This window comes from Zalophus californianus, chromosome 3 (genome assembly GCF_009762305.2).
Source record: "Zalophus californianus isolate mZalCal1 chromosome 3, mZalCal1.pri.v2, whole genome shotgun sequence".
NCBI classification, from domain to species: domain Eukaryota; kingdom Metazoa; phylum Chordata; class Mammalia; order Carnivora; family Otariidae; genus Zalophus; species Zalophus californianus.
Genome location: NC_045597.1, coordinates 29,123,716 through 29,195,804, shown reverse-complemented (window position 1 = coordinate 29,195,804; position 72,089 = coordinate 29,123,716). Strand labels below are relative to the sequence as shown.

Sequence of the window (72,089 nt, the reverse complement as noted above, 5' to 3'; positions counted from 1 at the left end):
TCTTGGCACAAGCTTCGAGGACAGCATGATATTTTTACATAAAAGTTAGTCTTCATTCAAATCCTCCAGGTCCGATCCTGAAAAAAACACTGACAGCTCAATCAACCCTAATAAATACTTAACTAGGTCCATGGAAAAAATAATAATACAATTCCCCCCCAAAATCCATTATATATTCACAACTGAGTCGTAAAAATGCCTATTAAATGTACAATTATTTTACCACATTTTTATTGGAAAACAAGCATTTATCCTAATTTACAGGTTTAACCCAAAGGTGGTACATGACATTCCTTTTCATTAAGCTATTAGGGGAGTGACGAGTGATGGCGCCCAGCTCTAATTATCTTTAATGTAGTGTTTCAAATTGATCATGCATAATGCAATTACAAATCATAATTAAATTAATTTGTATTGATTTAAGATTTTATAAGTTGTTAATAACTACAGTGTAGTACCTCTACTTCCACAAGCTAACATTAATATTTTCAAATGCCAAAGCACTTCCCCCTTTTTTACTCCAGTTTTGTTCTCATTAAAAAGTTCACAAACTTGTCAGCACTTTATGGAGGTGAAAGCTAATTTCAAAACCCTGTAAGTAGAAGTTTTGAGAATTTAAATAAGGTCTCTCCAAGAAATGATGACTGATGCATTTGTAAATTTAGGGTCATCTAAATTTAAAAACATATCTGTCTCTGAAACACTTTGTTCTCCTCCACCCCCTAACTATCCGGCCCACCACAACCGCCTTTCTGCCTGGCTAGTACGGTCTTTGTACATCATACCAGCTTCTGATTGAGTGCCTGAGTTCAGGAAACCAATGGAAATGCAGAAGTCCTTTCCTTAATATTGCGAGCGGGGGGGGGGGGGGGGGGGGGAGGAGAAGGGAGAAGAATCTGGAAGCCAAGAGGAGGCCAAGCAAACTTTATCCCCACAACAAAATGCAGACTTCCCTTGTCTCCTCCTATTAACCACATTCAAGGAATAAAATTCCCTCAGTAATCTCCACATGTGAAGGCAAAGTCCTAGTGGACATCTGTCCCAGTAGACAGACAGTACGGGGAAACCAGGAAACCTCCTCCCCCTGTTTCTCTTGAGAACTGAAGGGGAAGATGGGGCAAGGAGAGTAAGACAAAAGGGCAGGATAGATTAATGACTCGTAAAAGCCCCAGCAGTATGTTTTTGTAACAGGAGCAAATATTGGACAAATTTGCCAAATCATCTGACCTGTTTTGTCCCGTACTAAAGAAGTATTCCTTCACCTCCTAAAACTTAAACTGTAAATCCAGCCAGACCCATGGCATAGAGCACAGAGAGACATAATCTGTCCTTCGACCTTCTACCAGTCTTGCAACTGGGAGCAGGGTCTTGTGGATTGTTGCTTTCACGCGGAAGGGTGGGCCTAGAGTTAAAGGGGGGTTTTTTAAGTGTCTTTCTCCGAGTGTATTAAATGCCTTAAGAGCCTATGAGGGGGGAATGAACTAATCAAATGGGGGGGGGGGTTGGAAATGGAAGTGAAATGTGTATGAGAAAGGCTCAGAAATAAATATGACGGGCAGAGCCTCCCGATCCCCGCAGCCTCTCTCGCTAAGACTGGTCAGTAACAGGCGCCTACTAAGCTTCGGGAGTGCACGCTCACAGCAAGTTGAGGCGCGAAGTCCTCTCCGCCCGGGTCTTGGCTGCGCGCGAAGCTTGCTGCTCACTAGCGACCCCTCCAGCTCTTAGGCCGAACCAAGCCGACGCCGGAGCGCACAGCGGACGCGCGTCCGGGGCGCGGAGCCCACCTCCTTTCCGGGGGTGGTTCCAGCAGGACCGTCCCATCCCGGAGCGCCGTAAGCCGCCCGCGAGCTCGGCACTGCGTGGAAGCGGCTCCAGAGCCCGGCGCTTGGGATCCAGTTCGAGATGTTCGAGAAGAGCACCCCTCTCCTCACCACGAGAGAGAAGCTGAAGTCTCGGGGATCCTGAGAGTAAACTGAGCAGGAGAGGGAAATGTACGACCACCACACTCAGGCGGAACCGACGCGGGGCTCCGAGGGAGGGAAACCCAGCAAAAAGCGAGGGTGGAACTCTGCAGAGAGGGCGAAGGGACTCTTCCCCTATATTGGCCACCTTCGGCCTGAACTCTAACAGATGGGGTCAACCACCGCGATGGTTTCAGATGAAAACAAGCTTGAGCAATACTTTCTCTACACATCCCCCACTAATTGAAAAGTCTACATCCACACACACACATCCACACACGCCCTCCCGCAGGAAAGCAAAAGCAAAGGGGGTCTAAAACTTAACTGGGTTGCCAGGCCGGGCTCCTCCCTCAGCCAAGGTGCAGCTAGTCTACACCGCAGCTTGCCTGTCAAGTGGGCGGGACTGCATCCATAGGAAACGCCACGTGGATAAATGCAAGCGTTCTGTTGTACCAGGTTTCTGAGGCCTCAGCCCGGTCTCATCACCAACTGGCAAAACCAGTTCTCCAGCCAGACTTCCGAAGACGTCTCTCTCTAGTCCAGCACAACAGATGGGGTCCCGGTGGTGTCTCATTCTCCCCAACACTACACAAAGAAACTCTCCAATGGACCCATGTGCCTTAGTCAAATATTTCAGAAGGAATCATGAGTTGTGAAGAGGTCTCTGCACTAAACGGTGCTGAGAGGAGAAGGGGTAAGAGAGGGGCGGAACAAATGTTTTCAGGCAACCTCCAAACACAGTGCTATACTGGAAAATAGAATTAATTCAATCAAACACCACACATTATTTTCCTTGACTAGGAATACTCAGAGACGGAGATGTGGATTTCCTTGGACTTGATTTTGGCAGTAGACTCAACACTCAGCTTCAACCCTGAGACTGAAGGCCCAGCCATTTTAACTCCCCTGTGTGCATTGTCCCTGGGCTTGGGATGATGAAGCCCTACCCTCCAGGAATTAGAACATTTTGGGGGGCAGAGGGGGGCTCCATCCATAAAACAACTATTTTAAGATAAAAAAATAAGACTCTGGTTTTAATAAAGTCTTACAATTGAGGCTGAATGTTAGGTGTTTCTTTGGGAAAGGTGGGTCTTCTTTTTTGTGGGATTTAGGGTGGGTTTTGGTTTTTGGCTTTTAGTTTTTTGGCATCAGTATGTGTGACTAGCAGTGCAGGTTGTTAAGTTTCCAAGCAGGAATCAGCTTAAAATGCATGGATTCTATTATATGTACAATTTAATCACAAGGTATTTAAAATAGACATTTCCATCTAAAATCCAATCAGAAATCAACACAGTTCCTCCAGGCATTAGATGATCATCTCGATTTTGCATTTGTAAACTGGGAGAAATAAATGTGACTTGTGGATACCAAGAGGTCAAGTACGGCTGCTCAAATATTTTTCTTACAAAATGACGGATTTATTAGACAAATAAGTAGCCCGGCTGATGCAAAACCCCCAGTGATTGAATTTTGACGTTAAGTCAACAACAACTCGAACTACATCAGCGCTTCAAGATTTAGTTATGATGGTAGAGATTACTGAACAAATAAGAGCCAGAAATGAATACAGATTTCTGAGGATCTGCCCCTGGCACCCTCTTCTTGACATTCTCCTCCATATGCTCCCCCTATCCAGACTGTATTCTAATTAAAGGACTTGCCTATGCCTTGTGATTGGAAAATAACTTTAAAATAATTAGGCATATTTTTCTGTTAAAACCAACAACAACAACAAAGAACAGGCTCAGAGAGAAAGCCAATTGAGTTTCATTATAAATTCCTTCGTGGCCTGAAAGTCACCCACAATTAGAAGGGAGGGAGCATGCAGTGGGTGCTGAGTTTTGTTTTTTTAAAGATCTTATTTTCATTAAGAATTTTGATAACTACTCTCCTACCCTTTCCACCCTTTCTCTTAAAATACTGGTTTCTAAAAGATTTGAGGGACTTAGACCATGTTAGTATCCCACTCGCGGATCTGAATCCACTGCTAAATAATTAAACCGACCGTAGACTTTCAGGAGTGTTTAGATTTCACCTTTCCGGGGTCAGTGGCTTCTCTCCACCCCACTGCGGCAGCCCTCGACCCTCCCTCCACCCGCTGCGACGCGGGGGGGCTGGGGGGGGGGGCGGGGAGGGGGGCTGGCCATGGTGCTGAAAATCCTGCGTGAATCTTTTGGGGAGGGCACCACTCGTGAAGGCTTTTGCTCCTCATAAAAGGGGCTTAAATAATTGAGATTGCATTTAAGCATAAAACAGTTCATTTCTTATCTTTTCCTGGAGAAAGGGGCTAATCTGCTTCTAGTGTGAAAAAGTCTTTTATTTATTCTATATGGGACTTATTGCAGTGGAATTGGTGACAAGTGTTCTTGAGCTAGCCAAGAACTCATTCCTTCCACCTTCTCTTTCTCATATTTATCAATTTTCGGCTATACTTGGTTACTCCTAGTCTATGGCACTGCGTATTTTGCAAGGATAAATCCACATTTGATTTCAAGGCTTCATTTGATCAAGGGCTTGACACAATTTCTCTCTTTAGCTAGAAATTTGCTTTCTGGATATCCAGGCACAGACTGCTAGAGGCAATAAACTGGTACTAGATCTTTATCTCAGATTTTATTTAAATGCAGTAATAATTGTACTCTGTTAAATAAGTTGCCATCCAGGCCTCTCTCCCAGTTTGTCATATTCTCCTCCCACATATGCATATACCCATAATTTCTACAGATGTTTTCAGCATGCTGGTTTTTAAAATCATCTGTTGTATTAGTTGTTTTCCCAAATAAATAAACCTGAAAGTGCAAAATTGCTAACCCTGAAATAGCAATAGAATTCATAAGTAGAAAGAAATGTTTCATAATTACTTGCCACTCCCCAGGATTAAGTAGAGTTGTGCAATTGAAGCCCTTCTCCTACTTCTCTATACTTCTTCCTTTTTAAATATTGAATGGTACCTTTAGTCCAATAACGCATCTGTTTACAGTTTGCCTGGACTTGTTTCTGGATTTATATCTCAATATGCTCCTTAGGATGCAAAATTCCTGTCAAATTAAAGAGTGCTCATGTCTTGCCCGCTTCCAGCAAATCACTTGCAGCACCTAGTAAATCCAGCTGGGGTTCCTTCCATAGCCCAATGCTGCCGAAATCATTATTGTCCTGCCTTGTTTCATGTCAGAGGCCTCTTCGCCTCATCTGTCATGAAACCAATTTCACTTTATTTACATCCATTTGCTAGTTTAATTACTGTGCTGATGAATAGCCTGAAGGAATTAAGTTACGAGTCTTTGGAAACCCAAAGCGACAGATATATGGGCTACCTTTTAACTACAGGGAAAGAAATGAAGGCTAGTGTGGCATGCACCAAAATTTAAAGATAATAAGTGTTTCTCTCTACCCAGCTACTCTTGAAATTCAGGATGATCTTGTTTTTATGTATTCATCATCTCCTGGATGAAATACAGTGCTTCAGAACCCCTCATATTTACACATTCACTGCAGTTCTCTACAATACAATTCTCCATTTTTAATGCTTTTTTTTTTTCCTAAAAGAGCTACAGATTATTTTCTAGCCAAACCAAATAATCTAACATGCTGGTGTTTTGGCACCTGCCAGTGTTAACCTTTCCTTGTAACTGAGAACCTTACTTCTATATAAACACAAATAGGTGCCTTTGTAAAAAAGAATATTTAATATATCCAACCTAATATACAGCATAAAATACTCCACTTATATTCTATAAATGATGTAACATGTCATTTATAGAGTTTTTGTTTATCACTGAGCACAATTTCACAATTATCTTCTTCAATGTATTTTTTAATCAAATAAGAGCAACCTGCTCCCTCTCTTTTGCAAGTCCAATATAATAGAGTAGTGAATCTATGTTAATGACAGAGGTTTTGTGATATGGTTATATAATCTGTGCTCTCAAATATATATAAGTAGTCAATCATTTGCATATATATTTAAAAACTAAGATCAATAAACTTTTCAGTCATTCCATTATCCTATAAATTAATACTGTAAATCATGCCTACTAATCATGACAACATTAAAAATCATCTTCAAGGGTATTCCTTCCTAAATTTTATCATTAATTATAGATTTTGAAACTTAAAATTAATAATCCAGAAATTAATTCCTCATATGGTTCATCATCATTGGTTACCAAAAAACATTAATATCTTAATTGACATTTGATTTTATATTTTCTGTTCCCCAGGTAGCATCACATATGAAAAAAATGCAACTTTTAAATTTAAGTGCCTTTATGTTTTCTTTTCATTGCTCTGTTTCTGACATTTTAAAATCAATACTTTTGTAATGTGTTAAGTTAATGGCACATGACAAAATATATTCACCATTTCAAGAAAGAATGTAAATTTTTTTCTTATAGACCGGATGCCTTATTCATTTATATCATCTTATTCATTTATACCAGAGTTATTAATTTATACCATCTCCATGCTGAGTTCATAATTACTTCTAAGGTTGTGCAAACTTTTTAAACTATTTATCTAACCGAAATTTTTTTTAACAATCAAGGGCAAGAGATACTTCTAAACAAAGCAGAAATAAGAAATATGGGAGATTTAAATGCTTTCTCATTTCCTCTCCTCCTAAAAGAATTAAGTACTTTTTTGCACCCAGTAGACTCTGCAGTTTCATTTATCATAAAGCCAGCCTAAAGGAAGGGATAAAAGTGTAAACACTTTTTATTTACTATCAGAAGAACTAAAGGTGGTGAAAACATTACTGAACATGTAGATAAAATATTAATAAATTATATAATCATTACAAATCCTCCAGGTGCCTCCCTTCATGCCCTCCTTACATCCCCTAAATGCACATTTGCCCCATTCCCCCTCCCCCTCTACTTTCAATATAGTTCATTTACAAACAACCTACATAACAAAACAACATTTTTTGTATCAAGTCCTACTTATAAAAGTTTTCCAATAAAGGAACCCTAAAAGACCCTTCAGGTAAAATTTCCTTCTATTTTAATAGAACCAGATTTTATTCTCCCAATTCTTCTAGCAGAGATTTATGAATAGTCTTTAACTTGACAGAAAGGAAATCTGCATTTGTTGAGTCCTCTTTAGCTGTTTTTATTCATTTTTTTATAAAAGAAATGAGAAATGGTGGGGGTTTAAAATGCTTTCTCTTCCCCTCTTCCCCTCCCCCATTGCTTTCATTGCCCCCCCCCCCCCCGAAGACCCTCTCTTCCCTCTCCAGCTCTTTTTGATTAATAGATCCATGTGGCTAACGGCCTGACATATGGTGTGCGAAGCAGCTTGAGATAGTACCTTAGGCATCCCCTACGGCCATTAACATATTAGGGGCTTATGTGCAGTCAGACAGTCAGACCTCATCCAGAGCCGGCGTTTTCAGAAAGGCTGCACCCCAGAGCTGTTTGATAGAGAGTTTCAATAATGCAGCACTCTTCAATTTTAAGCATTGTGTCTAGTGCTGAAACACTGGGACAGAATCAGAATGAAGTTTAGAAATGAGACTCAGTTACATTCAACAACAACAGTAAAAACTGTGCCTACATCTGTTTGTATATGGATATGCACGTGGAGGCGCAGCTTCAAGCTCACAAACATACACCAGCTCCTGAGTATTATCAGTAAGCAGGCAGCGTCACCTGCGTGGATTTATTTTGTTTAAAGATTTATTTTGTTTAAAGTCTTCTTTATACCGAAAATACTAACAATGCAATAACAGTACAGTTACTGATAGAGGTTATTCAAAAGCAAAAATAAAATACAGCATAATGTTTAAGAAATAAACTTCTCTGAATCATGTAGCCTGATTTTTTCCCTAGTAGAAGAAATTAAGTGTATTTTTACATCTACAGCTTTGAAATAAGAAAGAGGAAGAAAATCATGAAAATTTTAACTGTAAAAGATGTGATCATATTTTAGATACATTTGCCAATCAAATCCCTGGAAAGGACACTATTCTTGCTCTACAAAACCTGAAAGTTTACAAACAAGCAAAAGTCTTGACAATAATTATATAACTCTGAGGGTGGGGAAAGCCTCTAGGAGACAGAAATATATATACAAACACACATATATGTATGTATGTATGTATCTCTATATTTCGTGAAGGAGATGATATTCAAAATCAAAGAAGACATCCCACTTGAAGCTTATTTCATTCACTTTAACAGTTTAACAGCATAACTGAAGCTTGAAATTCGCTTTACCCAACGTTCCTATTCCAGCCTCCTGCTGATAAACCACTGTACCCCTTTTGAACTGTACTCTGGCTGTTTGCTTGGCAAATAAATGCTGTTCTGCCCTATTAAACCTTTTAGGTAGTTTCATCTTCGGATTTCTCAAATACAGAGCTAATAAGGAGGTGCTTTGATGCTGTTTTACTTTCAAACTATAGCCTCGAGGCGTTAAAACGCGCAAAAGGTAACCGAAAAAGTAAATTGCCACGAGCAAGTCGCACCCTCCCTTTCAAAATCGCTCCGACCCTCTGCGGTGCACTGCGTGGCAGCCGAAAATCGCCTGTTCCTGGGCAGAACTACGTCCCGTTGGCAACCCCTGGGGTTCTGAACCCGTGCCACGTTACCAGGGGGATGAGGAGAGGGGAAGCACTTTTAAGTTTAAAAGCCCTGAGATCCCTTGGGGGAGGAGAAAGACAGGAGGTAGAGACGGCAAAAAATTCTCAAAAGTTGATTCTAGGCAAACAAATATCAGACGGGAAGTGAAGATTAAGATACAGCAACTTGTTTAAGCAGCCAGTAATAAAACTTTTGCATAAGGTGTGGCGGCGGTGTGCAACTGCTTGCTCACAGGCGCTAAGGCTGATCTCAAACATCGGGCTCAGCTTACACTTTGGAGGGAAGACCCGGGCTCGCACTCATGCCTCGCACACACTTGATTCCACTACACACACTACACACACACACACACACACACGCAAGCAAGCAAGCACGCACACAGACGACCCCTTAGTTGAATATAAGCGAATGAAACAATTGAAACATATCTGTTTTCTTTAAAACTGGGATGAAAGAGTCTCTCGTTCAAAAGCCTCTCATTTCCTCTCACTTAAGTACAGTTTCAGAAGAAATGCAAGCCCCAGGGAGATAACTCTCTGCCCAAGTAAAATAGATCCTACCTGCTTTTTAAAATGCCTGTATTTCCATTGCTAACTCATAAAACATATTTTAGGCAGGGTAGTTGAGCTCCAATCTCAGCCTCAGAGCCCCTTCTCACATTCTGCTTCTCTTTCTCTTTCTTTCATGACAATGCTTTCGTAAAGTCGCGTAAATGATCAAAATTAACATAAATCATTATTAGTTATTAGGATTTGGTCTAAATTACACTGTGAATATCACACCAGCCCCATCTGCCGCCCCTGCTCTCGCAGCAATAGATTGCAGATAAAATAAATGTCCTTACCCCATTAGAAGGTTCCTGTCTCTGTAGCCAAAAGCCAAACAAAAGCAATAAATACCGGGCTTTTTCTCTCCACTATTCAGCTGTGACTCTTTTCATCAGCTCTTCCTCTAGAAAAGCTCGATAGCTGTCTGAAAATATTGCATTTTATATCACCAAAGGGCGATTAATATTGCATTAACTGTATTTAACATTTTTTAAGCGCGAGTAATCTACAATGAGTTTCTGCTAATAAGTACAGGGGGTATCAGAACTACTGCAGACCACTTAAGATATCCGTATAAACATATTATTTGTCTCACACTTTGTTTTGTTTTTTTAAATATGTTAGAGTGTAGCGCGCGATGTTTGAAGTGGAAGAAGTGTGCTAATGGTCTCCTTAAAGTATTCTGACACTGACTGGAGACAGGCAGGTCCCTGCCTTCATTAAATGTTTATTGTCAACACTTGGCGGGGGCAGAGGAGGGATAGGGTGAGGAAAGACTGGTGTAAGTGTATTTCCTCGGCTGGAAATTGTCATCACTTTGTTTTAGTCTGATCCATGCCTACGAAAGTTTGTGTACATTATGCTGCACAGTGATGGTGCCAGGAGTCAGAGTCACCAAACTTTTGTTTGTAATTCATTTTGCTTAATCAATGTGGGCAGTCTATCTCTTTTCCTCCTCCATCCCTTCTTTTGCCGCTTCTCCGCCCAAGCTCTCTCTTAGCAACCTCAGTTTCCCTTCTCCTTCCCCTATCCTCTTGCCTTTGTAAATAAGAAAGTTGCGACCTCTGGGGCATTTGGGATTGGAGCAGAGGATGGGACAGGGTGCTTCTTGCTCCACCCCTGCGTATGCAGGAGCAGGACGCTGGACTCACTACTTATGCTTTGCCAGCTTCTCTTAGACCGAGGTTTTCCACCCCCCGTTTTGCCATCCAGGATTCTACTGAATTCTCCCGGAAGGAAGCAGAGTGGCCAGCCTTCCTCCCACCCTGGGTACAAATCCTTGCGTAATAAATTCAAATCCATCATAGGGCTTTCGTGGTGTGCACCTTAACTACAACAACAACAACAACAACAACAACAAAAAAAACAAAAACCAAGATCTTACTGCTTCCAATTATTTTTTTTTAACGTAAACCAGTTTTGAAAGCTTCATGGTGTTTAAGGTGTCTGCTCGACTTAGGCAAACTGTGGGGAGGGGAGTATTTTTAAGCTCTGTGAGCTACTAGTCCCTTCCCTTTTCTCTCAGGACATCCTCAAAGGCACTTACATGGTGGGAGAGGACTTCTGAGAGCTCCTAATTACCAGCTGCGGAACTCCAGCTCACCTCTCCGAGGGGACTAGGAGCACGCAACGCGCATGTGCGAGCTCCGCGCGCTCCCTGCGCACTCCGTGCGCGCCCCGTCCGCCGGGCGCTCCCAGCGGTCCGCGCCCCGCCTGCCACCCGCCACCGCTGCGCAAGCGCGCGGGGTGTGCAGGCTTTCGACCGCTGATCCGTTGGGGTGTTTGGCGGGCGGGCCAGTTCCCTGCCAGGGCCCGAAGGCTGGTGGCTGTCCCGCTGTTCGAGAGAAACTGCGGTCTCGAGAGGCTGGAAGCCTCCAGGCCGCGAGTCTCCCGGCAGGCGGTGGAGGGGCGCGGACCCGGCGCCCTGCGGTCACTGGGCCGAGACTCGCGCGCCTGGGGCGCTGGGATTCCCCGTGCGGACGGCCCCGAGTGGGTGGGTGTTTCGGTGGCAGGGGGAGAACCCTACACGGGTCGGGGGAGGATGGGTCCCTCTTGGCTGCAAATTCTGACCCAATCAGCTCTGCCTGCGGTTTGCAGCGGCACTCGCCCCATCCACCCGCTCGGAAGTCCGAAGTCTAGCCAAGATGACTAGTGAGCTGCCGACAGCAGCGGCTGGAGGGGAGGGAGCAGCCCCACGAGGCGGCCCCCGAAGTAACTCCCTGAGTGCCTGGAGCATTTGTCCGCTCCACTTCCAAGGCCCTTCCCCGCCCGCGCCCAGCCTTACAGGGCCTCCGGATTCCGGCTGAGGGAGAGGGAGGGCTGCCCGTCTCCCATCAAGTTGACAACAATTACGAAAGTTTTTAATTAGCTTCTTGTTATCATTCATTTTATTAATTTCTAGAACTCTCAAGCCATGAATTATTCAAAGGGCAAGGCAACCCGAGCGGGGCGGTCGCGCGCCCCCGCCGCACGTTCCCGGCCCGGCTCCGGCAGCGCCGCTCGCCCGCCGCCCCGGAGGGCGTGAGCCGGCCCGGCGCGGGCAGCCGCGGTGGCGCAAAGGTTTGATCAAATATTAAATAACGTAATTATTGCGACAAGGCTTATCTCGCAGGTGGAAAAGAGGCTCCCCGCGAGAATTAGAATTCGGCTGCTATTTTTAAAAAATCAATTAAGCTTTCGGTCTCCTTTGAAACCGCCCGCGAGCTCTACGTGGCTCTCATCTTGGGGCTAAGACTGTGGCGCCAATAACACCCATAAACAGAACCATGCCAGATAATAATTGTGGTCATCACCTTTATCATCCCGCTGGCCACCAAGGCAATTAGAATGGAGTGGGGAACACTGATTTTTACCAAAGTCAGAACTCACAATTCCCACTTCATGGACTAGACTATGAAAGCTCATCCCCAAGAAAGATGGAGCAGGGATGCTTCACTCAGGGTCGGCGGGAGAGGCCCGGGCGACGCGGCAGAGGGCCATGGGCGGGGGCTGGCCAGGTGAGTCCTGGGGGCTAGGGCGCCCTGTCTTCTCTTGGCGTGGCTACGTGTGGTAACAGGGCAGACGTAGTCTTAATATCACGAGAAAGTATAAATTGATAAGTCATGGCAGTGGGTGCCTACGGTTTATTTATGAGAGTGTAATTGAAGTTGAGAGCAATTTCAGAACACGCATTAAACAAAAATCTACTCAGAAGTTAGTTGATGTGTCTTGAGGGCATCATTTCTTAGACCTAGAGAAGGAGCAGGACCCTGAGCTAGGATTGGGGCAAAGAGAAATTTAAAATGAATGGATGGCATAAACGTGGCAAGAACATTTCATACTTATTTTTCTTTTGCCCATCCTACTCTACGATCGCCTGGATTTCCTGAGAAGCTGAAATACAAACGGAGCACAATTTTCCCACTCTCTCCAACTTACCTTAAGATTATTCTTTTAAAGTACAGGAGCCCCTCATTTTACTTTTTCCACTCACCAACTGGTTTCAGAATCTGCTTAGAGTGTAGTACCTCTTCACAACCAGAAAACTTTGAAAGGCCAAGTACCGCTGAGTGACAAGCCTTTGCACTCTCTTCAGGAGGACGTTTGTTTGCTTGTTTCTTCCTAAATCGACAAAGGTGTGTAGAACAGTCTTATTATTCCTTCCCAAGGTACACAGATTCACTCACCAGAGAGCAAAGCATTTCTGTTTTGCACAGTTTCCTACTACGTAATATAGGAAACTCTGCAAAGCATATGTTTTCTTGATGTTTTATTAACATAATATTGTCTTCTTTTTATTTGGTAAGGATTTTAATACAAAACAAATGCTTAAGTTATTATTACATACATTGGTCATCATTATATAATACAAATGTATTTGCCTGCAACATTTCCGTTTGGAGAAGATTGAAAAAAAAACAGCCTTCATAAATCTTTTCATTTGTTCATTCTTGGTTCTCCAACAATGAAATCCGGTCATACTTTCCTATGAAATAACAGTTTGTTGTTTTTTTCTTTACAAATGCATTTTATTAAAAACTTTGATGACATCAAGTCAATAACAACAGAAACAAATCAATTTTGATGGAAGAGATGTATTTTGAAAAATACCTCTAGTGCTTTTTTAAAACATTAACAACTGTTTAAAATCACAGCTTTTTAAATGTACTATTCTTTTTTGAACATCAAGTGTTTTGTTTCACAGATTTGCCGGTGAAATTAAAAAGATTTGGCTAAAATAGGATGATGTCAGAAGATATAATCTCAGCTATTCAGAAACTTTGTACATTTGGCATCTGATCTAGTCCGGGGTCACCAATAAATAAAGTATCTCTGGTCTTTCTGAAGCAGTAGGTGGCACACTAAATGTTTCAAATGAACACAGGCATTTGACACGGTGGCTGGACAGATCCGTGGATGATTTTTTATATTTATTAACCTCCAAAGCAAAGTCATTTAGTTACAACATTTTTTAAAGAAATCTTTATAGGCTAGAACAACACATAGAAACCTTCAAATGCCTCTTTCCCTGAACCTCAATTTAATTTGGGGGAGGGGGACCTGGTTATTTACTGCCTTCCACCACTTTGAAGTGAGGGCTATGGTGTCAGAGTTTCTGCAGTTTAAAAAAAAATTGATAAACACAGGCAACTAATATAGAATTCATTTTATTGAGAGCACCGCTTTTCACATGAGTTATCCGAAAGTGAATTCTGATTCAGCAGAAAAATACATCATTCTTCACCCCTTCCTCACTTTATATCCCCCTTTCAATATCCTCCCCTGTATTTGTGGTTGAACTGAATCTCATTTTTTGACCGCCTTTACCAGGACTTGGCCCAGTATAAACAAAAATGCACCCAAATCATAAAACTGCTCTTCTTTCAGTTATGTTTTATTTGTAAGCGTACCGGGACACATCCCCCTGTTGTATTTTGGCGCACAGAAATGGTTCTAATAGAAGTGGGGAGAGGGAAAGGTAATAGAGCAAAGACATAACCAAGGAGAAAGCTCAGCAGACATACATGGACAGGTAGATCAATCCGTGAGACATTTCAGGATTAACACTGGCAGTTTGTAACCACTGTGTGAGTGTGTGCATTAAAGAAAATATTTACAGTAGTCTTCCTTTTTTTTCTCTTCCTCTAAATACAAGAATATGACAAGAATGTTGTGTTTTCCGTGAAAACAGGCAGTAGACTGTGAAATCACACTATCCACAAAACGGTCTATCAGAAAGCTAGCCCAGTTTAGTGCTCAGTTTCAAATGCATAGTATGTTTGCGCTGCAAACAATGATATACAACGTAATTAAATAAATAATGCCTAACCAGAGTGAGACCTAATTGTGTTTCTTTCTGCACCTTTCAGATCATGCATGATTTCAGTCTTGTTAAATGGCAGAGTTTTCCTTTTCTCATTTGTTTTCAATTTTTTAGTTATTAAAAGATGGTAATAAACCATCTCCACACGAGATCAAAAGAGTATCTTGTGCACCAAGCAGGCATTTTACCTAACCACCTTCAACTCTTTTTTTTTTTTTTTTATCCATCAGCAGTTCATAAGAGTACCTTGATTATTACTATGAAATACTATACAAGATTTTCTATTTGGGAGACTGATAGTGCAAATTAAAGTTCTTGCTACCCAACATTTATACCCAGCAATAAATTACTTTTGAATAATAATAATAATAATGAAACACAGTTGTTCTGCTTCCCCCCCAACATGCAGACCCCTTTGAAACAAATGGAGGGCTTTAAACCTGTCTTCCCTGTCTTCCTCTCTTCTGGGATTTAGTTGATTTTTCTCCCAGCCAAGTCCTGCTCCAACTGAAAGCAGAAACTTTCCAATATTTCAACGATTTCATGTTCTTCAAGAGAGAAAGAAAGGGTACCTAGAAGAGCAAGATGAGTCTTGTTCTGGAGAGAAAATGGGGCACAGTATCTCTCCTAGTGTCTTCCACCCCATCAGTGTATTTGAATCAACAGGGGGAAAAATCAGTAGGTAGTTTAGAATAAACCACACTCAGAAAAATAAATGAAAGGTCACGCAAGTTCTATGGGGAGGGAGGGGGAGCTTATTTTGAAATAATTTTTCCAGATCTTAGATATATGAGCAAAAATGAAAAGAGAAAAACCTTGTTAAATTGTTTTATTTTCCTAGAACAAAGTATTTATTTCAGAGCCCCTAAATTCTGCTTTTTAGTCTCAGCTCAAAGACTGTGTGTCTCTCTCTCCCTAAACATCCCCACCAGGAGAGTGACCAGGCCACAGCAGTAGAGGCCAGATCCCCTGAAAACTTGGGACTCCTGAATAGCCTCCCTCTCCTTTAGCTGTGCCCCCCACCCCTCACTTTCTGGCCATGGAGAGCAGCTATCGGAGTCTCATTGGAACGGAGAAAATAAATCAAAGAGAACACGGATGGGGCGGAGGTGAGACTTGGGGGGAGAAAGTAAACACAGAGACAGAACAACTAGCTTCGCTACCCAGAATTTCACCTTCTGGTTTGTTTGGTTTTTCATTTTTAACTCAGTTCATGTATGTAGGGTTGGGGTGGGTGGTAATAATAGTGGTGCTCTTTTTTTTTTCCTCTTCCTTAGGGGGTAATGAAGCTGCAGAATACGGCTCCCCAGAGTTAAGTTTCTAAAGCATTTTTATCTTTTTGTTCTGTTTTGTTTTAGTTTGTCTTTGTCTGGTTTTTGGTGGTTGGTAGGTTTGTTTTTGTACATAGTCCCTTGGTCCCCAGGAGATTTTGACAAGTGTCTCTGGTCAAAACAGTCCATTTCCCTACTCTTCCCAAGTCTCCCCCCCCACCCTAACCCCCAGAACCAATCTGCTCCTCAGAACCCCTCCTCCAGTCTCTGCTTTCCTTCCCCTCATCTCCCCACTCACCCAAATATTCCCCCTTTCTCCCCAGCCTGGCTCTCCGGTGTCCACACCCCGCACCGCAGTCCTCTTTTCTGGGGAGGTTAGTAAAGGGCAGGGAGAGCAGAGAGGGGGTAGAGGAGAGTGCGCTAGGAGGGACTCCCCAAATGCAAGCAAGATAACGGACACTCCAAATCTAGGGGAAACAGGCTCAGGGAAAGGCCCCGAAAAGCCCCTTCAGCTCCCCGCTCTGCCCCGCCCTGCACCTCCCACTCCCCCTCAGTAAGTGGCGGAGAATTTCATCCGCTTCTGCTTCTGTCTCTGGTTGCAAAACCACACCCGCACCACGTTCTTTTTGAGGTCCAGTTTCTCGGCGATGGCGGCGATCTTCTCAGAGGAGGGCCGGGGTTGTACGGCGAAGTAGGCCTCGAGGGAGCGCTTCTCCGGCGCTGCGATGGAAGTCCGCTTGCGCTTCTTCTCGCCGCCGTTGAAGAGCTCGGGCTTGTTCATTTTCTCGCGCTGCGCGCCCTCGGCCTCCTCGAGCCACGCCTGCAGGATGGGCTTGAGCGCGATCATGTTGTTGTGCGAGAGCGTGAGCGACTCAAACCTGCAGATGGTGCTCTGGCTGAGCGAGCCCACGCCCGGGATCTTGAGGTTGGCCAGCGCCGAGCCCACGTCGGCCTGCGTCACGCCCAGCTTGATGCGCCTCTGCTTGAAGCGCTCGGCGAACGCCTCGAGCTCGCGCGGGTCCGTGTCCGAGTCGCAGATGGACGCCAGGCCCGCCGCGCCCACCACCGCCGCAGCCGCTGAGGCCGCCGCCACCTGCCCGGCCGCCGCCGCCGCCGCCGCCGCCGCCGCGCCGTGGTGCGCCGCCGCCGCCACCAGCCCGGGGTGCGGCAGACCCGACGGCATGTTCATGGCGGCCGCCGCCGCCGGGTGCGACAGGTGGCCCAGGCCGTGCATGTGCGGATGCGGGTGCGCCGAGCCGCCTAGCAGCCCGCCGCCCGGGCCGCCGCCGCCGCCCCCCGGGCCGCCGCCGCCGCCACCGCCCCCGGGGCCGCCGCCGCCCGGGCCGCCGCCGCCCCCCGGGCCGCCGCCGCCCCCCGGGCCGTCGTGGGCGCCGCCGCCGCCGCCCGCCGCGCCCGCGCCACCCGCGCCGGCCATGAGCGCGAGCGAGGGCGACGAAATGTGGTCCAGCAAGTCGCCAGGCTCGAGCGCCTGGTGGTGGTGGTGGTGGTGGTGGTGGTGCGCTAGCGGCACGGTGGACGTGGACGTGCATGGCACGCTGTTCATCGTGTGGTACGTGGCGTCTGGCTTGAATGGGTGGCTCTTGCCCTGGGACACGGCGATGTCCACGGCCGCCAGCGCCTCTGCCCGCGCCAGCAGCGTTTCGTCTAGGCTGGCGAAGAGGTTGCTCTGCAGCTGCAGGCGACACAAACCAAACCAAAACAACAAACAAACAAACAAACAAAAAAGGCAAAAACACAAAACAAAACCACACACAAGCCGAAAAGCACAAGCAAAGGGCAAACCAAACACAAAGCAACCAAAATAACGACAACGGGAGTGGGGATAGCGGAGACCGGGAAAGATGGAATGGGGAGCACATTGAGGACGAGACGGGGGGACAGATAAGAAGGGACGTGAGTATGAGGAGAGGGATAGGGGCAGGGAAGAGGGGGGCACAAGAACACATTCCGGGAACCGGCGTGGGAGACCAAAAAGGAAGGGGAAAAAAAGAAGAAGAAATGGAGATGTAACTCGCAGCTGGGGACCCGTGTCACGCACCCGAACACGCACAGAGACCGCCTTTCCGAGGCGTGAAATTAACAGAGAAAGTGGAGGGAAGTCGAGAGTCATGGCCCCAGCGCTTCCCACTCTGATCGCAGGCGCCCGACACGAGGCAGAGGCGACGGGAACACGTATTAAGCGCCACCGGGCAAAACGTGCCTCGCCGCGGGATTCCTCTAAAAATCCCTGCCCGCAAAACCCAGCACCGGGACCTGGCGCGCATCAGCACCCGACATGCAGTGTCTCGGAGACGGGGAGGGGGCAGGCGCGCGGGCCGGGGCCTCGGGCGTGGGGCGCTTACCGGCGGCGTGGGCAGGCAGGCCCGCCGGATGGCCTCAGAGCTGGAGTGCAGCGACGGGTACTTGTGCTCAGGGAGGGTGGGATGCATGGCAAAGTGAGGCTGCTTGCTGTTCATAGACATCATCTTGATGGCTTGGCATGTAAATCCACAAACACTCCGAAAGTCAGCCGGAAAGTGCGCACGCCGGCTCCCCCGGCCTCCCTTCGGAGGCTGCAGCCGCGGCGGTTGGCGGCGCGGAGGCGGCGGCCGCGCCGGGGGCTGCTGCTGCTCCTGTGCTGCCGCCGCTGCTGCCCGGCTCTCCCTTTGACCGTGCAGAGCGCCGCGCACCGGCCTCGCGATCCCACTTCTCCTAGAGCTCTAGCCCCGCGCGCCGACGGGATGCACTCTTCTTACACCTGAGCCCCACTTCTCGCGGCCGGTTCGGGGAGCTCTCGCGAGAGCTCCCGGCCCCGCCGCGCTGACAGGCATCAGCTGTCTCTGTCTGTCTGACGCGCGCTCTCTCTCTCCGCGGCGCCGTGCGTCTGCGCGCGCGCGCGCTCGCCCGGCCGCGACAGGCGCTTGGGAGCCGCTCTTATAGTGACCACCAGCAAGGACAGCGCAGGTGATGCACCTGTAGCTACCCGGGCATGCGCACTGTACGCCTCACCTTTCCCACCGCGGCTCTGGAAAGATCAAAAGGGCTAGCTATTGTCTCAGGGTACGCACCTTTTAGGGGGAGAAAGACAAGATGCTCACAAGCACCTTGGTGCTTTGCCTCTCTCAAACTCTCCCCCATCCCCATCGCAAGCCCGGAATATATGCGCATTACTTAGGCGCACCTCCGCTCCGGGATGTCTAACAAGCTGTTATATAATGTATACAGCTGGGTATTTGTATGTTAAATTATGCCCGCGCATTCCTCTGTATACAGTATAAATAACAACACAGAAATGCAGAAGATGCTGTCTTTTGCTGCAAGAACCCGTTTCTTTCAAGGTTTATAAATAGGTTCCTGGAGAATAATCACGGTGACAGACATTTGTTTGAAGCAGTCAGACGCTATTGATTTCCATATAATTTAATTTCCTCCGCATACTTTGTTGTTGTTGTTGTTGTTGTGAATATAACTGTGTCAGGCACCGACAGTGACAGCCACTTAGGAGCCACAAGGAGCGTGTGCTTTCTACTAGGGAACCGCTGTTGAAATGAAATTGTGCATTTCTCTTATTGTTTGTCTCCTTTAACCGTGTACAAACCCACATTTCAAACGAGCTCCGGGTGATCTGAGGCTTCTAGTAATCAAAAGGAAAAATAGTTAACAGGGTGTTGTTGGGATCCTTCCCTCTCCTCAGCGTGTACACACACACACACACACACACACACACACACACACACACACTTTAGGCTGGAAACTCCAGGAAAAGGAAATCGCTTCAGAGAAAAAAGAATTAAGATGTTGAAAAGAGAACTTTCTTTTCCCTTCCATCGTTTTGGCTTCTTTGCTTCTTATCGCTGTATGTCTGTGTGTGTAGATAGATAGATAGATATGTATATATATGCGCACACTTCTCCAATAGGAGATGGGATCAAGCCAGTTTATAGGAAAGTGTGATTAAAATATTAATTCAAACCAATTTGAAAGAAAGAAACCTAAGCTCTGGTCCGGACTTTATTTTTTATGTATTCTCTTATTGTGAAATCAAAACCTAAGAAGAATGAATCAATTAGCCAACCTGTTATATGGCCCTTGTTTGGCAGGCAGATCAAGGGCCTCCCGGGAGAACCACAGTTCAGGTGCCGAGTCCCCAGGGACACAGAGCTTGCCCCGGGTGATAATAACAGCCCAGATGTTATCACATCTGCAGCAGGAGAGCTGGAGAACAGCAAGGGGCTACTTATGGGAGGCAAAGATCAGATAAATAATCTTTCTGGTCTCTCCCACACCAAAGAGGTCTGTATTTCCACCAAAGAGCAGATCTCATTTCTATAAACCTCAATTTGCGTTCGTGTGGATCTCTTCTTCAGATAAACATGTCCGTATTTAGCATACCCACTCAATACTCAAATTCCAAGAAAAGCCCACAGGCGTCACCATGGCTTTTTCTTTCTTTCTTTTCTTTTCTCTCTACCCTCCTCCCCCGTTGCAGCCAGAGAGGGGAGTAAGAAAGATGTTCACTTGCTGGAGCAAGAGGAGCCTCGCGTTTCCATCCATTACGTGGTCCCCTGGGAGTGCTAAATGCAACTTATCTCTACGGGGAATGGAGGAGGAGCAGGACATCTCTGGAGGGAGCAAGTGAGTCCTAAGGTAGTCATCACACCGGGTGTCCAGGCTTAACCTAATCCTTCCTGATACCCATGGCAGCGATTCCCTGAGCTCTCTCACTAGGGAAAGGAAGGGTCCCGCAGAGGGCGAGAGCCTAGATCCTGCCTGATCCCCAGGGAAACACTGGCCTTTAGAGACTCCGAAGAGTGCATGGGAGACAGAACCGCAAACAGCACAGGTTCCTCCCGATGGACCCCCAGAGAACAAGGCCAGCCCCCAGGTACTGGAAGCTCATCTGGGCTTACATTGTGACTCTGGGAGGGCACCAGGAAACCCAGAAGACAGGTACCCTGCCAGAGATCAGTTCACCGGCCTGCCGAGACTCCTCCCCTAGTTCACATTTCTTGGACAACTTTCTAGGACAACACCTTGGGGTGGGGCCAGACTTTTGTCCAGAATGTCACAGCTTTACCTGGGGCTAGAAATATGAGGGCTGTGGGTTCAATTCCCAACCCACCCACTAATCAATGGACTGGAAGCCCATTTAGGGCACATCTGTGTCCACCATGGTACCTAGCAAGGTGTTTGTCACAGTGTAAAAATGCCCCATCAAACAATAGGAAGAGAAGGCAGATGGGGAGGGCCAAGAGTAAAAGCCAGAGAGTTCAACAAGCCAGGGTTAATGGGGAGCAAGCAGGAAGATCACTGAAGGGTCTCCTCTCTTCCTAAAAGGGAGATTGAGACTGGGCCAGAGGGATATGTTTTCCCCATGCAGAGCTGTAAATCTTGATAGCAGTTTGTTCTTTCTCGAAGTTCAATGATTTCATCCCTCCCTCATTTACTTTCTACTTTACTCTCCTTCCTCAAATACTTGGTAATCACCAGTCTGGGCCAGGGCAAGACACTAGAAAGAAAATGAGGTATAAAATAGAGGTATCTGCCCTCCAGGAGGTGGCAGTCTCTAAGAGTGGGGCAGCCCCAGGTGAAGGGGTGCTCATGATACAGGTGCAACAGGTTCAAAGAGAGGGAATTGGACAGAAATATGGGATGGGGTGGGAGATGTTGCTGGGACAGTTATCCTGCCACATCCCTGCTGGGCCTGGGCCCCAGGCTAGAGAGTGGGGCACAGTGGCAGATCTGCATGCAGTTCCTTGACCTTATGAAATCTTTTTCTCCTTACCCCACGGCAGTGAAAGAAAAGGGTGGTGGACTGGGGCTCACCAATATGTCACTGCTTTGTTTTCCTGGTTTGGCAAGTGCAGTAACTAGTTGGCCCCTGCCTGTGCTAATGATGCACATATGGGGTCTGAGCCTTGGCATAGATTCCTGGAAAGGTCCCCCCCTTCCTTCTTATTTAATGACCAACACAGATTCTCCCCTCTCCCCCATCTCATAGCTTTGCATTTTATCAAGAGGGGGATAATGAATGCACTGCTATTGATTTCCAAGGAATTTCCGCCCCCAGGGATAGGGAGTCTATCATCTGGATCAGAGACACATTTCTTTCCCTCATTAATTAATTTTCTCCTCCTCCTTTGGCAGGCCACACTTCACATCTCCTTTGGCAGCTGCTTTCTCCCCCGAGCTCAGGGAGCAGAGATGCCTTGGTTGCAGTGAGGGCCTCGAGAGAGGCGCTGTTCAAGGGCCTGCACTGCAGGGAGTGAACTCTCCTTACCTTAGACACTCACCCAACGCCACACATCAGGAGAGCGCACCTGACAGCAGCTGCCCGCTTCGGCTGCCTTTCTCCTTCCAAACGGGTGCGGGGAAAAATCAGCGCCCCCCGACTCAGCAGCCACACACACGCGCGCGCGCGCGCACACACACACACACACACACACACACACACACACACACACACACACACCCCTCTGGGATTGAACCCGGGTTATTTGTTCGGATTCAGGGACAGGGGGTTGGCCCTGAAGAACGTCTGCTTCAGTGCGTGGAGTTTGTGTGTGTGTGCAGGAGGAGGGGATCGGGCTCCACGCTCTGGCCTGAACCCAGGGATCGTGCCCCACCTGCAGGCCGGCCCCCTCGGGTTCTGGCGGCCCGAGCGGGAGCTCTGCACCTCCCAGACCCGGGGTGCCACGGTTCCCGCGGACAGTTGCCCAGTTTGAAACTAGGCACATTTCACAGCGCAGCCAGCGCTCTGCGTGCAGGGGGAGCCTCCAGAGCTCAGAGCTGGCCGGCTCCAGAGACCTGTTAGGTTGTTTTTAAGCCGTGTGAAGGGGCAGGCAGGGGAGGAGCAGGCCCAGAGTAGGGGGTGGGGGTCGGTTCTCTTGAAGAGGAGCTGCGCTTGGGTGGGCCGGCGGCGCCCTCGCGCTCCGACACTTTCTGTCTGAAGGGTGGAATAGAGGAGCTACTGGTGCGGTACTTTCGCTTCCTCTCCGGCCGCCTTCCCAGGGCCGAGTCTGGGCTGCCTCGATGCTAGGTCTCTGTTAGCGCTACCCTTCGCGCAGGCCGATCCCAGCTCTCCTGCCGCTAGGGGCCCGGGCTCCTCGCCGGTCCTGCGGGGGTCCTCAGAAGCTCCCCCACGCAGACCGCCAGGCCGCAGCGCCCACCCCGTCTGATTCTGGGCGGTGGCCCTGCCTTAGGCCAGCCCCCGGGCCCAGCCCTGCCCGAGCAGCGAGTTCGGAGCCACGCTCTTGCTGCCGGGAGTTCGGAGATTTCCTGGAGGGCCCTGTCCTCCCTTTCTACCGCGCCCCGCCCGCCCTCGGGCTGCTCGTCGGACGTGAGTGACTTATTGAGGCCCATGGTGATCTCCTTAAGGCTCCCGCCCCCGCGTTCAGACTGGATTCCAGCCAGGACCTGCGGAGAAGGATCTTGAGTAAGCCTGTCAAAACCCCACTGTTTTCTTTCCTCTGGCCGTTTAATTCAAGTGCAACTTCCGTTGGGAATATTTTCCCTGGATGTCAACCACCCCACCCCGAAATGATGCGTCCCAGTAAAGTTCACTGCCGGTCATTATCACTCGTGGCGTTACATATGTAGAGATCGATCTATCTATCTTTGTATCTATGTATCTATCATCTCCACCTTCTCCACCTTAATCTCTCCATGGACTCAAAATCAACCTACCTTGTGAAAGATCTACGGGCGAGGCAGGACAACTACATCTGGGTCCTAACAGGGGCATGCCCCCCTCCCCGCGCCTGGTAGTTTCGTTGTCCATGTGAACAATGTTGTATCACTAAATGAGGCCAAGGGCCCCTGTGGTTTAGATCCTAAAAGGAGCAAAGTCGCCCCGGCTCCACCCAGGCTCCTTCAAAACCGGAAGAGCGCGCTGGTCAGAGAAGGGGTTCGAGGTCCCTGAGTGACAAACAGCGAACAAACCAACTCTACAAAAGGCACTCCCGCCAGTGACCCTATGCGACGAGATGGAAATTCCGTCGCCTTCCCTCTCGTCAGATAGCCGCCTGCCCACCGCTGCGATTCGGACGCATGCAGGCCGGGGTCGGAGGGAGTTCCGCTGGCGCAAATGGACGGCAGAAGACCCCTGGCCCGGTACTAGTGCAGTTCCGGGGACCGCGAGGCGAGCGCCCCTCGCCCTCCGCAGGTTCAGCTCTACCCGCAGGAGCAGGATCCCCAGGCGGGCCCAGAAGCCGCCGAGAAAAGCGCGAAACCGCAAGTCCAAACGCCAGAAGTGCGGAGTTGGGTCCTGTTGCCCGGCTCCGGCGCTCGCCGGCGCCGCCGCCCGCCGCCCCTCCTCCTCGCCGCCCGCACAAATCAAAGCCCCTTGCGAGGGACTGGGAAATAGTTGCCTTGTCATGTAACACATTGCCCTGATTTATTATAAAATTTTAACGAAATCATGCATATTTTAACAGCCTTTAATCACTGCATGAAAATTTAATTCATGGACTGTAGCGCGTTTAAATAAATGAAGTGTTAATTCATTAGGATTAATTAATTTGTTAAAGGATTGTGTGCAAGGTTAAGGTGGAAAGAAAACTCTTTGTTGCTTTCGCGTCTTAATCGCCAGGTTTCGCGAGTGGTAATAAAATGAAAGGAAACCGCAAAGCAAGTCGTTTCCTCGGGTGGGGCCTGGGCGGGACCAGCTGAGAGAGCGCCCTCGAGAGCGCGGGAAATTCCGGCCCGCGGGGCACCGGCGGGTCTGCCCTCCCGGGGAACCGGGGGTGGGAGGGGCCGGGGGTGGGGGTGGCTGTTGGGGGAAGAGCGGCGCTGGTTGCGGAAATCCCGGAAGGCTGGGTGCGTTGGAATCAGAGGGAGGTAGGGGCCTCAGAGCCGAGACTAGCGGGCTAGACCTCACCTCCCCACCCCCAGCACAAAGATGACCCTGAGTGAAGCGAGGTCGCGCCTTCCGGCCCTCGCAGCGCAAAGCCCCGGCTTAATGGACAGATGACGGGCCAGCCCTGCCACCTCCTGAGCCTTCCAGCGCCCAGGGAGTCACTGTCTCGCCATCAGGCCGCCGACTCCGGCGGCTAGGGCTAGCTTGGAGTCTCAGGGGACGCTTAGAAAGAGGAGGCGGAGCAAAGCCAAACTTGCAAGCTTAGGCTGGAGCAATCTAGAAACCTTTCTCAATCAGAAGCCCTGGCATTAGGCAGTGAGTCCTTCAGCACCTCTTCTGAGACGTCCGTGAGGTAGGCGCCCCTACAAGGACAACGAACAAGCAGAAGAGACGTCCTTTTCCACACCGAGCTCTTACTCATCCTTAAAGACCCAATGCAAACAGCACTTCGTGAAGATGCTTGATTTCCTCTCTGCTCCGTGCTATCGCCAACACCGACTTTTTCTACTCACCGTGCTTTAAGAATCAAAATGGACCAGAACTAGCTCCTCTGCCCTCACAGAAAGTCTCAGTAAATGCCTAAATCCTTGCCCTTAGTAACTCCGAAATTTTAAGTGTCACACAAGGCACACACTTCTCCACACTTGGTTAATCCAACTAACATTTATTAGAGGGGGTCTGTTGTTCCCTCTTAAGACACAGCAGACCTTAGAATCTACCATTTCAAGAAGTGGAGCTCCAATTCAAAGTATTCTAGGCTGCTTCTGTCATATAAAACTGAAGATCGCCCTAGCCTGAGCTCCAGATGGGTTCTTAAAAGAAATCTGCATCTTAATAGATGTTTCCTCGCTCAGAGTGGGGTTCCGAGAATTAGGCAATAAATGTTCACTATGCACTCTGAGATCATTGCTTAAAAGGTTTTCTCTCTGCCAAGTATTATTAAAAGGATTGAGTTACATCATCACAGGCAAAGACTGTGTTGTAGGACTCCCACAAATAGGAATGAAAGACCTTCTTATGAGGCTTTGGGAAACACATTTAATCTAATAGGCCATACTCCATAAAAAACTGTTAATCTCAGTTTGATGTTGTACAAGTTATCATTCACAGGTACAAAATCTATGTATTACACTTTGAATAACTGAAAACCATTCAAATATACAGAAACAAGTTGCTGAAACATCTTAGGGTTTAAGACCAAAGTTCTTCCCTTGTTCAGTGGTACCCTTAAGCCAATGTAGATACAAAAGAAATTATGGGAATACAAAGCAGATTTGAAATTAAGGAGCTATAAATCTTAGTCTACCATTTTCAGCTTTTGTCTCAGCTGATACATTAAAACAGGAAAAAACATGTCATTTGTGGATGGGATTAATATTTTGGGAAAATTAAAAGATGAACACTAAAGGTCATGTCAAAAAAAAATCTCGCATGTCACATTCCCTTTGCCATTACATTTTAGAAAGATAAGCAATCAAAAGATGCTGTTTTTATAGGCATGATGATTAGTGTCTGCTTCCCTTATCACAAGTGCATCTTGTTCTAACATAGTCTTTAGTGCTAACCCTCCCAATAAGGGTTAAATTCATCTAAATGTCGGAGTTAATGCAATTCTTTCTAAATTTAAAAGTGGCACACAAACAATTTTCATCACTGAGCTTCCACTTAGTAGTGGAGTTAGACCCTGGAACATTGGCAGGAATTAAATGCTACTTGAAAAGAAACATGCTAATATTTCTAAAGTAGTACTTTAAAAATAACCCTCGGAAATTTCAAATCCATTCATCCTTTGGCCTACAGATGGGAACTCTCATGCTTAGGGGAGAAGAGTACAAGCTCTAGAGTCAGGGGCCCAGCTCTAAGACATGGTTCTATCCCATTCCAGCTGTATGACCACTAATCCTCAAATCACTTATTTTAAACTGAGAATAACAGTTCTTGGCTTACAGAGTTTGAAGAGGATTAAAGGAAATAGAAATTAGTAAAGTGCTTGGTTTAAAGAAGTTTGTCTTTGTTTTGTTTTTAGAGTGTGCATACAATATACTTGAAAATACATGAAACCTGGGTGGCTCAGTCGTTAAGCATCTGCCTTCTGCTCAGGTCATGATCCCAGCATCCTGGGATCGAGTCCGCATCGGGCTCCCTGTTCCACAGGAAGCCTGCTTCTCCCTCCCCACTCCCCCTGCTTGTGTTCCCTCTCTCACTGTGTCTCTCTGTCAAATAAATAAATAAAATCTTTAAAAAAAAATACATGAAACCACTACATTTATCATGCTGTATCACAGATTATGTAAAGGGTACAAATGAGAATATGTGATTAAAATAAAATCCTGGTTATTCCCTTCAACTGAGAAATGTCACAGGTTTGATTAATTTAATATATGAAATATTGTTTTGGGAAGGGTGGAGCAACGTGTCTGAAGCAGCTGGGAAATACTTTGGTCCAGAAGAGACACTCTAACCCTGATTAGGCATCACTAAATCAGGTTACACATTCTGCATTGCCATGGCACACTGTCAGTATATATTTGGATTAATGGATTAAAAACTGACACATTCATAGTAAAGAAGAGTTACAGACAGAATTAGAGTGAGGCTTACCCACAAATTTACTCTGTGATTACTCAGAAAAATTATAGATTTCTACATTTAATAGAATTTCAAATATATTACCACATTGTCAAAGATATCTAAACTACTTATCTCTAAAAGTATCCACTGACTTTAACACATCAAAAGAAAAAAATAACACACATATACTTATTGGAATATGTATGTTAAAATTATGCTTCATGTTAGCTTTTATTTTTGGCCCTTATTATTTCTAAAAGTGGAAGGCATTATTCTCCATATCATAAAAGTGATTTGTTACACTTTTATAGTTTCATTGAATCCTTAGAGTCTATTATTAACAGGGGTCAGCAAATTTTTCTGTAAAATGCCAAATGGTAAATATTATTTAGGCTTTGTGGGCCATATGGTCTCAGTGGCAACTATTCAACTCTGCCACTGCAATGTAGAAGCAGTCATAGATAATATGTAAACAAATGAGTGTAGCTGCATTCTAATAAGACTTTATTTAGAAACACTGAAATTTCAATTTTATATCATTTTCCTGTATTATGAAAGATTTTTTTGATTTTTAAAAACTTAAAAAGTGTAAAAACCATTTTTAGTTCACAGGTTTTTCACAAGAAACAAGTGTAGGCCAGATTTGGTCCATGGTCCACAGTTTGTCAACTTCTATAAGATCAATTAAAAATGTAAGTTTTACTGGTCGTTACAGGCTAATTCAATATCTAAGACAACATCAAGGATTACAGTGCTTATGACATCCTTTATTCAATTCACATAGAAAAGCATGCAGTATTAATGTAAAACAGTACAGTATTAATGTAAAATGTTCAGTGCACATTAGATAAACAAGTCATTAGCATACAAACCATTTTTAAAGGCCTATATAGGCATACCAAACATGTTTAGAATATACTTTTTCAGAGCCTAAATTAAAAATTGTGCTTAGCTCACCTATTCTCATTTCAACACTCTTCATGAAAAAAAATTCTGTCCTACATAAAAGATATTCTATTAGCCAACTAAAACTTCTTTTTCTTAAGTAAGGAAAACAGTGCAAGCAAGAATGCTACCATGCATACAGTTTCCACAAAGAATAGTAACATGCAAACAAGAACTTCACTCCAAAAAAAGCTCCCTGGGATGAAAGTGGATCAAGCATTTGGCAAAGAGTGCTTCTGCACCTGTGTATCTGGAACAATGACGCTACCATGTTTAGGCTCCTCCAAACCCAACCAACCATTCTATGCCTTCTTTCCAAGGTAGGCTCAATTTCTGATTTTCAACACACACAAAAAGATGAGGAAATGAAAGCTACCTGACATAAAACAAATATTTTCATATAGAAAATGTGTTCTTTCATTCTAGCAAAAGGTTCTCACAAAAACTGTACAAAACACAATGTTAAAAATGCAAACATACATATACAAAACCTAAAAAAAAAAAAGTAAATGAATACTGGACTAATATAGAGTGCTATTTCTCCACCATGGCCCTGCCTAAAAGTTGAGCCATCACTAAATATAAATAAAAAAGGGCAGGCAAAATTATTCCCAACCTAGGAAAGTTTTAAAGAAACTCAAGTGTCTTATGAGCAGTGTGTAAACAACCCAAAAAGTTTTATTTAAGAAATCCAAGTTCTGAAGACAACCGAGGCTCATTAATAGGCCACTGTATCTTAACAGCTAAATCAAGACCAAAGAAAACAAAATACACCCAAACCAGATACATATAATATTCATTAAAAGAAACCCTCTCCCTATCTTTTCTGTTTAAAAAGATGCCCAAATGAAACTGAAAAAGGACAAATTCTTTAAAATGAACATAAGTATTTTGGTTACAGGCTAATCCACCATTCTGACTTGACACTTGACTACAGATTATCAATTCAAAATTGTATAGAACTTTTATGAGGGAAAAAAGGAACTTTAAAAACTTATATTCCTCTCAGGACAAAAACATAAATGACACCTTTCTAATGAGTCAACTTTTAGTTGCTTTTGATGGGCTGGCATTGGAAAGACTGCTCTGGATTTTTCTTTTTGTTGATTGATTCATATTTTTATTCCTCTTCTCAGGCACAAAGGAAGTAGACCAAGGAGACTGAAGGTGGTTATGAAGACCATGCATCTCTGAGGTCATCTTAAATAAAGATGACCCAAACCTCTGATCTTCAAATAGCCGGTGTGAACTGCTTAACAAAACACCCTGGGAAAACTCAGTCTGAAACAAACAGCTTGGGGGTTTGATTTCATTAGTTCCTGGGTTAGAACTGGTATGGAGAGAAAAATCTTCATTCATTTCTTGGTCAGATGGAGAGAGGAGAAAAAAAGAAGCAGGTTTCCAATCATTTCCATTTTCTAACTGATCAGTAGTTAGAGAACCTTTGGAAAGGTTTGGCTTAGTTCTTTCTTCCAGCTTATCTGGTTCCTCAAGAAATTCACTGCCTTGAGACGACTTTGATAACCCATCCAAATCCACTGACTTAAAACCATTATTGCAAGGGCTCTTGCTGTTGTCTGATTCCGACATCATTGAATCCAACTCAGAGATTTTGTCAAGGTAAGCTGCGTCCATGGATGCTTCACTGGATGTTCTTGTCCGATTCATTTCAAAAGAGCGAATAGAATTCAACCTCTTAGATAAGCATGAGCCTGATTTCTCACTTAATTTTAAAGAAATTTCTCCAACAGAATTTGCTATTGTGTTCCCCTCTGAGCTTTCAAAATCCAAGTTTTGGGCATAGCTTGTGGAACAACAGTCCCAAAACCCTGTCTCTGAGGAAGTAAAACACTCTGATTTCTTTTCATTTTCACTTCTATCATCTTCTGATGAATCTTTATTACAAACATTTGGAGAATCACAAAAATCATCAAACACCAATTTTCTGAGATGGTTTGGGTGCTTTTTGGAACCTACTGCTTTGACTACAGAGCTCTCTCTATTTTCTGGAGTACTGAGCTGAAGGCAACTAAGGGATAAAGGAGTACAAGGAGCTGGAAGATCATAAAGTTCTTCATCTTTGTAGGGTATACTATCACTTGGCTTATTACCCCAATCTCTTTCCAAATAAGTATCCATACTTGTATCTGTCACATCTAACATTATTTCCACCTGTTTTTGATACAGGTCTTTGTTCTTAGAACAATTCGGTTCTGTTTTGCTGGTGCTTTCCTGCCTGGCAGAACTGCTACAAGGTTTTGCCAGGTGAGAACTTGAGGTGGATGAGCCAAGCTGCTTTCTGGCACCATCACCTTGATTCTTTGATGCCATATCCTCCTCGTTGACTATGCTCCCCTTGCCATCTGTAGAAAGTGCTCTCTGGCAAATGGAATTCATAGCTTCCTTCTCTTCACTTGAATTTTTTAGCTGTGCAATTTGAGATTCTAGTTCCTCTATATACTTATCACTTCGTTCCAGGGCTTTCTTGAGGCGATTGGTTTCACGTTCATGCTGTTCTACTTTGGACTGAAGAGCAGCTACTGTAAACCTTCCAAACCTGCAAGGAGTGGAAAGATAGTTAACTTTACAGTTACAAGCTTTTTTCTTTCTTTTTCAAAGTTTAAGAGTGCAAACTGTCTCAACCCATTTCAATTTCACATACCACTGTCATTTCAGACCACTCGATGAACAGGTCAAAAGCAATGCAAGATGTAGTATCTTCAGAAAAGAGTTTTTCCATTTTATGTAATAATATGCATATGATAACAATGGCAAAGATCTAATAGGATACTTTTGTGGTCAAATCAGATTAGCTGTGGCAGAAAGGCAGAAACTCACTGCTGACTTCCCTTCCAAGAGCCAGCTCTCTCAATTCAGCTCATATATGCATGCAGGGTTATCCCCTAAAACAATGGCAAAGATTTATGATAACATTTGAACAGTGGTCCACATCTTGAAATATTTACATTCAATCATTTTCCTATCGTAGAGCAGTGTTTTACAATACATTTCTTATACAATGTCACCTTGTCAAACATAAAATGCCAATTTGAAATTCAGAAATCTTAGCAGTCCCAGCAGGGGTGGTTTTAAATACTTATTTGGACCCTTTCAATTATAGCCACTCGATCTGAAGCTTTTACTTGGCCTTTCTGAACACTGGGCTTTAATTCATTCCAGCTCTACTTATTTTTGGCATTTTACAACTGTGTGGGACATCAATCTCATTTCTTCCAACTTTGAAATACAAAGTCAGTGCTTGTGGTTCCAATATATTACACATAAAAACATTTTTACATTTTCTGAAAAGGAACATTTTAGAGAGTAACTGAAAAAGAACATATCAAAAATTCACTTCTTTTACTCAGGATTATCTTGTTTTCATTATTCCCTTAAGAATGGGTACTGGGGGGTGTCTGGGTGGCTCAGTTGGTTGGGTGACTGACTCTTGATTTCTGCTTGGGTCGTGATCTCAGGGTCATGAGATTAAGCCCTGAGTGGTGCTTTGCCCTCAGCGTCTTGTCTGCTTGAGATCCTCTCCCTCTGGCCCTCCGCCTGCATGCTCACTCACACGCTCTCTCTCTCTCAAATAAATAAATAAAAATAAATCTTTAAAAAAAAATGGGTACTAGGTTCAGCTCAGAAAACGGTTTTGAGCACCTAGTATGGGCTGATGGTATATCTGGAGCTGGGGATACAAAGATCAATAAGACTGTCCCACCCCAATGGGTATAAAATGTCTACCTTAAATTCCATCAGAACATCAAAGAAAATCCTATCTTTTAAGAAACTGCTTCTTATGAGCCAATAAACATAAACCTTGCATTCTAACCCCATGAAAAATACTTCTCTCCACGAAAGTTCTTTTAAGAAGCCTCCTTCTATAATCTTCCATTTATTTATTAGAGAGAGAGGCAGCGAGAGAGGGAACACAAGCACGGGGAGTGGGAGAGGGAGAAGCAGGCTTCCCGCAGAGCACGGAGCCCGACACGGGGCTCGATCCCAGGACCCTGGGATGATGCCCAGAGCCCAAGGCAGATGCTTAAGGACTGAGCCACCCAGGCACCCCTCCCCCTAATTGTAAAAGTAATTACAATTAAGGGGCGCCTGGGTGGTTTCTTGGTTTAGGCTCAGGTCCAGATCTCAGGGTGGTGGGATCGGCCTGCCTAGGCTCCCGCTCAGCAGGGAGTCTACTTCCCCTCTCCCTCTGTTCCTCCCACCCCCAATCGTGCTCTCTCTCTCTCTCTCTGAAATAAATCTTTTTTTTAAAAAAGTTATTACAATTAAGAGAATGTACTAGGTATTAAAAAAAAAGACAAGAAACCCACAGTAATTACCTTTTAGAGACAAACACTATATGTGTATGTGCTCTCTCACTCAATGCCCAACACCTCCTCCTACACTACAGCCCAATTCACTCTCTAGCTCACTCCAACACAATTCCTGCTCTGTTCGGTATGGGGGCGGGGGGAGCAGAGCAAAGGTAAATATAGATTCATAAAATCTCAGGATTATAAGAGCCTTAAAAGAAAGGGTGCTGAATATTGATCTACCCACGGCAATTAACTAACTGAACTCCCAGAAAGAGCACACTCCTTCAACCTCTAAAAAACAAAGCAAAAACCACAGGTATAACAAAAACAAAACCAACAACAATAACAAGCCTCCCTGTTTTAAAACCAATTTTACTACTATGAGTATCTGGTTAAATGAATGATGGTAGTTTTTCCTTCTTTGTTAGAGAAAAATGTTTTAGTTTATAAATGTAGTATTTGACAGAGCTGTGGTTTCTGCAAGAGAATTTTAAAGACCGGACAAATATCTTAAGGACATCATTGTAAGTTCTTGATTGTAACTACTCTATAATCAAACAACCCACATATTTTTATTCTTAGTTTTATTTTTTATTATTTTTAAAGATTTTATTTATTTGACAGAGAGAGAGACAGCGAGAGCAGGAACACAAGCAAGGGGAGTGGGAGAGGGAGAAGCAGGCTTCCCGTGGAGCAGGGAGCCCGATGTGGGGCTCGATTCCGGGACCCTGGGATCATGACCTAAGCCGAAGGCAGATGCTTAACGACTGAGCCACACAGGCCCCTCTACCCACATATTTTTAAATGGAAAAAACGTGCAGCATGTTTACTTAATGCAAACAGCAAAAGTGACAGCCTTAAATTTGCTTACCAAGATAAAATTTATCTTTTTAAGTGCAATTTTTACAATAAAGGTAAACTCAGAAGAAAAAAAAAATCAATTTTTTTTTTTAAGATTTTATTTATTTATTTGACAGAGAGAGACACAGCGAGAGAGGGAACACAAGCAGGGGGAGTGGGAGAGGAAGAAGCAGGCTTCCTGTGGAGCAGGGAGCCCGATGCAGGGCTGGATCCCAGGACCCTGGGATCATGACCTGAGCCGAAGGCAGACGCTTAACGACTGAGCCACCCAGGCACCCCTCAAACAATTTTTTAAAGATTTATTTTAGAGAGAGACAGAGAGAGAGACAGCACAAGCAGGGGGAAGGGCAGAGAGAGAGATAAGCAGACTCCCTGCTGAGCGGGGAGACCAATATGAGGCTCAATCCCACAACCCTGAGATCATGACCTGAGCTGAAATTAAGAGGTGGACGCTCAACTGACTGAGCCACCCAGGTGCCCCCAAATCAAACAATTTAAAGTCAAATAATGCTACTAGATAGGAAAGTCAGCTATTACCAAAGGATGTCCTTGGGAACTCAGAGGCTTACATAAAGAAAGACTAGTGACAAATAAGAAATGTTTCCCAAAATATTAGCTGCATTTTATTAGAAGGTTTTAACCTGGAATTTCAAACATCACTTTAAAATGCTACATTTGCCCCTATGTTTATTTTTTTTAATTATGTTTTTAAAAGAAGTTAGCAAATGGTTTTGAGTTGAAGTCAAAATGACAGCCCCAACAGTGTATTGTGTGTTACTTCAGAGAGAAAGCTGAAGTGCCATGAGAACTAACAACAAAGGCCAGCAAAGGAGCACATATGACAGGGACAGCAAGCAGAAGTCACTGATGGAGCTGGCTGTTTTCTAAAAGGTCACTGTCCTCAATTCCCCAAAGTCCCCTTTCAATACTTTACAAGTCTGTAATACTCTGAGTGATCAGACCTTTTTACCATGCTAGTAAGAGGCCTGTGCTGGTGGGCAAATGAACAGAAATGCATAGTGAAAGCCATGGAACTGATCCATTAATCAATCAATCCATGTAATTTTTTGTCTCTCTCTCCCCCATTCGAGTATAAGCTCCAGGAAAGCAGGGAGTCTGACCATCTTACATTCACTGCTAGCTCCCTAGAACAATTCCTGGTATACAGCAGTCCTCATTAAATACTTCTTGAATAAATGTTATTTTCTTACTTTAAGATGCATCAGTGCCTTAATCAAGACAGAACCAACAGCATAGGATAAGCCAAAGGTCCTTGGGTCCCTTTTACATCTGAGTATTCTGAATCACTATATTACTAAACTGGATGTTTCATACATTTCACTGTTTTTTTTTTTTTTTTTCCACTGACACCAAGGAAAACAACAGAGAACAGCATATTCAGAGTATAGTTCTGTGGCTTTTTTTTTTTTCTTCTTCTTACTACAGGCTTGCCATCTTATACTGCTCCTTCTAAAAAAAACTGCCGCTTAGGGCACCTGGGTGGCTCATTCAGTTAAGCATCTGCCTTCAGCACAGGTCATGATTCCAGGGTCCTGAATCAATCCCTGAGTCCTGGCTCCCTGCTCAGTGGGGAGCCTGCTTCTCCCTCTCCCTTCCCCTCCCTCCCCCCCCCCACTCGTGCTCTCTTCTCTATCAAATAAAATCTTAAAAAAAACAAACAAACCTGCCACTTTAACCTTACCAAAAGAATGGAAACATATGAGACTTTTGACATAGCCATTAGGAATTTCAAGCTTACCCTCGATTACTGTATTAGATTTGGCAAAGGGAAATTATCAAGTTATATAGAAATAACAATTAGGGCTGCATATCTGATGCTATACTTCCATAAAAGAAGACAATGAAGATAAGAGCTTATTTAACTTTGGGTTTTAATACTCTTATTCACACTAATTCCAGATATTTCCAGAGTACATAACATTAAATGAATCAATGCCAAGGCAAGCCGGAGGGAATTCTAACATCATTTACCATACTTCCTTTTCCTGAGCAAATTTCAAAATGGAGTATTTTTATAAACATTCCATTAGAGACCAAAAGGCTTTGATTTTCAAAGTAGCAGTGATGGCCAAAGGCTTCATTATGTCAGAGAAAACATCGTAAAGCAGTTTGGGAGCTGCAACTGATATATCAGAAGTGTGCTAGAATCCGGGAGAAGCTTAGTCTTTTTCAGCTTGCAATGTTAATGAGTATATACATTCTGGATCAGGGCTCCCCTTGTCCAAAAAGCTACAGAGGTACAAGACTGTTCCTGTACCTACTAGCAGTAAGAGAAATGAAAGTCCTATCAGTTTGACCTTTGAGGTATTACATCTAGAATAGATTATCACTAACAATGAAAAGCTCCTCAGTCCACATTTTCTCATAGCCCATTACATAGGAGTAATAGGACGTGCTTGAAGGGGATTAAAAGAAAGCAAATGTGGTAAAAGAATAAATGCCAGAACCAAGTACCAAAAGACCTAACTTCTAGTGTTATGCTGCCATTAACTAGTTGTGAGAACTTGAGCAATGAACTTGCCTCTCTAGTTCTCAATGGCATCCCCAACAAAAGGGATAAAGTCAGCAAGCCCAGTGAGTTGCTGAGACCACTAAACTCCCAAAACATCAGGACATAGGGGGACATCAGGGAAATAAACCCACCTGCCCCCCATGTATCTTTGATTTCATATCTTTTCCTTACTTGCTAGATGAGGTTGTATTTATGAAACAAAGTGAAAGCAGTCTTTGGATCCAGACTAGCTTTTATGATCTGGCCTATGTGACAGTTTTCCAGCATTGATATCCTTGCTGCACATGCTTCCAATACTCATAAATTTCAGTTGCCACAGTTTAGGTAAATAATACCACTTACTTAACAAAGTGGCTCAAATTTACTGCATTATATTAACTGTAACTAACTGCATAAAATAAAAATTTCAATACTTGCTTTTCAGTTCACAAAACAGTACATAAATAACAGATGTGCATCAGTGACCAATCGGGTCACTTCTTTCTAAGTCTGAAAGTGGATGGTCACTCTGCATCTGTTATTCAGTTCACACACAGACAGCAACACATGTAGTACTGTCACATACATTTTACAAAAATGGATAACCAACAGACAGACTGGCCAACAAAAATGAAGGTGCAGCAAAGAAATGAATAGTGATCAATGAAGTACAACTGGAATCAAATATAAATGTAGTTATTGAAGAACTGACCATGGAAATGTTGAAACCGTCACCATTTGAGAGACCCTAGCGATGCCTGAGGAATCTGGGAGCTGCAAACTTATTGACATAAATGAGAGAAGTAGTTGTGGTGAAAAGAATAAAGATGTCTAGAGGAAGTGACAGGTTGGCAAAAAACTTCACATTAAAGCAATCTGGAGATATTTCACGACACTGAAAGCATTAAGGATGAAATGTTGGAAGCTGATGCAAACTTAGGAGTATGACAATTCGTCAAGACATTAGAAAAGATGCTAGTAGCTTCATTTAATAAGTTCTAGGATAGGAAGACAAGCACTATTCAGATTATTCTCCACAGGTTTTTTACAAAGAAATAAAATACTTCACAATGTTTCTAATGTTTTAAATTCTACTACATAAATATTAGTGTACTAAATATTAGTTTTTCTTTTTTCATTTCCATATACATTTATAACTGACAGTAAGAGATTTAATGTTTTGACAAAAATTATTAAAGTTTATAAAGCAACTTGATTTTTCCCATTGATTATTAAGAATGCTTTTCATTTTTACTTGAATGGCCTTTTTTATGGTCCTCCACAACTGTGCAGAGTGAGGATTACCTATACTGAAGGAATAGTTGATATGTAAGAAAACCAAGTAAACTTCAGTGAGTCTTGAATGTTTTTTTAAAAGAATAACCCATTCATAGAGGGAATTTTATTGTAGAGTTGCCTGTTTACACAACTGCAGTTATGTATCTTCTCAATTCCCTGACTTTCAGAGATATTAGAAAATATCTTATTTTAAACATAGAGTAAAGGTAGGGTTTCGAATGAAAGAACATTCCATTATTCCTTTCCCTTTCCTAAATATTTTCTCCTAAAGCCAAATTCACCAGTTAGAGATTCCTTAAATTTGCAAACTCCTCATTTTGATTATACGCAATGGAAGTAATAAGCAGCTTGTAATATGAACTCTTCAGAAACATGAAATTTTGATAGGAGTCAGAAGAAAAGGGAGAGGCCCAAGTACTGTGTTCTGCCTTGTGCTTATGTGTGCAGGGTGGGCAGAGGGGCATATTTCAGGGAAAGAGGGCACAGAGGTCCAGGACTGTAGGAAGCTCAAAACTGTACTTGGTGGGGTGGCGTGGGGGGGCTTTCACTCTCACCTGTTTCCAAAGAGTAGTTTGTGTGTTCACCCATATCTATTTCACCCTTGTGTACGTGTCAGGAGGATGGTCAGGGGCATTCTGTCTTTAAACTACTACGGAAGCTTTGGGAAGTAGCTGATATATTTTTATCTGCTGCAGAGCTGTATGACTTGTCAATATTTCAAGAGTTTTCTCTTTTTAAAATTAAACACCCAGTGAAGAAAATGCTACATTCTTAGAGAATTTATTAATCACAAAAGTACTGTCTATGACCAATCCTAGCCACACAAGTTGGTTCCACAAAAATATGTTAAATAATATGAGCCATACTAAGAGAACAGGAAGAAATTCTTCCCCCCTGAAGACTCAAGACAACACTTCTGTTTTCTGGACCATCATCAAAGAAAGAAAGAAACAGCCCAACATCAAATAAATGAATGAATGAATGAATACATACATACATAAATAAAGTGAACTTTTGTGATGGAATTTACCAAGAGTAAGTGTAACAAGTAAGTCTTTAACAGTAGCCTGACCACTACTGAAAATGATAGTGACAAAAATAACTGCAGAAACCACAATTTATTAAATGTTTACTTGAATCAAGCACATTGCTATATGCTTGTTATATATTATCCTTTTTATTTAATTGTCCTGTCAACCCAATGAAGGAAGATCTGTTATTTTTATTGTAAAGATGAGAAATGAGAAGCTTAAAAAGACTGTCTCTTGTTCAAGGATTTGCAGGAATGGGATTTGGATTCAAGTGTGTCTGAGTCCAAACACCATGCCTGACATTATATGAAGTGCCTAAACATGAGATCCCTTCTTCAGTAATATAAGTACCTATTTATACTGTAAAGTAATATAAAATACAAGCTAGGATTGCTGAGCACTGTCAGTCTGTACACACAGTTAAGTAACTAGGATTGTTGTAATATTTACTAAATACATACATTTGCTAATAAAACCTGGAGTAGAAATAAGGGATCAAGATGTGGAAAGACATACAGATATGTATGCACAAAATTGAGAAATATTTATCAAAAACCTACTATGTTTTAGACACAAGTTCAAGAATATTTTGCAATTTCCAAAGATCATTTACTGAAGTGGCCTTGCAGAAAACTATAGCACAGACAGGTCACCCTGACAAATGCTAACCCAAAGAGGGTAGCTATTTTAACCAGAGATAGGAAGACTAAATCAGAACCCAAACCACAAATTTGAAAGCCCCATCTTTAAGTGAGCTAACGACAGAAAGTATACATGATCATTTTGTCTACCTCATGCATAATCAGCAGGCATCTTCAACTACAAGGAAACAGTGCTACTTACGTGAAATGAGCAAAATTAAATGCAAAATTTTAGGGCCTAAGCATCACATCGGTACTTGTCCTGAGGTCTTATACTGAGGAATAAAAAACACAAGCTATATTATGCTGCATCTAAGTTTTACCATAAAATAGAAAGTGCTTCAACATTTGCAAGAATAAAAAAAAAGTCACAATATCCTCCTTAAAGACAAAGGTCACATGGACAGTGGAACTAGATAAAGAATTAAGGCCCACACAGCCATTCTTCCTCTTTCTACCTCCCAGAAGTACCGTTTAAAGATTAAGGTACAGTCTGCTTTGTAAACTTTCAAACAGAGAGCAGGGTTTTAAAATAACAGCTCACATTATTAATACAATTTTAAAGGAAGTTTTGTGTGTGTGTGTGCGTGTTTATTAAACTAAACCATGCCTTTGTAGTTGAAAACTGTGATGTTGAAAATTCTTGCTGAGATACCTAGAAATTCTTAACACAAACAACCTAGTGTTGGGCTGCATATGTAAACTGAAGAACAGATTCTCTTTTGTGGTCTCTAAAAAGGGCTATTAGACTGCCTCTGAAGATGGAGTACTCTTTTTACTATGGAATAAATTCCATTTTATTTGATAAATATATTTCATTTCAATTCCACATAGAAATGCCCTAATTTTCTGCCCCAAAAGAAAAAATCAGCCTTGAAGTTTACAGGACATCAGTGGGGATCTTAATCTTTCGTGGAAGGAAATAACCTATGACATGCTATTTCATATCTTTTTACAGTTCTAAAAAAAGGACTTACATGTTTTCCCAAATATAATAACCTTAACAACAAAATCTCAACAGTATAACAGGACAACTACTGTTATATGAAAAAAAGCATACTTAAAAATCTCCTGACTGGTATCTATCTATTTTTCACTACAGTTAAATCAACCTCTCTCTCACCATGAGGAACAATCTGTTTTTTTATTCTTCCAATTCCAAAGGGAATGTTTACTAACATGAGAAACAATCTAAAACAAAATAAAACAAAAACTGTGATCCAGCCACCCTGTAATTATTACTCTGATGACAGTTACTGAGGACTTAAAGTATGCTGAGAGGATATGAGAAAGGAAAACAAAAAGTGTAGAACACATTCTATTTCTCAAGCAGGTCCTAATCATCCCAACAACCTTATTGCTTAGTCATTAGCATGCATTGCAGGCTCTTAAAATATCTTATCAATACAATAAAGACAAGTTGACAGAAAACTGCAGAAACTGTCCATCCCCAATTAGCTGAATACCCAGAGAAGGGCCCCTCAGGCGGCTGAGGGGCCTGAGCACACCTGGCTGTCACAGTCTGGCCCCAGGGTATCATCAGGCTCCCCTGACAGTCTAAAAGTTCCCCTTCCGGGAAAACCAAAGGGCATAGCAGAATCAGTCATCAGATCAGGCTGGGGTCAAATACCAGGAATCATGGCGTTTGTCAGCGCAGAATCATTAGAAGAAAAAAGGCCAGAATAGGTCAAGAAGGGACAATAGCCAAGGCCAGCTAGACCAGAGGTGCTGCTGAGGAAGTCGAAAGACAGGAGTAGTCTGGATGGTACTGGCATGTCTTGAGACACAGTTTAGGAAGAGGAGAACTGTGAACCCAGGAGCCACAGCTCAGAGTCAGCATGGAGACAGATCAAAAGGCAGGATAAATCCAGTTCAAGAAAGGCAACTCAGACAAGAAATCTCGTCCAGAAGCCCAGCAACATCACCTCCTCCTTTCCCCTTTCTTGCTCCCAATCGCTAGTATGACTCAGGAAAACCTCAGAATCCCTCTGCTCTCATTTGGAGAAAATGCCAAGAATCTTGGGAGTTTCTTGTCCCTGTAAACTCTTTGTACTTTAAGCTTCAAGAAAGCTCAGAATCTTAACTCCCTGATTAGTTCCTTCCACGTTACAGCATGGAGTATTAGAGTATAAGGACTCCTTCCTTCTGCCAGTCTCCAGAGAAGGAACACACACACACACACACACACACACACACACACACACACTCACACACACAGAGTCATACACACACTTACATGTATTTTATACAGATATACATATGGCATGCATTTTTATAAATATGTCTTAGCTCCAAGAAGCTAGCCGGTAGATTAACTGAGCATGACAGCCATGGAACTTGTCAGTATACCATGTGATAATAATATAATAATAATAATATATGATAATAATATAAGAACAATGGGAAGAACAAGAGGAAAGTGTTTCTTCCATCTTAGGAAATCATGGAGGGCTTCACAAATAAGAGTAACAACTGCGGAGGAATTAACAAAGCAGAATAAAAAGGGAGAGGCTAATGGGAAGGACCAGGGAAAACAAACGAAAAGGCATGAGCTAAGGTGCAAAGGCCATGTCATAACATGGTGAATCTGGGCCCAGGGAGCAGCATGGCCAAAGCAGAGTGTAAGAATGGAAAGGTTGGAGAGGACACAAAAAGGCCAAAGCTAAAGTCATATTGTAAAGAGCCTCACAAACTTATGAAGAAATTTGGGCTTTAATTTGAGGACAATGGGGAATCACCAAAGGTTATTAAACAAGGAAGTGAGATGATCAAATTTATATTCTAGAATCTTGGCAACAATAAGGCAGATGCTTTAGGGTTAAGAGTGGAAAAGAAGAGGAAGCAGTCAGAAGGTTGTTTAAAATAGACTAAGCAAGAAATCATGTGGATCTAAACTAGTGGGAATGAGAAGATGGATTACAAAGACATTTAGGAGGTAGGACAGATAGAATATACTGAACAATTAGGTGTGGGATGAGGGGAAGGGGTGGAGAAACAGAAGACTGAGGTTTTTATCTGAGGCAACCAGATGAGTAGTAAAGCCATTAAGGAGGATAAGGAACAAAGCAAGAGGATAAACAATCTTTTGAGTAGAATGGATAATGGATACAATTATTTAGATACACACCTCTACCAGTTCTTTGTGCTACACGTTGTTCCAAGGACATGAAATTATTTCCGTTAATCCTTGCAGTAACACATCATCTACATTTTATATAAAGAAAATGATGGCTCCAAGGGATTAAGTAATTTATTGAGTGTTATTTATCTATTCATTTAATTATTCAACAAATATTTATCAGATGCCTTTTAGGTGCTGGGGTTTTGCAAGTAAAGGAAACAGGCAGTAAGATTCTTACCCTTGCAGAGCTTAGAGTTTAGAATGGAGGGGACAGACAACAAACAGATCAAGCTATTAAGTAAACAAGATAATTTCAGACTGATTAGGGCTAGGAAGACAATAATACTATAAACTAGCTGTGGGCTCTGTTATAAGCACATTTCAAGTTTTAATTTATTTAACCCTTACTACAACCTATTAGATAGGTACTACTTTTGGCCTCATTTCACAGAAGACAAGAACAGAGATACAAAAAGGTTAACTGTCTTCCCACAAATCACAGAGCTAGTAAGTAGACAAAACCAGAGTTCAGTCCTAGGGAGTCTGGCTCCGGAGCCTGTGCTCGTAATCACACTATACTGCTTCATCATGCCATGATTTTATTTATTACTATGGTATCACAGTAAGACAGAGTAAGGACTTAGAAGGTACTGAAGCAGAGGGCTGCTTTAGAATGAATGATCAGGAAAGGCCTCTCTGAATCTGATGACAGAAGGAGTCAGCCACATTAAGATCTAGAAGCAGAACATTCGAAGCAGAGAGAAAAAGTCCAGCATGTTTTAGAAACAGAAGGCCAGTATGGCTGGAGCAGGATGAGTTGGGATAATAACATGAAGTGGAACAGGCAAACACAGACTAGTTTGTGAAGAATCTGGATTTTATTTTAGGGAAAAACAGGACAGTTTTAAGTAGGAGATTTTTATATAATTTGATTTATATTTTATAAAAAGACCATTTCAAGTATGGTGAAAATGAATTCGGTAGGGGAAGGAGGGGCAGAGTGGAAGCAGGGACATTTGAATCCAGGTAGTCTGTCTCCAGTGCTAAGCATTTATTTAAACACCATGCTATATGGTTGAATTTAAGGTATAGGATCTTGGGTGAAGGTATAAAACAGACAGAAATATGAATCTACAACTGAAGAAAAAAGGTAAAACCAAACAAAGATTTATTAGACTTTATTTTATCTCTGACATACAGGTAGATGATTATTACAGCTATGGGAGTAAATGCGATGGCTCATCAAGGAACACAAATACAGCAAAAAGGGAAGAAAGCCCAGGTCATAATCTATGAAATCTGTCCTTTCTTCTTCGGAGTACTTTTTTTCTTATACTAATAACAGAAAATACTGTTCACTATCCAGAGAGTATCTGGAGGCTTTATCTTCCCCCAGAAGGAGCAGGGGCATGGAGGAAGATTGGTCCATAATGACAAGCCTTGGGGTTGCTGTGCAGTAAAAGAGCTGCATGCAGGGAGACATTATCAAATCCATAGATCTCACTAAAGACACAATGACAAGAATACATAACATTCCTGAATACATATTTATAGAAAGGAAAGCCATTAATCCAACTATAACCAAGTTTGATATATAGAGTTTTATACATGGAGTTTAACACCCTATGCTGTTAAGGTAACTTAGTAGCCGAGGGCCAGAACTGTTGCTCCACTAAAGCCTCGTAATAGCCAGCACAAACCGCAGAAAGCCTGCCTAGTGCACCTAGAGCAAAAAAAAAAAAAAAAAAAAATGGCACAACCGATCAGAAAGATCTCAGAGAGAGGGCATGAAACCTTTAAATGCTTTAAAAGTCAATTCTTCGTATCTCCTCAAGCTAAAAAAAAAAAAAAAAATACTAAGGAACTCCTAACTCTATCAAGGACAAGTGTATCTACATTTCTGGGCACAGTTTAGGAACAGTAATTGAAGCCAAGGGTATTTAGGAATATTAACACCCCTTAGCTTCTTCTCATTTTTGTTGTTTTTTACCATGTGGAGGTGTGACACTCTTGGCATTCCCCACTGAACAGGAGACTGAGAACAGGCCTTTCTGTTTAAAGCACAGAGTGATGGATACAGTGGAGTCATGCTAACCAGCTATTTAAGTGGGGTGAGGATAGTCACGATGGAGAGCTATGCAAATTACATAGAGGAGTTCTGCTCTGATCAGTCTGAGAAGGAAGCCACCATGTTTCTCAAGCATAACTGTAGCTACTACTAGAGACAAGGGGCTAGAACTAAAGGGACTACTTAGTATTTCTAACAGCTCAAGCTGTTTCCCTCTAGCTCAGAATGCCTTCCTCCTCATGGAAATCTCCATCTTTCAAAGCCAGGCTCAAGTCCTGCCTCTTTGATAAAGACTCTCATCATTGCAACGCACTGGTCATTCTCTAAACTCCTACTGCGGTCTCTACTGTTTGACTAAATCTGTTCAGTATTTAATTGTTTCATGTATTTGTGTCTCTTGACTTCGTTAGATTATGAGCTTCCTAGAGGCAGGGGCCATGTTTCATGGGTTTTATTTTTTTATTATACATCCCCTTTCTTCTATTAAAATACTCTATAGTCTATATTTTAGTATTCATTTCTAAAAGAAAATATGGACATTTTCTTAGGTAACCACAGTTACCTAAACAAAATTAACAGTAATCTCTTGGTATCACCTAACATCTAGCTCATATTCAAATTTACCCAATTGCCTCAAAATGTCTTCTGACATGCTGTTATGAATCAACATCCAAACAAGATCCATATATTGCATCTGATTATTATGACTCTTAATTCTCTTTTATTGTAAAGCACACCCCCCTTCCCATTTTGTCAATGATTTTTTTAAATTTAAAGTCAATTAATTTAAAATCAACTAATACAGTGTATTATTAGTTTCAGAGGTAGAGTTTGTGACTCATCAGCTGCATATAACACCACCTAGCCATTTTTCCTATTAAGTGTACCACATTTGGGATTTGTCTGTTTCCTCCTAGTCTTAAGAACTATGTTTACTGGGGCGCCTAGATGGCTCAGTGGGTTGAGCGTCTGCCTTCGGCTCAGGTCATGACCCCAGGGTCCTGGGATCAAGTCCTGCGTCGGGCTCTCTGCTCAGCCGGGGACCCTGCTTTTCCCTCTCCCTCTGCTGCTCCCTCTGTTTGTGCTCTCTCTGTCAAATAAATAAATAAATAAAATCTTTAAAAAAAAAGAGCTAACTTTATCATCCATTTACTACAAATACATTATTAGGAGCAGAATATGAACCAGAACTCTATAAAATGCAGTGGCTACAATAGTGAATGCAACTATAGTCCTGGCTTAGACAGAAGAAAGCCGTGAAATAGCTGTACAAAATATTAACTACTAGCAATTATGATATGTGCTATGAAGGGAAAGTACAAAGTAGTAAGAGAAATTATAGCAAGGGGACTTAACCTACTTTAGGGATCAAGAAGAGTATTTATTTTATATAGTTCAATGCACCTTGTACAGTGTTAAGTAAATAAACATTCAGTACTCCCAGGCTGGCTGGGAGAGTAAGTTTTCTTCAAATTATCAGCCTTATAAACAAAAGGACACATCACCATCTCTGTGGAGTTATGAACATTAGATGTGATTCTCTTAGGACTCCATGTTAAAGAAAACTGAAAAGGCAAACAAATGGTGGTTTTCCCTAGTGAAATAAACGATTTTAGAAGAGAAGAAAAATTCAGGAAGTGGCTATATAAAATCAAAAGAAAAAGACCCCATTTTCTGGACCACCAGTTTAGATATTAGGACAATGGATTTTTGACAAGGAACAGAATAGATATTATTGAAGCCTAGAAAAATATGCTTAGTAGAATATCTGACATACTGCTCAAAAAGGCTTTTAGGTTAAAGTTGAGGAAGGAAAATTATCCAGGCACACTTTAAGATTGGATATAATGGATGGAAACAGACAGAACAGAAAAACAGTAACAGAGAAGATAAATAATAACCCAGATTTTCATTTTAAAAGCTTATAGCACTGTTTCTAAGTATTATAAAATACATTACTTTTATACAGAACTCTCTACTTGAGACCAATGTAAATGTTTAAGTCACCCTTGTCCACATCATGTTAGTCTAGTTGGGGGTAACAGCATGATTTGAGTGTCTTGAAAAGAAATACCTTCTGCTATGGATTGAACTGTATTCTCCACCCACAGCCAAATTCACGTGCTGAAGCCCTAACCCTCAGTCTGACTATATAAAGAGAGTCTTTAGGAGGTAATTAAGGTTAAATGAGATCATACGGTTGAGGCCCTTAGTCTGACAGAACCGGTGTCCTTATAAGAAGAGGAATAGAGGGGACACCTGGGTGGCTCAGTCGGATAAGCATCCAACTCTTGATTTTGGCTCAGGTCATGATCTCAGGGTCCTTGAGATCGAGCCCTGTGCTGGGTGTGGGCATGCGGCCTGCTTAGGATTTTTCTCTCCCTCTGCCCTTCCCCCACCCCCCTTTCTCCCTCTCCAAAAAAAAAGGAGGAAGAGAGACCAAAACTCCCTTTCAGACATGTGAAGACACAGTGAGAAGGTGGCTGTCTGCAAGTCAAGAAGAGAACCCTTGCCAGAAACTAAAACTGCTGAACCTTGATCTGGTATGTCTAACCTCCAGAACTGTGAGAAAATAAATATTCAACGTTTAAGCCACTCCATCTAAAGTATTTTGCTGTGATAGCCCAAGTTGACAATTACACTTTTCTAAATTTTTTCCTCTCTAGTATCTAAATCTTAAAGCTCTCTCCTCTGCATGATTTGTAGAATATGTCTGCGCAATTTGAAGGATACATTGGAAACTAAAGCTATGTGCCTAAAAAGGCTACCTTGACAGCTAACCAAGTAGACCAAAGAAAAATAATTGGTTAAGGAACTTCCTAATCAAGGGAACAAAATGAAACAGATGGTTTTATTTGCTTGCATTTACTTTTACACTCTTGAAATTGCATATTTTTTCAATACAAATGGGAGCTCTCTTCAGGTGACCAGATCTGGGTATTTTCAGCTGTGGTCAGCTTCTCTCTGAATCCCACTAGGGTTTGGTGATGCAGAGTAAACAAGGCTATAAATCAACTGCAATGCATTTAATACCTCAATGCATTGCAAATTGATCTCGAATAGGGATCAGTTCAAATCGTTTTTTTTAAGTGAAATTGTTCCTTTCCCCTGAAGGGAAGGAATGGAAGTCAAAGATAGCAAGTCCTAAAGTTATATGGGATTCAGAAGTGTGGCTGTTTGTTAGGATAGTCAGAGGCCAGGTTTCTTCAGGTGAGATTCTTCCGTTACTTACCAGGTTGGAACCGTGGATATTTAAAAACACATCCTGGTAGCTGGCATTAAATCTGAAATCTGGTGGGCAACTTTTCAAGAAATAAAAGCTACAGACAAAATAGCTTTAGTTCCATTCAGCACACTGTGGGAAATGCAGCTAATGGACAAGCATTACTATGACTGGCAAGGCGAGGTGCCAATAAATGAGAGGAGCAGAGATTCAAACCACCACATAACAGCAACATTTCCTAAGCTTATTCCACTAATTTGTCAAAGTAGAACATTATCTGAAGTGAAAGAAAAATGAGGTTGGAAAGCACAGGGGAAGGAACTATTTAAAAGTAAAAGCTATGCTTCTTTCTCTATTGGTTAGTTATCTCTGCTTTGAGTAATTATGGTTTAATTCTACCATTTCCTGATACCACACTTGGTTTTACTAAAGGCAGTGTTTTCTCTTTTTCATATGGTAAGCAGAGAGCTACTTCTGGTAGGACAAATTTCCAGTTGTTTATGTCTGCCTTGCCTTTTTCCAGTAGGAAGAAATGAAGTCTAGTCATTACAGAACGAAAGTGTGGAGCTCTGATATGTCACCCCTCACAAAGGGATGTAGGGCTATATTCTCTGCTTACCCTTTTTTTCCCCTGAAGAAGAAAAACTTCAAGTGCTATCTCCCATCTTTTCTCCATCTTTAACTCTCAACTCTCAATTGTTTCTTATAATTTTAAACAAACTGTTAAACAGGGCAATACTTGTACTCTCTTACTTGGAGTGGAATGAAAACTATCCCATCATAAAGGAAGAATAGATTCACTTATTGTATAATTAAAATCAGTCTAAAATTCAATAAATAATGCCTTAAACTCTATTTCAGATATGCTTTTTAGTATAATGGTTAATGTAATAGTGTAATGGTTCTCTGTGTAATGTAATACAGCATGGACTCTGGGACTGGACTACGTGGGTTCAAATCCTATTTCCATTACTTACTAGCTGTACAGATTGGATAAATTAACTTAATCTCTCTATGCCTCTGTCTCTTCATCTGTAAATGGAGAACACTAATAGTACATCACAGGTTGCCGTACCTGGCAAAGAGAAAGCACTATACATATGTTAACTACTATCAAGATTATTTCAGAGAATATCTAAAGGGCATTACGTTAATCGCCCTACTCTCTGTTAGTACTATTAAACAGTTACATACAAAACCAAGTGAAACTTTTTCTGTCTTAGGTCACATAAAACACTCCTCTTGCTAATCAGATAAGGAAAAAGAATAAGAATGAAATCCTTTCTTCAAAATTAGCCTTAAATGACACAAAGATTTCACCAATAACATAAGTATACACTTGACTTTTAGAGGCAAGACATTCTATTTAAATCCACATCTTTCAATGAAAAGAGTCAAATGAAAAACACATACAATAATAGCAGCTTATTCTAAAACACTGACATCACCTGAAACATTGCTTTATGAGCAAAATACATACTTCTGGGGTGATCGGTTATCAACTTCAGCCTTCAGTCGTAAATTCTCCCTCACCAGGCCACCATTTTCCAATTTCAATTTTTTATTTGCCTTTAAAAAAAGAGTTGAAAATAATTAAGCACGAACTAAAACAAGTGCCTTACAAAAATTATGTCATGAGCCATCTGTATTTTTTAGAGTGATATCAGAAAATTGAATACTAGAACAGAACATGGTCCTCAGAAACTTAAAATCACCACTGGGAATGACTTGTGAAACTGTGAACACAGCCAAGCATTTTTAATCCATAATCCCCAAGCACTTTGCAATTCTCCTATCCAGGGAAATAAACAGCTATGTTAGTTAGCTTAGCGTCATTAAGGGACTATACTAATGGCAAATATTTTTTTTTTCCTTTTTCACATAACTGAATATTCTAAGCATGGTAACATTAGACTATATGCAATTATTTGCAAAACTAATGCTAAGAGTTAATTCTCATGAATTATGAGCTGTAAGCTGATTTTGGGTTGCTACTTAAAAATAGCTTTTTAGTGATAACAAATCTAATATAATTAAACCACTTGCTTTCTTTCTTCAAAAGGCTTTCCCAAATGCCTTGGCTCACAACTTCTGGGACTCTCAAAATTGGGTCAATATTTTCTAATAAAATTCTAAGAATTCTCTTTTGATTAAAAAGAATCCCAACTATGACTTTCTTTTTGAATTGTATGATACCTAAAAATTGTCTAACAAAACATTAATTGCTAGAAAATTTAGAAGTTGAATATTGATTCTAGACAAAAAGTAGTGTGCCTCAATTTTAGAGTCTTCTTAAAAGCTATTTAAATTCCTCAGTCATGGCATTTTTTAATCCCAAAGAATAACACTCCCTAGCCTAGAAACCAATCTGACTAACTTGGCAAGAGAAATGTATTTTGTTTGACTAGAACACTGACATTTGAAACATTTTAAAGTGAATGGGTCACGAAAACTGTCAACAAAAAGGCTTAACCCAAAAGACTTAAAAACAGATTTCAAAAATTTGACCAATGTTTTTGAATAATTTCCAGAACTTCTGACTATACTGCTCGTCCACCCACACACAAATACGCCAAGAGGATGACAACAGAGGAAGGGCAAAAAACATTCTCTGGGCACAAAGCCTAACTAGCTCTTGCACTTACACTCATGGAGGTTCTTTTTGGGCTCTTGAACAGCTACTTACCCTCATGGTTGCAAACTAACCAGTACTGTGGAGGGTTAATTCTTTAAGTGACTGATAAACACTATTACTGCCCCTCTGAAGATACAAGGAAAGTCATTTACTTCCTCCTACACACACACACAATGAATTAAGCTCTCAAACACAGCACCATAAGAAGAGGCACTTAGTGAATGCGTTCTGATGATGATGACAAGCTTAAATTAGAAACTCATTTGACTTCTCTTCCCCATCCCTTCCATACTGTATCACTACATTTCAAGGTCTTTCATCAGTCCTGTGGCTCTCTAATATCCTCATTATGGACTGGCTGGTTCCTCAACTATCAGAGGTATTTTCTTTTCTTTTTTTTTTTTTAAACCATCAGAAGTATTTTCGGTTTAGGTGGGTCAAGATTACAAAGCGCAAAGTTCTGCCCATTCATTGCACCTAGGACTTCACATAACTATTTTGCATTTGCAATACTGATTGCGTAACGATACTGATCTCATAATGGTTTCAAAACTTACCTAGTCCTGGAAACATCAGAAAACAAGTCCATTTCAATCATGTTGTGTAGTCTGAATCTTTTGTACTCCTGTATTTGATTTATAGTATGTTATTTTGTACCTCACATTCAAATTTTGCTTCCACGTTTTTTAATTCATTTGTGCCCCCGTTTATTGCCTAGTACTACCTAATACCACCACTAGGCATCCAAAATGGGCTTGTTAAATATCCCAAATAATTCTGAGGTCTCAGTGTAGCTTTGGGTATTGAATTTAACATGTGACCTTTAAAAGAGCAAAGAAAAACTGTGTTTTATGTACTTTTCTTTCACATACACCACCTACACCACTTTTACAAGCCCAGAATAATGTTTTCATACAGATCCTCATCTTCAAAGAACCATTTATTGCCAAAAATTTAAATGAAGTTTAATAACTATAAAAGAGACCACGTAGACCTTAATGATAGCTCAAGAAGACGAAGGGAAGTTAAAGGGGACATAGTAGATTAATAAATACTGTAACTTTCCAGCTGTCTTTCCTTCTTATATCCTCTTCTTGGACAAACCAACCGGCTAATGTTGGCCTTCAATACCCAAAGAAACTACACACTTCCCCTAAACTTGTAACAAACTCAGTGTAATTCTATCCATAGTTTCTTTTTTCTCTGAAAGCACTAAGTTCCCTTCTTTCATTACGGCCTTTCCTGAGCTCAAACATTTATTTTATAGGCAGGTATGTGAAGACGACTTAGTATTTACACTAAGTTGCACACTTCTATGCTACTCAGCTTTACTGAGGATCCAGGGGCAGTATGTGGTGGTAGTTCTTTAAGGAGCTCATTAATGTTTTCAAGGAGGCAGGACTCAATAATTCAACACAGTAACAATATTTTAAGTGAATGCAGACAGGTTAAATGGGAGGCTGTGGACATGGATACCACAAAACCAACTCCATTCAGCAAAGCAGGACTCCGCTGTGGAGGACTCCCGCTGTGGATAAACTTGAAATGAAAGCCAAAGCCTGGTCCCTCTGGCCAACAAAACTCTACAGCACTTGATTATAACAACTTCTCATACTGACGGCATGGATCTCATCTCTTTTCCTAGACTGAAAAAGCCTAGAGGTTGCCTTTTCCACCTATGCTTTATCTTCTTGGGTGAAAGGAAGAATAATTGAAAAAAATGAACCCACTTCATAAGCTACAATACTTTCTTACATGGAGTATTCCAAAGCAGCTACTCAAAGCTTCCTTGGAATTAGTCATTCAGTCTTTACTTACAATATTAAAAATCAGAGAATGGTAGTATTAGAAAAGATATGTTCCAAACCTTCCATTTTATAGGTAGAGAATTGAATACATTTGTTTTTATGCATATAGGGCATAAGCTTAAGAAAAAATTAAGGCAAACCACAAAGAAGAAATAGAAACACATCCTTTAAACTGATGTCACTCTTCTACAAGAAGATGCAAACTCATACAAAAGCACTACAGTCTTCAATTATGGTCACAAATGGAATGACCTGGTATTTCTTGGCAGCTAATGACATTTAAGGAAAAAAGTTCTACTGCTTATAAATGCTCATCCAGAGATTTTTGTCCTTCCCCAAAAATCTTCTAATGAGTGAAGATAATATGGCTATTTTACTTTTGAAGGTACTTAAAATACAGAATTTTAAAAACTACAGTAGAATTTTAAAAATAACTACAACTTACTTCCTTTAACTTATCCACATCATCTTTTACTTTTTCATAGATTTCATTAGCTGTTCTAAGTTTTTTCTTCCACTCTGCTACAGTTTCTGGGTCAATTTTATTTGGATTATCTGCAACTGGATGCTTGTCTTCATTCTGGTTGCCTTGCATCAAGGTTAAAGGATCCAGAATAGTCTTGATTTGTGACTCTAGGCTAAGATTTTTACTCTTAAGATCTTCTACTTCTTTCTGCAGACAATCTATTTCATCCTGAAAAAGAATTGCATGGCCATTAGATAGATACAGATCCTAAACACGTACATATGCTAAACTGAAGTCAATGTGTTTTTAAATTTTATACTCAAAATTCTGTAGGTACACAGATTCATTATGCATCAGAATAGCTTTGTAGGCAGAAAGTCACATACAGCTGAAATTCTCAAAATGTATTTGACCCTGGTAAAAGCTAGCATTTCCACATTTTAATTCAGTGATAGTTTGTGGTTAAAAAAATAAAAATGTTGGGGCGCCTGGGTGGCTTAGGTGGCTGAGCGTCCGACTCTTGATCTTAGCTCAGCTCTCGATCTCAAGGTCATGAGTTCAAGCCCTGCACTGGGTTCCACACTGGGCATGGAGCCAACTTAAAAAAAAATAAAATAAATAAAATAAAAATAAAAATGTCAAATCTTTGATTTTATTGAAGAAAGCCAGAAAACAAGACAAGTCACGTGAATTCAACAAGGAGGTAGATTCCGCAGAAGAAAATTCTTAGGCATGTTTAATTGCTTTAGTAAGGGGAATTAAAAAAAGACAGTGTTGATCAAGGTCACAACAGTTTTGATGTTTACATTTTTGCTTCTGCATTTGAAGTAGAGTGTAACCCTGTACCATATCCTTCCACTTTCCTTCAGAATACATGTGGTTAATTTTTAGTTTTACTTTAACTTTTCTATATTCTCATTCTTCAATTACCACTGTGACTATTTCAAGTATTAGTTTTCCCCATCTGGAACTGCTGTCTTAAATCCAATTACTAAACATTTGGTCTAGAACTCTTTTTTGTGATACCATTTATTAATCTATAATAGATATTTCATCTTAAACTAAGATTGTTAGAAATTCTGTTGTTAGAAAATAAACTCCAAGTAGTTCAATATGCCAGTGAACTCTTAAAGGATTAATCTGATTAATACCTAAGTATGATAAATATTAATTATGTAAGAATACATTTTAGAGTTAACAGACAGTACTATTTATTATTTTAAATTACAGTACATGTCAAATTCAATTGCGTTATTTAAAATAAGAAAGTAAGTTTTTTGTTGGAATTAATACATTAATAAACAAATATGAATTGGAAAACATATATGAACGAACATTTATGCAGTCATTTATTTATGCCCCACTTTATTTCAAAATATTTTTGAGGCAACTGAAACAGTTTCCATGTATATACTTTAACTTAAAAATATTTTGTGTTAAAATAAGAGATTGATAACATCCCCTCTCTTTAGTCAACATAAAATAACAACTGGGTTTAATGGTTACTATTCAAAACCATGCATATTCCAGGGGTGCCTGGGTGGCTCAGTCCCTTAAGCATCTGCCTTCAGCTTGGGTCATGACCCCAAGGTCCTAGGATTGAGCCCTGCATTGGGCTCCCTGCTGAGCAGGGAGCCTGCTTCTCCCTCTCCCACTTCCCCTGCTTATGCGCACTCTCTATCAAATAAATAAATAAAACATTAAAAAAAAAAAATCCAAAACATACATATTCCATTAGCATGAAGCTAATTTGGAAAATTTCCATCACCATATCAAATCGCCTTCACAAGAAAGAAAACTACTGCATGATCTCACTTATATGTGGTATCTAAAAAACCTGGATATATATAAGCAGAGAGTTAAACAGTGGTTACCCAGGGTGGGGAGGTAGGGGAAATGCAGAGGTGGGAGAAAGGAGATGGGTCAATATGTACAATGTTGTAGTTATGTAGGATAAATAAGTCTAGAGCTCTCAATGTACAGCATGATGACTACAGTTAATACTGTACTGAATACTGGAATTTGCTAGCAGAGTAGATTTCAGGTGCTCTGAACACAAAAATAGAAGTACGTGAGGAGATGGCTATGTTAGTTATTAGCTAGCACAATCATTAGTTAGCACAATCATTCACTATGGATATGTATAGCAAAACATCATGTTGTGGGCACATAAATATATAAGATTTTTAAATTTTATTATTTGAGACAGAGACAGAGAAAGAGCTTGAGCACGAGCGGGGAGACCTACATGGGGCTCCATCCCAAGACCCTGGGCCTATGAAGTCAAACACTTAATCAACTGAGCCCCCCAGGTTCCCCAAATATACACAATTTTTATTAAAAATCAAAAACAATAACCTCACTGGTTAACATGCAAAAAAAAGGAAAAAAGGAAAAAAGCATATTTCACACCAAAATCTCTTTGCTGGTAGTTGACATAGGTATATTTATTTTACAAAAACTAATCAGGCACAGAATTATCAGGGAATTTATAGACAAACAAAATGGAATGAAAGTTACAGTCACTATTTACCAGAGCATTCATAATGCCCTGTGGGGGCTGGAAGACTGACTTTCAGAAGAGGGTTTCTTTTCTCTCCCAACTTGAGGAGAAAATACTTACAAAATGATGTGTCTATTGAGGACAAATTTGAAATTAAAAAAGAAAAAAAAATGCTTATATTTGTTCCTGTCTTCTATTTGAAATAGAAAAGGGAAAAAGAAAAAAAAATTATCAAATAAGATATTAAGTAGGCTCCATACCCAACATGGGGCTTGAACTCCTGATCCTGTGGATCAAGCGTCACATACTCTACTGAGCCAGCCAGGAGCCCCTCAAATAAGATTTTTTTTTTTTTTAAAGATTTTAATTATTTATTTGACAGAGTGAGACACAGCAAGAGAGGGAACACAAGCAGGGGAAGCGGCAGAGGGAGAGGGAGAAGCAGGCTTCCCAAGGAGCAGGGAGCCCGATGCGGGGCTCGATCCCAGGGTCCTGGGATCATGACCTGAGCCGAAGGCAGACGCTTAACGACTGAGCCACCCAGACGCCCCCAAGTAAGATATTTTTAAAATAGCATTTAAAATAAGATTTCACTGGATATTTACTCTAAGAAGTCCAGAGACTGAGATAGCTAAGTTTTAGCTTGAATTCAGTGTTGTCCTCATTTTAAATTATAATTATTATTTACCTCATACTCTTTGTGGAGTAACTCAAGTCTAGTTTTCCGAAGGTGCTTCCTGACTGTATGGCTTAACATAGGTTCACTTTCGCTTGTTCCTCCTACAAGGGGGAAAAAAAAAATCTAACTTTTATTCTGATTTAGGCAGTATGAAAACAAAGATAAACGGTTTTCTTATTGTCTTACATAGTTCTCCAGCTTAATTTCTACCCTTTCCCTTATATACACACTTGGGGCTGCCACCTAGGCCTTTTCTCTATCTCAATCTAGAGAAAAGATAAGTATCAAATAACACCATAATACCTTCAGTAAAATATCATGGGTGTTTACTTACCTGTGTATCTTATTATAATAAACTCAATGAAGGCAAAGGCTGTATTTTGTTAATTATCACATTTGGACTACTGCAAAATTTGAATACCAGCAACTGTTAAGTGGTAATAAAACTAATGATTATATTTATATTTAACCAGTTAATATATTATCCATATTATCAATTTAAATTTCACATAATTATCCAATATGTTTATCTATCTATATATACATATGTGTTCATATTATGATATATATATTATTATAACCGAAGTATTCAAACATACCTAGTTACTGGTAACACAAATGAAAAGATTAATGCATCTTTTAACTGAATCTAACAACCCAGTTACAATGGATTATGAATCACAGCATTAACTGTATGCCCGTAACGCAATACAAATACACTCAAAATGAATTCTTTCTGAGAGCTCATCACCTATGCTGTGGTTACTTTCTTTGTACCTCTTAGTATCATGACAGCAAAGGCACTTTACAGATGTTCTTTTTCAGGACATTCTATCCAAATACAAGATGAATGAACTATTTTACTTGAGTGAATTTATGAAATATCACTTAGATATGAAGGCAGGAGAAGGTATGTGAAGAGAAGCTGGGAAAAACACATTCAAATTATTTTAATCATCAAAGTTCACACAGAAAAATATTCCTCTACCAGATTTCACCCAGGTATCAAGAAAGAAACCTTGGAATAATCTCTGATTCCTCCTTTGGATTTCTTAGCTCCAAAGTCCTACTAGTTCTCTTCTTTTGTTCTGGTATTTATCTTCCTTTCCATTTGCACTGTAAAAATCTTACTAAGTCCATTTTCCCTAAATTGGGATTATTACAATGACTTCTTACGTTTTCTGAAAAGTGTTTTCTATACGTAGCCAATGATAGATCCACTTTTAATTTTTCCTAAAGCAGAAACAAGTAAAAATCATTTTAATTTCTGCAATCTAAGAATGATAACTTAATGAAGAGAATAAAATCCAAACACTAAAAACGCTCTTTAAATGTTTAATCTTTCAAGGATCTTCTAGTTCAAGTTTTATCTCCCTTTTACCCACACTGGTATCACACTGAATGTTCTTTTTTGTCCTAAAACCAGACTCACATTCCCCCTTAACTGGGCTAGAGCCTCCTACCTGACATACTCACATTGTGTCTCTCCCCTTCAACCCAACTCACATATCATTCCTCAAGCACAGTTTGGATCTTGCCACTCCCTTGTTCAAAACCATCGGCTCACTCTACTCTTCTTTTCACCCACAGAGCAAGTCCCTGAATTAGTTTATTATTCAAGATTCTCTGCACTAAAGTCTCAATTTATATTTTCAGTCTTATTTCAGTAGTCAGACCAAACTTAACTACTGATCATTTCTAAAAACATTCTTTGTGTTTTCCTACTTCTAATCCTCAGTTCATGCTATTCTCTCTGTATAAAATGCCCTCCCTAATCTTTACCAGTTGAAATTTTATCCATTCTTAAATCTCTTAAGGCCACGTGCTTTATGAAGCCTTTCTTGATATTCCCAGCTGAACTTCCTTGCCTGAACTCTATGGGCCTCTTTGACCTTTAGCACCTGCTCCTTTAAACCATTAATATCTTGGTTCACATGCATAGCCTCTTACCATAATGTTAGTTCCACAAGGCTCTAAGATTTCTCATAGTGGCTTGTGCCCCTCATGCGTTCATTTACAGATTATACAAATGACCAATCCATCCGTATGACAGTGGCAAAATGACAACCATGAAAATTGTCTATTTTAGTCTTTCTCCAAATATACACTATTTAGAAATTGTTTCAAATCTGTTTTTATGCGTTTATAAAATAGGCCCTTACCAATAATCTCTTTGCAAGGATTTTCAGGCGTGATGGGGACTCTGCAAGCTGGACACTGGCTATTATTCTTCAACCACAAATCGATACAAATTGAACAAAATACATGGTTGTTGATGCATATGACAGGCTGGCGTACCTTTGAAAAAAGAAACACTACTTTTAGTACAGGGCAATAGTCATAACTGGGAGAATCCCAGTTAAGTTTAGTTTAGAGCAAACAAATAGTTTCTCTAGAGTACAGCAGAGTACATGCTTTAAGAGGAAATTATTCAGGATTTATAAAAACACTGGTTTATAATTTAAACAGCAAACAATGCTGACAGAAATACTGACATGCACTAAATATAAAAATCTTTGACTCCATTTATATAAGCACAAATACTAATACTTTACATTTATATAGTCTTATATTTTACAAAGGGCTTTCACATTACTTTCTCTGTGTTTTTGTTTTGTTTTAAATAGTCCTGTTTTGTATTTAACACAGTTAAATATACCTCACAAGGAAACCAAATTGTGAAGAAATTAGGCGGCTCGGTCAGGATTAACTAGGTGTTCTGTGTGTAGCTGTTTTATAAGACAGAAAATAAAAGAAAGAAGTTACTTTAGTTTTCTATCTGATGTTATGTTTGTTTACACATTTAATGTCTATCTCTCCTATTAGAAAGGAAGCTGCATGAGAACAAGAACTTCCCTCATTTCATTCATTCCTAAATCTCTGACGCCTAGAAGACAGCCTAGTACACAGTAGGTACTCAATAAAAACTCGCTGGATTAGTAATTGCTATTAAGACAGTATTTAACATTAATTAGGGAACTGCCGGAGGAATAATAACTTAAAATTCTTCAAGTAGCAAAAATTTTAAAATAAAAACCAAAATAACATGGAAATGCTTAGGCTTTCACTTGATTCACAAGGTAATGTTACTGTGGACTCAAAATACTTTATAGCATTTTCAATAGTTTCCTGTTATAATAATAATAAAAATACCATTTTAGAGTCCTTCTACACTCGAGATCAGAAGATTAAGAGAAAACAGAGAAAGTAGAGGGAGAAGAGACAGAACCACCACAAACCACTTTTTTAAAATTTTTCCAGCTTATTTTTTATTATGTTCAGTTAGTCACCATATAGTACATCATTTTTCATGTAGTGTTCAATGATTCATTAGTTGCATATAACACCCAGTGCTCATCACAACACATACCCTCCTTAATACCCATCACCCACCACCTCCTCCCCCAACCCCCTCCCCTCTGAAACCCTCAATTTGTTTCCTCACTGATTTCTCCCCCTTCAGTTTGCCCTCCCTTCCCCTGTGGTCCTCTGTGCTATCCTTATGTTCCACATATGAGTGAAACCATACGATAATTGTCTTTCTCTGCTTGACTTATTTCACTTAGCATCATCGCCTCAGTCCCATCCATGTCGATGTGAATGGTGGGTATTCACCCTTTTTGATGGCTGAGTAATATTCCATTGTATATATGGACCACATCTTCTTTATCCATTCATCTGTTGAAGGGCATCTCGGCTCCTTCCACGGTTTGGCTATTGTGGACATTGCTGCTATGAACGTTGGGGTGCATGTGCTATGTCTGTATCTTTGAAGCAGATACCTAGCAGTGCAATTGCTGGGTCACAAACCACTTTCTGCAGAGAAAACACTTACGCTGCTCTATGTCTGCCTCAGAGAGATAGTGTGTATTCATTAATTTGAAAGGGGTCTCTACCTTAAAGAAATCACAGATGTATGGCGATCCAGACAGGCAGAAAATCATTTTAAGTGTCACTGTAAAGAACTCCTTGGTCTTAGTGTGGCTTTCTAAACACTGAGATGCTCCCTTGATTATGCACATTAACATATGAAAACTAAACAGAAAAGATGATTCAGCATTCATTTAGATTTCCTCTTGGAGAAACGAATTCTAATTCATTCAGTTCAACTTATCTGAATGAATGAATGAATGAATAAGATACGAAGGACAGCTTCTCATACTCTTCTTCCAACGTGCTCCTACCTACAGCAAGGAGTGAATGTTTATCTAGAAGGTATTCCTGGTCAGAGTCTCAAGAGGCAGACAAGTCTAAATTTCCTTTACAGGTCCTGTTTTTTCCTAAAAAGTCATGTAATTCGTCCAAGTTCACCATCATATATTCGTGGGTGTTTTCATCTTCAAAGTCATGAAATGTTTTAAGAACAAAAAATTTCTCAAAACTAAGTACCAGAAAGGTACTGCCCAATCTATTCTATAGCTTTCTGCAACACACACACACACACACACACACACACACACACCCTAAATTCCTACTATACTCCTAGAAGTATGTGTACCCCTAAATTAAGAAACTCAAGTAAAGAAAGAAAAGTTATGTCCTTGGACTTTAAGAGCAGTGATATAATTTCTTTTTTTTAAGTCATGAACTCATCTAAAATGGATGAAAGCCAATGGTCAAAACATGAAACTGTGCACATTTAAAAAGATTCAAGATGCTCTCCTACTTCTTAGAGGCTTCCCTCATTAGAAGCACATTTAAAGGCAATCAGTACTTTCTATGTAACTGCTTCCACAACAAAGGTTAACTATCTCCCCAATCTAAGAGATGGTTTTGGATAACTCAGTGGTTGATGCTATCACTAACTAAGGTGAGAAAGATGGAGGAAGAGAAGGTCTGAGAATCACTGGCATAAATATGATGGCATTTATTTTTTTTTTTTAAGGATTCTATTTATTTGACAGAGAGAGACACAGTGAGAGAGGAAACACAAGCAGGGGCAGTGGGAGAGGGAGAAACAGGCTTCCCGCCGAGCAGGGAGCCCGATGTGGGACTCGATCCCAGGACCCTGGGATCATGACCTGAGCCGACGGCAGATGCTTAATGACTGAGCCACCCAGGCACCCAATATGATGGCATTTAAATCCACAGGACTGGAGGAGATCCCTCCATGGGCAGAGTAGCTTGAGACAAGGCATTCCAGCAAGCAGAGGAAGGAAAAGAAGGAACTGCCAGCAAAGGGACCTAAGAAAGAGGGGCCTGTGCCAGAGGACAGGAGAGTACGGTCTTAAAGAAGCCAAGAAAAGAGATTTTCAAGAGGAAGACAATGGCCAAGCATGTCAAATGATAAGAGAATGAGCTTGGGGTGCCTGGATGGCTCAGTCAACTAAGCGTCAGACTCTTGATTTCAGCTCAGGTCATGACCTCAGGGTCATGAGATCAAGTCCTGTGTTAGGCTCCTCATTGGGCACAAAGCCTAGGAAAGGGGAGGGGAGGGGAAGAGAGGGGAGGGGAGAAGAGAGGAAAGGAGAAGAAAAAGAATGAGCCTGATATGGAAAGAGAAATGACTATACGATTAAATTACATGGAAGTCATTGTGATCTGTTACTGACAAGCGCTGCTTCAGTAAATGGTAAGAATGGAAACTTGACTGAAGGTTGAGAAAGACAGGGAAAGGTTAAGTGACAACAGAGAATATAGACAATTCCTTCATGTTTTGCTGTGAAGGAGTGAGCATAAGAATTAAGACCATGGTAAGAGATGCCAATGAGAATGACACAGTAAAGAGGGGATATTAATGACGGAGGAAGAAGAGGAGGGATTAGAGCCACAGGCAGCAAAGTCCCTAAGAAGTCAAGAGGGAATGAAATCCAAAGCACAAAGCAAAGGTTTTGGCTTTTACGGGATTGAGGATCTGTCTTTCATTGTAACAAAAGGGAAGGCCAAGGGTATGAGAACAAATGCAAAGGGGTTAGAAGATCTGTTGATGGAAAAATGAGAGAACTCATGTTCTAACTATTCCAATTGCTTATATTTTAATCATTAAATATGAGGTGAGATTCCCAGCTGAAAGTGAGAAGTGGGTAGGGATATCAACTTGAGAAAACAGAATAAAGCAGTATTTTGAAAAAGGAGAAAGTAAATTTACTAGTAATTTACATATAGCAGGATTGCCAAACATTGCTGAGTTCCTCTTTGAGATCTGTGATTTTTACTATAAACAAAAACCAATTAACACAGGTGTTTATTTTTCTTACCAATTTTTACCTGTTCAGTTTCAGGCAGGAAGCAAATAAGTAGATGGGTTTACCCAGAGTTGGGTTTTTGCCAAGAAGAAAGAGAGAGACAAGGGACTGATGATAATAAATGACCATGGTTAACAAGGGACAGGAGTATATGAATGGTAATGATGACAGTGAAAAAGTGATATTCACAGAGTCAACGAATTGGTCTTGATAAGGCTGAAGTAATGCTGGAGAGTAGGTATGATGAAAAGAGGATCAGAGAGATACTTATAGTCAAAATACCAGAGTTGGTACAGCTGCTTTCTTTAATGTTTTTTTCCTGGGCCATCTTATCTGGCATAGTTCTATTTTCTCTCTTAATCTCATGTATCACATGATGTTAACATCTTTTCTATGACAACTCCTGAGAATCCTCTTGTAACTGGATTTCAGTAAGTGGCAGAGCTTAGGTTTTGAGAGACAAACCTGGGGCTAACTCCAGCTGGGCCACTTGAGCTGTTTGACCTTGGGTAAGCCCTTTAGTTACAATGATCATCGGTTTCTGTCTCTGAAGATAATGGCTTAACTTAGTATACTTTTCATCCAGGCATTAAGATTTAATAATGTAAAGATACAAACACAGAGGGTTCCAGATAGCAATCCCTCAAAAAAAGAAAAAAAGAGAAAGAAAAGAAAAGGTAACAGTATTACTATATCTGTGCCTCAGAGCCAACTCCATGTAAGGATCTTGTAGCTGCCTCAATTATAACATGTCCAAACCCAAACTTGGCTTCCTCCACACATTTGCTCCTCCTCCTGCACTCCTTCTTATCTAAGGTAATGGCACTACCACCTTGTTACTTGAACTAAAATACTCAGAGCTGTCTGTCTCACCCTTTTCACTTAGCCTCACCATCCAGTTGGTCATCAAATCGTGGTATCATGTATCAAGTCTAAGTGGCCAGAGATTTTAAGATGGACCAATATTTTCTGTACCACTAAGAAAAAAGTATGAAAAATGTGCCAATTACAACTGTAAGATGCCATCACTTGATACAGCCAGGTTTCAAAAAAGTTATAGTATGAAAAATTACATCCTAGAATTGTCAAAATTTGGCAAATCTACCTCAAAATGTTTTTTGCTTTGTTTTACTTTTACCTATCATCTATCCCTTCTTTTCCATCTTCACCTCAATGAGTTCAGGCTCTCATTCTTTTACCCATGGACCTATTGCAATGACCTCCTCCCACCCAAGCTTCCTGGCTTCCAAATATTCACTTCTGTCCACTTATTTTTTTTTAAGATTTTTTACTTATTTGTCAGAGAGAGTGCGCGCACACGCACACGCAAAAGCAGGAGGAAGGGCAGAGGGAGAGGGAGAAGCAAGCTCCCCGCTGAGCAAGGAGCCTGAAGCAGGACCCTGGGATCATGACCTGAGCCGAAGACAGAGGCTTAATTGACTGAGCCAACCCAGGCGCCCCTCTGTCCACCTTTCCTACTGACGCCAGAGCTATCTTTCTAAAATATGGATCAGCAGCTTTCACTGTTCTGCAAAACAGCAATGATTTTTCCCTGTTCATAATTTTTAGCATTCAAAGAACATAATCTGGTTCTTAAACAGCCCTCTCATCTGCTACTTCAATACTGACCTTCTATTTCAATACTTGATATAACCTACACTTCAACCACACAGATCTACTTGATGTTCACCAAATTAATAGGAACAGTGGAAGCTCCCTGTTTATTGTGCTCTCATTTCTTGGCTTGATATAACCTGCTGGTCTCCAGCTTCCCCAATCAAAATAGAGTCGCTTCCACCTTTTAAGATGAAAATCAAATGCTACCTCTCTCTTCTGCAAGGCCTTCATTAATCCTTTTTAAAATTAACTGGGTCTTTCTCTGATTTTCATAAGGGTACTCCTTATGCATTGATTTAATGTTCATTTCTTTCTGTACTGTACTTAGAAAGTGGTTTACATCCTGCTTCCCAATTGGATTTCAGGCTCCTTAGGGTCAGGGGATGGGCATGCTCATCTTTGTATTCACCTACAGCACCTGATATAATGCCTCACACACTCTAAGATTAATAAAACTGAATTCTGATGTATTAAAATGAAAGGCTGAAATAATGTTCCTAAAAGTGTCTCAAGAAGCAAAAGGTCAATGGCCACTAACAAACTGTGTAAAAGCAAAAATTTAAACTTCCCATTTAATATGCCAAACTCTTTAGAAGAACAATCACAGGCAGACTACTTAGCTCTCTCTGCTAAGACCATTGGCAATGCCACCCACAGGAGAATCATTTTCACTGTTTGATACATGGTATTGTCACTGTCATTGTGGTGGAGTTTTAAAGAGTAGACTAATTCACTTCTTTGGAACAAGTACTTATCAGATGATTTCTAAACAATGGTTTAAATTTAGCTTAGGAGAAGCGAAATCTATAAATAAATAACTACTAAAACAAATGACTTCTTATTTATTTGACTGTAACCTACAGGAGCAAAATACAAAGAATCTAGCCCTCCCTCAATTCCTGTACACCCCACTTCCTCTACCCAGATCCTGGTATATACAATACCTAAACACGCACATAATTTTCCTTAATATAATCTTACTGAGATATGGAAATAGTCATAAGTTGCCTGTTATTAGACTTTATATCCAATTTACTCTCAAATGAGATCTGTGGCAATAAAACAGTATTCTTACGAAATAAAAATGCAAGATGACAACAGCAAGTAACGTGTACAATGCCAAACTCATCTGGAGTAAGCATGTCAAAATGATGTTCTAGGGTAATACTCCCTGAGGCTGGGAAGGAAGAGGAGAGAGATAAGAGAAAGCAAGGTATAAAAAGTGGGCTCTTATCACTGGAATGGGCCTGAGTGGGGCAGTCCTAGGTGCAGAAAGATTAACCCTAAATCTGTAATTCTACTGCATAGTTTTCATTTCTTTTATTTGAAGATGTTTCAGTTTGGTTTTTTTTTTTTAAGATTTTATTATTTATTTATTTATTTATTTATTTGACAGAGAGAGATATAGCAAGAGAGGGAACACAAGCAGGGGGAGGGGGAGAGGGAGAAGCAGGCTTCCCGCTGAGCAGGGAGCCCAATGCAGGACTACTGATATTTTGGACTGAGGAACTTTTTGTTGTAGGGAGCTTTCCTGTATATTGTAGAATGTTTAGCTAGCAGCATCCCTGGGCTCTACCCACTAGACATAACTAGCACACCCCTGGAGACAATCAGAAACATCTCTAGGCATTGCCAAATATCCCTGGGGGATGAAATCCATCCCACCTCTTTGAGAACCACTGGTCTAGGATATTCACATGAATTTCCCAAATAACCTAATGGCCTTGGTAGTATCAAATTCATTTTCAGCTGTGGAAACTGAGACTCAAGGAAATAATAATACAGGTTATAAGTGGCGGAACCAGTATTTAACCATCATTCAATGTGACTCAGCTGAAATTGAGTGCTCTTTCAACTAAGAAATAGATTTTTCTTCCTTAGGGTAGAGTTAGTAAACAATAGTCTGAGAGTAAGAAATAGAGGGCACATGCCTGAAAGAAGCAAAAGATTAGGATCAAGACTTTGGGATCAGTAGAGGCTACAGAAAAGGGGCACTGATGGAGGTGATGGGAAGGAAAGACAACCAACTAGCCTGGCAATCACACTTAAAAGTCAACTCCTCTGTCTCTTATCACCTTTGCTAGAGACTAGAGCTAATCTTTCTTCAAATAATATTCTATCTTGCACCTATGTCAACATTTTATGGGCTTCATGAGACAAAACCTAGAAAGACTGTGAAAAAGAAGGCTGAGGTATAGAAATGATGCTAATAGCTCCCCTACCATCACCAACTCTGGGAATTTGGAAACTTTTCAAAAATAAAATTTCTGGATTGTTCTTGTTATGTTTCAAGAAATCTTTGGCTCTAGACCAAAATTTCGGTCCTAGAACTTTAAAACTGTGTTATCCTGAGAACTAAGTTGCTTAATGCCTATTGGTCCGGGTCCCCATTTCTATCCAGGTAAATGGAAAGGTAATACATTTTTGCCTCCCCTACCTTAATCCCTACTTGGAATGCTTTCAGGAATCTTATTTGTTTAGTAAGTATGCTAGCTATTACATACCAACCTTAAAATTATTAGGATATATCAACACTTTTTTTTTAGTGAATTTTTTATTATGCTCTAAGTATGTTAAAAAAAAACCCACATTATTATACATTTTTTAAAGTGTCTGCATTCTTTAAACTTAATTTGGAAAAGAGAAAAATGGTAGTCCATATGGCTTTTTTCAAAGCAAATTACTTGTGACAGTTATGTACAAGGCTGGTTCTTAAATCCACTCTTGGGAACTGAGAGGCAGTCAGGACTCAAATGTGGGCTCAGTGTACTGAGGCTGATAACCTGCTAGCCAATCAACAGCCTCTGATGAACACTGATGAATGAATTTAGTCAACCTATAATGAGGACTCAAAGTTGCATAAAGCTTTGTAGCTAGCCTTACCTTGTCAACATTTTTAATCAACAATATGGGTGGAAAGCAAGGCAAGGAGTCCTCCCTGAAAAAAAAAAAAAGGATTCTTCCTGTAGTACTCTAAGCTGGAAGCAGTCCACCCTATTACTGGACTCTACAAGAAACAGACACCCCACATCCTAAGGAAGCTGATTTCATCTCAGATTATTTCAGCCAGAGAGCTTGCCCTTACATAAGTACAAATCTTAATATTGTGGAGCTACATAAAGCTTGATTCCCTTCCAAATGAAAAATAGTCTTTAGTTAAAGATTTACTATCATATCCATTCATTCCAACACAATTCCATTCCGCTTATATTCAAACCTCAATTTCAACTCCTTTCCAAATGATTTCAAAATACTCTCACTTATTTATATTTATTTTAAATATTTAAAATATATTTTAAACTGGACTCATACTCAAGTGAGGAATAACTGAATACAATATACTAATGTTAAACAGCATCAGAAGTCTAGTTGCTTGGCATTTCACTTTAGAACCTCCTTCATCCTTTCATAAAACTAAATATGGGCCACATTGGGAGACATGTTACTCATGAAAAAATGCAAAGTCAATAAGGGTATTACATGCAACAATCATTTGATTTCACAGCTTGAATCCTAATTTCGAATTATCCTGAGATAAACTGGTCTGTAGCAATCTGATGCCAGGACCAAAATGTCATTTAACAGATATCCTGAACTAGATCATTCCTATATTTCTGCTTGCTGGCCCACTAGTCCAAGGCAAAGGGAAAAAATTAAGGAGAAACAGGCAAGAAAATATGTTCCATAAAACTCTTCCCACAGGATGTGTACCGACCTTCTTCAAGCCACACAGAGCTCTTGTGATACTGGCAAGGTTGCTAAACGTTACTGCGCAGAGAGAATCCACCTTTAAGACTGGGGTAGAGACAGGCAGAAAATGCAAAATGTCTAAACTGTCCAATTTTAAGAACATTTGTATCGAAAAGACAAAGTATTGACAATGTGCATACTTAGGCTATCTCCACTACTTCTTTACCTTTCCATTCTCTCCCATCCCAATCAGCATCTATATTATCCATTTAGATTTGAGGTCTCTCCTACCCCAACCTTCTCCTTTAAAGTAATATGCATTTTTTTTTTTTTACAGTGACCTTTCAGGGATAATGGCCCCTAATTCTGTTGAACAAGCAAAAGAAAAGGATCTTGCTGATGGTGAGATTTGGAGACAGATAATCTTGCTGATGTTGAGATTTGGGGACAAATAATGAGGTTGGCAAAAGAATGGTTATCTGGGAGAGGGCTAGGCAAAAAGGACCTTAAAGGTAGATCACAGAGTTGGCCAGAGATGCTGTGTCAGGGAGGTGGAAATAACAATGGGAACCTACTACCCCAGGTTATGCTATCTCCAGTATCCCACAAATACCAGTATGTGGGGAGGGTAAATGGTCCAAGCAGATCAGATTTGCTTTAACTATACAAAAGGCAACAGTTATATGAAACCAGTTAAAACCTCTGGACATCCTGTGGCAATTTCTAGAATAAACTCACTCCATTGGGAAAGCAAATCTTCACCAAGTAAATGCACTGCCTCAGAAAGCCACCGGAAAGAACAGTTACTTGAAAGGTTGGTCTGCTCATAGGAGGGCCTGTCTCAGCACCCACACTAAAGGTAAACATTTATTGAATATTATTCTGTCCCAGGCCTTATGCTAAGCACTACATATGAATTACTTGATTTATCATCCCAAAATGCAAGGAAGGATGTTGCTACTACTACTATTCCCATCTTACAGATTAGGAAACTGCTCTGAAAGAGGTTAAGTAACTTGAATGAGGTCATATAACTAGTAAATGGAAGAAGCTAGAACTCATGCAGTCTGAACATAGAACTCAGGCCTTCAACCACCACACCTTTATGCCTCCATAGTAGAAAAAGATGACAGTTCACAAATCGTTAATCTCTTATTAGCAGATTTCATTTTAGAACACAGCCAACAAATACAGGAAAAAGAGAGAGAGAGAAAGGAAGGGAGGGAGGGAAGGAGACCCCCAAGAGTGTCTGCTCACGTGAGTTTTTAGGAACTAATCTACTGAAGACACAAATGATAACGACAAAGGTTCAAACCAGAGACTATAAGCCTTAGTTTTATGTTAAAAAAAAGGGGGGGGGGCAACCAACCTATCTATCTCACAGCACTGGTGAGAAGAGTAAATGAAGTAATTAAATACATACAAAAGCATTCTGTAATCTTCAAAGCACTGTACTCTACTAGAATCATTTCTGTTACACACAGAAAGCATAGGTATGGAAAATCAACCAGGCAGAACACATTTTCAACACAACTGCAAAAGGGCCTATTAACTAAACTAATGGAAACAGATATAAAGCATACAACTAAGACCAAGTGAAAATTATTTCCCAAGATATTTTTATCAGCTCTTAATGCTATTGCTGGGAGCATATTCACTCAGAATTTAACATATACTTGTGGGAACTTCATGTCAGAAACCAAATGTAGAAGAGCAAACACAACATCATCTCCTCCTCCCAGCTATGTAAGTAGGCAGTGTCAGCAAATGCCAGCTCAAATACCACCCTCCATGCAGCCATCCTTGATCTCTCCAGTCAGAATTGATCACGCCATCCCCTATATACTCTCACAGCACATCTGCTATTTCCTTGGCATTTCATTCTGAGGGATATCAAGTTATCAGTTGCTTCCAAGCCTGACTTCCTACTTCTGGAACTCAGTAAATTCACACAGAACCCCAACACCTAAGGCAGATGATCGTGTTGGCTGGCAGTCAAATGTTTGCTCTCTGAAGTTCGTATGTCTCAATTCTAAATATGCGGCTGTAGTTTCAGTCTGCATTTCAGGGTAAACACAGACACACCACAAACGTAAAAACAATTCAGGGTGGAGAAAAAGCTCATTGTTCATACATAGTATCTTCTTTTCTTGATCTATGCGTTAAAGAAATGCTCTTTTGAAAACCGAATGGGAGGCACAAACGGAAACGAAAGAGCAGACAAATGCTTTAGAACCTTCAAAATCCCGTTTCTAATTCAGAACTACTCTCTCCTAATTTCACAAACACATTAGGCACCTTTTGCAACACAAAGAGAGGGTATTCTATCTCATCGCTGATCCGTTCTTGGAATAAAAGACCATGACTTTCATTTTTAAACATCACTTAAGGGCGGGTACTATTTACTTTTCAAATTTTGAACCCAGAGCAAAGGACACGGCTGGGTTAAGCAAAGGAAAGGAGGTTGGAAATGGAAAAGACTCCCCAACTAGCACTGCAGGCAGGCCCAAGGACAGAAACATTAAACTTGTGTAGGGAACGAAGGAATCTTAGGCAAGGCTCCCAGGAAACGTGCTTCAATGGGCCTCACCACACGCCACAGGGGTGGCAAAGGGGCGTAAAATACTGTTGAGATTCCTTTCTGACGAGGCCTCCTTCGACGCCGGAGTCGGCCGGGTGAGGCCGCCGGCGGAGGCAGAACAGCCTGGCCGCCCTCCCTTCAGACCCCAGGACGCTGTCATCCTCCTCCAAAAGGCACACAGATGAACCCAGTAATCACGACGCGCTCCCGTCCCCCAGGACGCGGCCTCCCATTGCCTGAGGAGAACGCGGGTTAGCGTCTGCACCCATCTCGGCGCCTCACGCCCCGTCCCCGCCACATGGAGACCGCCCTCGGCTCCGGAGGACGACTTCATACCCGACCCTGTAACGTAGAAGTGCCCAGAATCACCCATTACCTTCCCCAAGCAAATGTGGCACGTGATGGGCAGAGTGAGCGACAATGTAACGTTCTGCACGGTCTGAGCCATGGCAGCGTTCAGAATCCCGCCAACACGGAAGTCCCGCCGACGGCGGCTCCTCGCCGCGTCTGGGGCCGCGCGAGGCCGGCTACGGCAGCCCGGCAGGGCCACAGCCCGCCGGGAGAGGAAACGAAAACGCGCTTTCGAAACGCGCGGTCACCACGGCTTTTCTTTCCTTCCTTCCTTCCTTCCTCCCTCCCTTCCTTTCCTCCCTTCCTTCCTTTCCTTAAAAAAAAATTCCCGTGTTGGGGAGCTGCAAGATCCTTGAGAATAAGAAGGAAGGCAGTATACTACAGGCATTGATGGAGGATCCTGAAAGTTTAAATGAAAAAGTGCGGGGCCGAGAGGAAGATGGGGAAGGCGATTTTAAATGCCTTACTCTTTCCCAGAGGGTGGAGGGGGAGTTTTCCGCCTAAAAATTAAACCCTACACAGTCTGCAAACACATGGCGCAGTCAAAACAGGAAGAGAAAAGATGTTATCTATATATTTTAATTTTTCAAAACAACTTTCTGCCGCTCTCAGGTCTTTTTCCATTCTGAAATGATGTAATGTCCCTTAAAAGCAACAGTGATTGTCTTTTGGTCTGTTTCCGAGACAGGTTAACATTTTATCGCAACTTTCCCTGAAGACATTCTTTTAGTTGGCCCTTCTGTGGTTTCTAACAGAGACTTAAGGGTCCGAGCCACGGACTCTGATTTACACCCACCAGTGAGAAAGCTGCAGATAGTGCCAGGCGTCCACATTCCCGGAAAGCACTTGCACAAGCATTTAAAGCCTTCCTTTCAGGTGCGTGTTGGGTAAGGTATGTATCATTGAGCTGTAGAACTCGGAAGGACAGTGTGTGAGGTTCTAAGTCAGCATTTTCTACCAGTGAAAAAGAAAAACTAGAAGTCCCTACATGAATCTTGAATATAACAGATTTGGAATTTAACAGCAACTAACTTTAAGTGAGAAAGAGCCAATGTAATTAATTTATGCAAACAAATACCATTTGTGAGTAGGGAGTTTTAGAAACAAAACCAATGGAACGACTTTTGGTAATCTTTCGGAAAAAGAGTATGATCACGAGAAGCACGTGGTCAAAGGAAAGGGGTTCTGGACCTGTACCCGTAGGGTAGCATTCCCTGCCCCGACAACTTCCTACTCTACTGGCTTCAGACAATTTATTTGACCTCTCTGCTTCTTAGCTTCAGTTTTGGTAAAGTGCGTGTGCATGTGTGTATTAAATGAGGTCAATGTATGCTTACTATCCTGTTTCAAAGAAACAGACAATAATGGGACTGGACCAGCCAGTAATTCACCTAAAGAAGCCCAAGTCCAGTTCAAAATCGCCTCACAGACAACAGTGAGAATTCTTCCAAACAGCTCAAAACTTCATTTCCTTGGAATTGGAGGCCATCATCTGTTTGGAATTGGAGAATTAGGCAAAATAGTCACATCGCTTGTTTGGTTAATGGCCACTTTTTCAAAATGCCTGGCATAAAGTCACCTGGTTTGGTTATTTTCTGGCTATTTGAAATAATATTTTTATGCGGTTTGGAGTTCACATGTTTTGCTAATATATCTTTCCTGTCCCTAGATCTCAGACTTCAGAATGAGAAATCTCCAGGTCATTTATTACCCACTGTCATTCAAGTTTCACCTTTTCCTCATCCTGCAGTGTTCTTCCCTACTCTCACCTTGTCCATTCCCTGTTCTCATCTCACTGATACCTAAGATGGTATGTTAGGACCTGTCATTGCCACCCTCTGAGTAGGATGTAGGACTGAGAATGTTCTGCCTCTCACATCCATCCCTGGAAACAGTGCAGCAGGGAGACATGTTGAAGACAATTTTTTAAAAAATTCTTTTCCGTTGTTAATGGAGAAGATTCATTTCTTGTTAATCACCTTGGTGATTGGTGTTAATAGTCACAAAGTGAGTTTAAAAAATTGTAATGTACATTTTAAGTAGAATGTTAAAATCTAGAGTATTCCCAGCCTCTCTTTCCCCATTCACTATCATTGTCACAGCTCCTTTGTGCTGTTGTTGTAGTTTGTCCATATAGTTATTTCTGTGCTGATCACATCGTATTATAGTTGGTTGTTTATGTGTTTGCCCCCACAACAGACCGTTTTTTGAGGTCAGAGATTGTGTCTTGATTTATCTCTAGTATCTGGTACTAGGTGACTATTCCACAAAAGGTAATATTTTCTTTAGCTACAGACTCGGGCTGTTTTAAACATTGTCTTTACTTGTTTTTCACTGCAAAATGGAAGACTGTGTTGCTTTTTTGCTAATTATAAAAATAATAAGGCTTGTCTTAAGAAAATTAAGCCATTTATAAATATATAAAATAATAAGCAAAAGTTCCTCTGTACTTATGCCTCATCTTCCTAT

At 41.4% G+C, this 72,089-nt stretch overlaps 2 protein-coding genes across 3 annotated transcripts; both read right to left on the bottom strand.

Annotated features, from left to right (window-relative positions):
- Positions 1 to 14,808: 14,808 nt before the first annotated feature.
- POU4F1 (POU class 4 homeobox 1) lies at positions 14,809 to 18,367 on the bottom strand. The gene is made up of 2 exons (XM_027590385.2): positions 18,027 to 18,367; positions 14,809 to 17,356 (listed from the first exon to the last, which is right to left on the bottom strand). Exons 1-2 carry the CDS (start codon positions 18,147 to 18,149, stop codon positions 16,214 to 16,216), a joined length of 1,266 nt encoding a protein of 421 aa, XP_027446186.1. The 5' UTR covers positions 18,150 to 18,367; the 3' UTR covers positions 14,809 to 16,213.
- A 6,706-nt stretch (positions 18,368 to 25,073) lies between these two features.
- OBI1 (ORC ubiquitin ligase 1) lies at positions 25,074 to 69,771 on the bottom strand. Of its 2 annotated transcripts, XM_027591029.1 has the most exons (6): positions 69,646 to 69,771; positions 57,359 to 57,494; positions 55,206 to 55,297; positions 51,994 to 52,242; positions 48,586 to 48,674; positions 25,076 to 30,593 (listed from the first exon to the last, which is right to left on the bottom strand). In XM_027591029.1, the coding sequence occupies exons 1-6, from the start codon at positions 69,715 to 69,717 to the stop codon at positions 29,078 to 29,080; spliced, it is 2,154 nt and encodes a 717-aa protein (XP_027446830.1). In that variant the 5' UTR covers positions 69,718 to 69,771; the 3' UTR covers positions 25,076 to 29,077. The 2 variants fall into 2 exon arrangements, with proteins under 2 accessions (XP_027446831.1, XP_027446830.1); XM_027591030.1 differs by lacking the exons at positions 57,359 to 57,494; positions 69,646 to 69,771 and adding an exon at positions 56,373 to 56,425 and having other exon boundaries at positions 25,074 to 30,593.
- Positions 69,772 to 72,089: the final 2,318 nt, after the last annotated feature.

Bases quoted from the DNA above. Each gene is read 5' to 3' on its own strand.
- POU4F1 (XM_027590385.2), bottom strand. From the start codon at position 18,149: ATGATGTCTATGAACAGCAAGCAGCCTCACTTTGCCATGCATCCCACC. The intron at 17,357-18,026 runs GTAAGCGCCCCA...TGTCGCCTGCAG, and splicing joins CCTGCCTGCCCACGCCGCCG to CTGCAGAGCAACCTCTTCGC.
- OBI1 (XM_027591029.1), bottom strand. From the start codon at position 69,717: ATGGCTCAGACCGTGCAGAACGTTACATTGTCGCTCACTCTGCCCATC. The intron at 55,298-57,358 runs GTAAGGGCCTAT...TCCCCCTTGTAG, and splicing joins TCCTTGCAAAGAGATTATTG to GAGGAACAAGCGAAAGTGAA. The intron at 52,243-55,205 runs GTAAATAATAAT...ATTCTTTTTCAG, and splicing joins TACTCCACAAAGAGTATGAG to GATGAAATAGATTGTCTGCA.